Consider the following 72,089-nt stretch of genomic DNA (forward strand, 5'->3'; position numbering starts at 1 on the left):
AGTTTTAATCATCAATGAGCGTTGAGCATCAGATCGGATTCAAATCCAGTAAATATTACAGGCTAGCGATGACATCGAAAGTTGATTATGGTCTGGATAAGTTAATTAATGTCTAAATAATTTAGATCGCATTTCAGGCCTAAAGAAAGACCTGCGATGGGCATGACATGTTTAACGATGACGATAGCCTGACAGTTCGCAAAAGTTCTACTGCAATAGTGCAGGGGAACCTTGTGACAAATGAACTAAAATGGGGTTTAGCGCTTGCATAATGTATATTTACATAGGCATTTATTAACTTGCCAAGACCATAATCAACCCTTGATGCCACCGGCTCTCTCTCTCTCTCCCTCTATCTTTCTCTCTCTCTCTCTCTCGCTCTCTCGATCTCAACCAATACAATCAATCAATCAAGGTTAAAATCAATCATGCATGTTAAATAAAATGAGGAGTTTCACAAACAAACACCTGAGAAATCTCACAACACGGCTGATATTGATTATATCCATTATAGATTGTATTAATCAATCACAGGATACATCCGGCTAAATTTATTTGTTAAAGTCAGCTCAACTTTTATCACGGTCGTTGAGATGTAAATAAGGTTAGGGCATGCGATTGTTATCATTTAGCACTAACCGGATACGTCGTTGTGAGTTAAACAAAGCAAGCTTCGCAAATACTAATAAAATGTTAAAGGAGCTTACCAGACGAGAGCCGGAAGTTGATACAATATATTCTTTTGTTTCTACAGTTGAAGATGGCCGGACGTTGATTCCCTCTATTGTTTTGTATCTTTGTTATTTATATACATGCTCACTACCGTAGAACTATTCAAGGCATGTTAAATTAGCCAAGGTCCTCATTCAATATTAGCCAAAGTCGTAACATTTAATACACGAATTGCAATTCCATATTAGTTAATTACAACTAATACGGTTGTTTTATCTTACCGTGAAAATATGGATTCCTGATATCAACTATTTAAGATAGAGAGAGAAGGAAACATCGTTTAACGTTCACTCGACAAAAACCGGGTCATTTCGGGACTAACATATGGTTTAATGAGAGGAAACCGGAGGATCCGGAGAAAACTCACGAGGTTGGACAGGTGACCATACTCATCGTCACGAACAACCAGAGAATCGAAAACACGCCAGATGATTCAATGACATACCTTATGATTTAACGCGCACGCGCTAACCATTAAGCCATCGAACCTCCCCTCCGCCCTTATGCGTTAGCGGTCTGATGTTGAAAGCACAAACACTAAAAAATCTTCTCACATCCAACATGTGACGCATACACTTTCCTCTGCTAAACATTTTATTAGCCTTGTGATCGTCTAATATCGTCTCTGGTTATATTTCTAATTCTCTTCTTATGGCTAGGACCTCTTTTCACGTTGTGTATTTTCTTCTTACTATCTCAGTAGTTAAGGCGTTTATCTACCAGGAATAACACTGCAAAAGTTCGTTTCTACATTTAATATGAAGGACTGGATACATAGGTTATAAGCTTAGGTTACATTGCAATACTTATAATTAAAGGACAATATTGGAGCCAGTCATTATCACATATGTGATAGAGCTGGTTAAACACATTCCAAATATAATTTTAACACAGAGATCATTGCTACGATAGCTGAGTAATACAGGTTTCCTGAATCGGAAGTGACAAACGCCAAAGGAAAACACGAGTCATCTCTCTATATAACTGACTGATGTGACGAGTGATAACAGATACACGGGCGAATTTCTGCTCACTAATACTTCCTTCGAAGACCAAAAGTTCTTATATGGGACTGTAAGAGGATACCTGACAATTCAATAAAGTAATTGAATGTCATTAGATAAGAGAACACTAGAAAAATAGAAATAGTCCGTACATTCCCTTGTTTATATTCATTCTATACCTTATAAAAACATGGTAATGCACGGACTTTTTCTGTTTTTCTTTCGTGTTCACTTATCTAGTGGCAGTCAATTCTTTTTATGAATTGTCAGATATCCTCTCACAATCTCACACAACAACTTTTGGTCTTCGAAGGAATTATTAGTGAGCAGAAATTCGCCCGTGTATCTGTTATCACTCGTCACATCAGTCAGTTATATAGAGAGATGACTTTGGCGTTCGTCACTTCCGATTCAGAAAACCTGTATTACTCAGCTATCGTAGCAATGATCTCTGTGTTAAAATTATATTTGGAATGTGTTTAACCAGCTCTATCACATATGTGATAATGACTGGCACCAATATTGTCCTTTAACATGTCTTGCTCTCCACTCCATAATTCGTAGATCGAGTTTACTGGTGGGGCACATCACATCATATGTCTCTCCTACAAATCGGGGGTGGGGGGATCGCTGAATGGTTAGCACGTGCGCGCTGTTACCTACAATGTCAACCGATTTTATTTTGGTAGTCAGCTAATGTAAGAAGGGGGATTTTCAAAGTTTATTTGAGAAAATGTGGGAGGTTTTAGGATAAAGGAGACCGTCAATGACCATGATATTTTTCAGCACACAAAGCTTGGACAAGATTTGAGTTGTATGGACTGATAAAAACACAGCTACTTTACCGACAGAACAAACATGAGGTTCACTCTTGTGCAAACAAGTCGCACGAAAAACATTGTCGGCACAAGTATAGTAATCTAAGACCCCAGTCCCAAGACATAAATTGGTGTTTGTATGCATACTTTTATTCAAATACGATCAAACTATAATATAGAGCTTCATATAAAGACTGAATAATAATCAACCAAAGTAAATAAAAAAATATGAGGTATTAACAGTGAAGATATGAATTATAAGGTATTCTTTGAAACCATCAAAATCTGCAAATAGTTTAATAGTCATTTCCAAGTAGAATCGTCTTTTGACGGGGTTGGTAGAGCAGCTAGATTTGTTTTCAGATCTAGATTGTTAGAATGATCAACACAAAATTATCAGTAAGAAAGATTCCAAATACAAAGCTAGCATCGAGGACAGAAAAGTTACCAGTCCCCCAGTTTCTATTAAGGTAATACTCTTAGTTTCTTTTCAAATGGTGAATGTTGCCACTGCCTCACTTCCGTTGTATTTGTAGCATTATACTCGACGTTAAGTAGCTGACAATGTGTAAAATTCTTGCTAGACAATTAAGAACCAGTTCCACACAAATGTTAAGAATATGTTCGTGGGGTGTCGAAATACCCCTTGTCTACGCACAAGGGCTAATGTTCCAGTTGCAATAATTAAAATTCGTTTCTTTTATTAATTTTTGCCGAATCTTCCTGTGTATCATTCATTTCTGTATCTAGGCGGATGAGCCTACAGTGAAACTAACATAAAATGGGAAAGGAAATTACAGCCACTGTAAAGGAAGCCGGTTTGTCGATCTTTAAAGTTTTGTTTGCGTGTAATGCAACCCTTCTGCACTTACTGTTAGACAGGTTTCACAACATATTCATAAACTAGTCAATAATTCATAAAATGTTTATTTTCTATAATAGCTGTTAATTTGTTTAATTGATTATATATGAAAATACAACAGTCGGGCTGTAATGTTTAATTCCACTTACACACGCACGCTTCCTTAAAGGGTATTATTCAAGATTTGATAAAAAGCTGACAATTCTCACTATAATAGTTAAAAACTAGACAATGAACCGAGACACCTAGCTTTTGAATTTTAGGCCTAGCCTCGGTCATCATTACTAAAGTCGGTGCGATACAAAACATAGCCTCGATTATTCATTTTTGGATTAAATCATCAATGAACGTTAAGCAGCAAATCGCAGGCTAGCGATGACGTCGAGAGTTGATTATGGTCTGGATAAGTTAATTAATGTCTAATTAATAGTTTTTATAAACTTTCAGGCCTAAAGAAAGATCTGCAATAGGCAGATTTAGCTCTTGTATAATGTGTGTTTAAAAACAAAGATTAAAAACAAACGTTACCCCCATTTCATTTCCGTCCTTGCCAGGCCCTCCGCCCTCCACGCACTGACGGAAAATGTCTCTCTCACTACTCACTGAAAATATTTGAGATAGGTCACTGACCTTGTATGGCTTTCAAATGAAATGAAATGGGGTTTAACGTCCTACTGTTCTGCTCCGAACTGCGCTAATGAAGACGGGCATACACCATACAGTGTGCTATGAGGGAAATTTTGCCTGGACAGCGGCACTACGGCCTACTCTTACATCGAATTCCAACTGTCAAGGGATCTTTTACGTGCACACCAATGTGTACACGGGACCTCGGTTTTCCGTCTCATCCGAACGACTAGAAATCTGTCCTTGCCAAGCCCTCCGTCCTGGCAGTCTAAGGCCCATTTTCCATGGACGCGTTTTCACCGGTAAAAAGGTCGGTCTAATGCAAATATAATGGGACCGTTTCCATGTATCCGGCGAAAACGCGTACATGGAATACGGGCTCCGGCGTAGGATCTCGTTTCATTTCAAAAGTTACACACGGGTCTACATATTCCTGTCAGTCCAAACCTTGATCCTCGTCGATCCGTCTTTATTAGCCCAGTTGGGACAGAACCGTAGGACGTTAAACCCCATTTCATTTCATTTTCATTTCGTTGATCCTCGTTTCATTTCTAAAGTATATACAAAAAAAGAACTGTACATTTAACCTTTTCCTTGTCGCGTGAAACTATCGATTTTATGTGACAAGTTTTATGAAATACATGTAGAAATATCCGAAGTTTTCATGTACACTGATTGTACTCGTAAAATCTGATAACTAACTCACGATCAATATAACAGACTGAACGACCGAGGAGGGTTCATCATCTTCAGGACTGAAGAACACAACTCCAAGTCAAGCAGATAGGGAGACGTGTTCACGATTTGATGTGCTGCTGTGACAGAGAACTCACTTTCTTCAGAACACAATCCCACTTATAACAGACGGGGTTGAAATTACATAAGACGTGTTCACGATTTGATGTGCTGCTGTGACAGAGAACTCACTTTCTGCAGAACACAATCCCACTTATAACAGACGGGGTTGAAATTACATAAGACGTGTTCACGTTTTGCCGTGCTGCTATGACCCAGAGCTCACTTTCTTGAGAACACAAAATCAGACAAGGTTGATATCACCGAGGATGTGTTCGCGATTTGCAGTTATGTTGTTACTACTGATACACAACCGGTGCCTCCTCGGTCAAATGTGTTCAAGTATTGATAAATTTGTTAATGTTCATGGTATTTTGGAAAACACGAGAATTAATGCGGAACCGTTTTTGATCAGCAGAAGTGTAGGATTGATAAAATGCTTAAGATCCTGTGCTACTTATTCGCTGTGCAAGGCGTTTAATTTTGAGGATTCCTCTGGCACTTGTGAGTTACATAGGGAGATGGTGATGGAAGAAAATATTGAAAGCTTTAATGGATATCTTACTAGTAATTTATCCAGTTGGCTGAACAAGGACATAAACTATTGTCAGAATCATATGTGTGGTTATAATGCTATTTGTGAACCAAGACTCACTAATTATATATGTACAGTCATTGGATGTTTTGACTCCTTCGAGCCCTTTGCGAACAAGACGACGTTTACCAAGATGATTTATGGTTTTGGTGATATTGTGGCTACGCCTTGCCAAGGTGATTATTATACGAATGTTACGGTGCAGTGTAGTTCGGCTGGAACTTGGACATCATTTAAATGTTACCCATATCAGCAGATAAGAAACTGTAATTTTCTTCATAAAAATTGCAACCCGGCACTCCTTGACGGCGAGTACTGGTTGTATCCACCTAGTCAAAATGGAGTCCGCACCAAGGTCTACTGCCACAACATGCAGACAACTGACCCTGAGGCATTCATCACCCTGCACGAACATAACTTTGCCAGTAAAAGCATCTATGTTTATGACCCAGAATGCTTCAAAATCATGGCCGACGATGTTACCATTAATGCCAACGCCTTGGGTCTAACTACATTCCAGAAAATTAGCTTTGCTCCGGCTACAGGAGATGTCCGTAACGATTATACATTTGCAATAACTAACGACTCCGTACAAACTTTTGGAACAGCAGGAGATTGCGTGGATGAGTCTTATAGTTGTTCTGCTCTAGGAAACTTCCTTATTAATCTATCGGGTACTGGACTGCTAGTTGACCCGGATGTTTCCTGGGTGGAAGATAGTACCAGCAGTGAAATGAACATCACAAATGATGACAATCGGGTAATATCCGGTGTCTGCGGAAAGGGGTGTTCCGGCTGTTCCCCGAGCCCCTCCATCAAGCTAGTTCCCGATCCCGATTATAAACCACCCATGGAGAGTGCCACAAGACCCATCTGTACACTATAACTTTTCCAAACGGGGTGGTAATATCTAGTGACGTAAAGCTAGTGTGTGCACTTTATAATAAGTATCGTAACTTAAAAGTCATGCAAGAGTTAAATCGGACAATTGCAGGTCTTTCTTACCTAAAATGTTATCTAAATTATTAATCAGACATTAATTAACTTATCCAGACCATAATCAAATTTCGATGTCATCGCTAGCCTGCGATATTTACTAGATTATAATCCGAACTGCTGCTCAACGTTCATTGATAATCAAATCAAAAAGTGGATAATCGATACTATGTTTTTTATCGTACCGACTTTAGTAATGATGTTCGAGGCTAAATCCCTAAATTCTCGGTTCAAAAGGGATCGATTTGACTGAAATTTTCAGCAAATTCCTATTAAATTATCTAGTTTTCAACTATTATAGTTTGAACTGCCAGCGCTTTGTCTAATCTCCCATAATGTATCCTTAATAGCATGCTCTTGTTATCCGAGTTGCAGATAACCAAATAAAAAAAAAACACTTATAGCCCTTGGCAGTTGGAATTCGATATAAGAGTAGGCGATAGTGCCGCTGCCCGGGCAAAATTTCCCTCATAGCACACTATGTGGCGTATTCCCGTCTTCATTGGCCCAGTCCGGAGCTGAACAGTAGAACGTTAAACCCAATTTCATTTCATTTCCCTGTTTAGACATTTACAGGAGTGGGGTTGAGAGAAAGAGATGTTAATTTTAAATATTGTAATGCAGACTATTGTGTATCTGTTGTGACATAAAGACGTATAGAAAAACCTATCATTGTTCCTGTTAAATATTTAATTTCAGTATCGTGAGAAAACGTTAACGTCCACTCGACACAAACCAGGTCATTTCGGGACTAATACATGATTCAATTTTATTTCAATAATTCACTTGAACGTAGGGGTCTTTAGCAGTGGGAGGTAACCGGATGGCCCAGAGAAAACCCACACGGTTGGACAGGCGATCCTACTCCTTGTCATGTACAACCGGTGAATCGAAACCACGCCAGTTGACTCGATCACAGACCATATTATTATGATGAAGCGCGCACACGCTAACCATTCGGCCATCCAACCCCCTAACAGTGGCTCGGACGTCGGATATGGTAAGCTTTTTTGAAGGTTTTGGGCTTTCCATATCTGACCGACAAAGCTTCATGGGGTTTTTTTTTTGTCATATTACTTTGAATATTTCTTACACAGTAATAAAGACAAGATCACAAGGTTTTAAATGTTTAACGTCCTAAGAACAACAAAGGTTTATTGTCGCAGACAGCCAGATTGGTTCTGTACACGTTGGCGTGAGAGTAAAAGGGTCCTTGACATTTGAAGTCCGATGAAGATTAGAAGAAAATGCAAAATTCACCCATCGCCTTCATATATATAATGTATATAACATATATAATATATCAAAGGCTTAAACTTGCATTATGCAAGAGCTAAATCTGCCTATTGCAGGCCTTTCTATAGGCCCAAAATGTTTTCTAAATTATTAATTAGACATTAATTAATTATCCAGACTATAATCAACTCTCGATGGCATCGGATTTCTCCGATATTAAATAGATTAGAACAGTTCAGCCATATTTTGATTTAAGCTATTGAGGAGCGAGACTTAGCTTCGAACAACCAGTACGGTGGTTGAAATTATTGCACACGTCTTGTCAAACCTTCAAAGGCTAATATCTTCGCTCGCAATAGAATAATTTGAATTAAATTTTCAAATTATTCTATTCATTTTACATTAACCATTTTCGAACTATTATAGCACGAATGGCTAGCTCTTTATCTAAATCGAGCATAATGTATCTTAAATTCCCTTTACATTATCTATTTTTTAACTATTAAAGTGAGAACTGCCAGCTCTTTATTTCATCTCCCATATCGTATAGATTAACTGCACAGGAACTAGAAAACAAAAGGCCGATTATCTTCTGTTGCTTTTAAAGCAGGACAGAACGGATGTCGATCACAGTAATTGCATTTCGATTAGACAAAACAAATATCCATCATTGGCAACCTGTAAATGCTGTCCATAAAAGAAACCAATCGTTAAAGGGGCTTAGAAAGTTCTCGCTATAATAGTTCAAAACGTACATTTTTAGATAACGTAAATAAAATATGCAGAAAATTTCAGTCAAATTGCTCCACTCTGAACCGAGATATTAGCTTTTGAATTTTAGTCTAATCTCGGCCATCATTTCTAAAGTCGGAACGATAAAAAAAAACAAAGTCTTTGTCATTGAGTTAACTGGCGTGGTTTCCATTCCCCGGTTGTACCTGACAAGGAGTGTGATCGCCTGTCCAACCTCATGGGTTTTCTCCGAATTATTGTAATAATATTGAATCGTATGTTACGCCCCGAAATGACCTAGTTTGTATCGAGTGGCCGTTACCACCCCCACCCCCGCCCTCTCTCTCCGCCTCGTTTTCATTAGCCCAATCGAAGCAGAACGTTGAACCTGATTTCATTTCCTTTCAACGTAGGTAAATTAAATGTAAAATAATTTCATAAGAATTGGAGTGCTTTGTTATCGTATTCTTGGATGGGCAGGCTTGAATATCTAACTTACGCCTTGGTCGTTTCATTACAAATAGATGAACTACAATAAAAACAATGGGATAATACCGTCTGGGGGATTCGTCTAATTGAAATGAGTTAAACGAACTGTTTCTTGACTTAGATCATCATCATAGAATAATGATAATGTAATTAGAGAGATTCATTAATGAAATGTAATAAATAAAATGATATGGGGTTTAACGTCCTTCTGTTCTGCTCCGAACTGGACTAATGAAGACGGGTATACGCCATACAGTGTGCTATGAGGGACATTTTGCCCGGACAGCGGCACTACGGCCTTATCTTATATCGAATTCCAACTGTCAAGGGATCTTTTACGTACACGGGACCTCGGTTTTTTCGTACCATCCGAACGACTAGACAACTGTCCTTGTCAGGCCCTCCGTCCTGCATCACTGACAAGGGGGAACCACGCCGGAAAATCTGGATGAACTTTCTCGGCCAATGCAGGGATCGAACACCCGACCTCCAGGCTGGAATGTAATATCTATAAAGGTAGTTAATACCAATTAGAAACATTCTTAGGAAGAATTAGGAACCTGGGTTAAACTAACCTTGATAACATTTTTATTTGCCATTGAGGTGCATGGCCGAATGGTAAGCACATGCACACTGTATCATAAGGTCTGTTATTGAGTCAACTAGCGTGGTTTCGATTCCCCGGTTGAACGTGACAAGGAGTAGGGTCGCCTGTCCAACCTTGTGGGTTTTTTTTCCGGGTGCCCTGGTTTCCGCCCACTGCTAAAGACCCCATATGCGCAAGCGAATTAATTAAATAAAATTGAACCATGTGTTAGTCCCGAAATGGTGCTCGAGAACAATAGAAAGGGTTTTTTTTTAAAAAAAAAATAAAATTATAAATTATTTTACAAAATAAAAATTATAAATTATTTTACAAAATAAAAATTAAAATACAAAATATAAAATATATAAATTCAAAACAAAAATTGTTCGTATTAAATATTTATTAAAAAAATAAATATGAAAAATAATGATCATTATATTGGGGTTTATAGTTTCGAATACGTTATTATTATTTTTTTTTCTTTTGTTTTAACAATACTGAAATTTGAATCTGGGGTTTATAAATTATTATTTTTTTAATTTTAGAAATAGATAATATCGATCGATAAGCATGTATTTTTATACGCCCACATTTTCATGTGGACGTATATTGTCGTCGCCCCTGTCCGTCCGGACGTCCGGGACTCTCTACAGGCCACAATTCTTGTCCGATTTTGACGAAACTTGAAATATAGGTTTATCCCCAAAAGATCTCGGCTGCTTTCGATATTGGCATGTATCGGATCGAAACTTCATGGATTATGGCCCCTGTTTGTACGAAAAATCACGTTTTTAGCTTGTGGACCCTATAGAGGTCACAATTTTTATCCGATTTTGTTGAAACTTGAAATGTAGGTTTATAACCCAAAGATCTCAGTTCCTGTCGATATTCGCGCATATCGGACCGTAACTTCCTGAATTATGGCCCCTGATTGTACGAAAAATCATGTTTTTAGCTTGTGGACCCTATAGAGGTCATAATTTTTATCCGATTTACAAAACCGTATTATTATATCACCGTTACGCCCTAAGGACGACTGAGTTTGAATTTCGTGAATATCGGCCCAAAATTGACAGACAAAATGTCAGCCGTTCGTTCTCAAATAGCGTAAAAATATGGTATATCAAGGTTGTGGACCCTATAGAGGTCACAATTTTTATACGCCCACATTTTCATGTGGACGTATTATGCCGTCGCCCCTGTCCGTCCGGACGTCCGTCCGTCCGTCCGTCCACAATTGTTTGTGGACTCTCTACAGGTCACAATTCTTATCCGATTTTGACGAAACTTGAAATATAGGTTTATCCCCAAAAGATCTCGGCTGCTTTCGATATTGGCATGTATCGGATCGAAACTTCATGGATTATGGCTCCTGATTGTACGAAAAAATCACGTTTTTAGCTTGTGGACCCTATAGAGGTCACAATTTTTATCCGATTTTGTTGAAAATTGAAATGTAAGTTTATAACCCAAAGATCTCGGTTCCTTGCGATATTCGCGCATATCGGACCGTAACTTCCTGAATTATGGGCCCTGATTGTACGAAAAATCGCGTTTTTAACTTGTGGACCCTATAGAGGTCATAATTTTTATCCGATTTAAAAAACCGTATTATTATATCACCGTTACACCCTAAGGATGACTGAGTTCGAATTTCGAGAAAATCGGCCCAAAATTGGAAGACAAAATGGCCGCCGTTCGTTTTCAAATAGCGTAAAAATATGGTATATCAAGGTTGTGGACCCTATAGAGGTCACAATTTTTATCCGATTTTGTTGAAACTTGAAATGTAAGTTTATAACCCAACGATCTCGGTTCCTTTCGATATTTGCGCATATCAGACCGTAACTTCCAGAATTATGGCCCCTGATTGTACGAAAAATCGCGTTCTTAGCTTGTGGACCCTATAGAGGTCATAATTTTTATCCGATTTCAAAAACCGTATTATTATATCACCGTTACACCCTAAGGACGGCTGAGTTCGAATTTCGTGAAAATCGGCCCAAAATTGACAGACAAAATGGCCGCCGTTCGTTCTCAAATAGCGTAAACATATGGTATATCAAGGTTGTGGACCCTATAGAGGTCACAATTTTTATCCGATTTTGTTGAAACTTGAAATATAAGTTTATAACACAAAGATCTCGGTTCCTGTCGATATTTGCGCATATCGAATTGTAATTTCCTGAATAATGGCCCTTGATTGTAGGAAAAATAACTTTCTTCTTAGCTTGTTCTCTATCCATCTCTCGAAAATGTGGGCGTATCCTGCCTGGCAGCCGCTGGTTTGTATACATTTTATGTATTTTTCATGATTTTTGTTTGTACCTTGGGCATTTTAAATATATCTTTTACTAGAAGTAAGTAGACTAATGCTTCTGTTAGATTTTATACGTACATTACAATTCTAATCGATCGATAATTTGTAATAAAAGACTTGATAAACAATACATAAAAACGACAGATGAACTTGTAGATCTGGACTAACTAGGCGCAAACGACTTCCATCCAGTTTGGACTGTTTAATTGAAGTAGAATTGCATGTACATTACAAAATGTAATAACTGAATCGATCTATATGCATGCATATGTGTTCTTCGGGCTATTTTAAGGTTTCAAAGAATAAAGTTATCCGCCCTTGCATTCTTTGTTAATGGAAGTGATTTTATATGTATTTGACTTTCGAAAATTGATTTAAACAAAATGCTATTACTTAAAGCGAGAATTTTATATTTTCTAAGAAAGTCAAAACATAATTATTTCTATGTCTTTCGCTCAATAGGTTGTCAACTCACTATTATACGATCATGGGTATCATTCTCACACTTAAAAATCATTCACCCCGGAAATAATAATACAATTACCCCCCCCCCCCCGCTGTTTTTTCTATTTCCCCCATGGAATAGCTATCTTAAAACGTTTGAATTTGAAGTTAAAAATGATATTTTTGCCAATTTCTCAACTGGTTATAGTGAATTATAGGATTAATAGGATCATTCTGTAACAAGGTATACTGTTTATAGATACCATCTATTTTAAGGCTTTATTTTAATACATTTTAAAAATATAACTTAAAAATATGAAATTGTGGCTTTAACGAATCCATCATATTATAATATCCATATTTATTTTATGATCAGTAGTGGAATACCGCGTTTTATCAGTGAAATAAAAGTGTTAATCCACTTGCTAGCAGTAGTCCATGTTGTTTTTACCTAAAATAATTGTAAAATCATAAAATAAATAGAACATTTGTCGTTTTGTCGTGAATAACATATTTTATTTCATCTCTAAGCAAGAAAACTTTATATTTTCACTCATGCTACGCATTCGTGAAAATAAAAGTTTTCTTGCTTCTCGATGAAATAAAATATGTTATTCACTCTAAAACGACAAATATCCTCTATATATTGACTTGTGCTACTTTGGTGTTATTAGAATCCACTCGAGGGTAAAACTTCATTTCTTCGTGTTTATATTCTATATTATTAACAAAGATAAAATTAGATGTAAAATCAATTAAAACCCATTAAACTGGTTATTACTGAAGTTAGAATACATCTACGTGAATAATTGTGGAACTCAAAATGGGTTATTTTTAAAGGGACAATAACACTCTTGCTGGCTTGACAGCTCCAGAAAATAAAAAAATAGCCTTATTCTAAGTACTAGATGTGTTAGTGTCCTACCTGTTGTGTAAATTATCCATTAAATCCTATTTTACTTGTCCAGAGGGTTTGAAAATATTTTTAAATCCAAGTCACATTTGAAAAGCTTTACGTCAGGCTTTTCAAATCATTTAGTTGAATTTTTCCAATTTTTTAAATTAGTTGTGTTAAGATGAAATTTGTATCATCAATTAATTGGAATATTGTAAAAAATAGTACAATTTGTTGACCAGAATAAAGATTGGGACATATTATTCAGTTACAACAAGAGTGGTATTGAGCCTTTAAAGTAACGAAACGTGTTTTGCATTTTTGGGAAATTATCAAATTTCTCACGGCTTAATCCACGCTAATATCAATCTGATTACAACACAGATACTATTTCGTTTCGTTTTTAATTTTTTCTAGTTCAAAATTTCGTTTTACTTGTCTTTACTAAGCTAGGATCTGGAAGAGTTGTTATCATTGACGTGTTCTAGGTGATGTAAGAGATTAGCCAATGAAACAGTCTGTTACGGCGAGCTTTCGGCGTGAGGTTCACGGAATTGTGGGTAATCCACTAGAAACATCAATGCTGATTGGTTAATCAAATGTCTGACGTCATAGGGTCAAAAGCCGCTCGTACTCTGACGCGACCTCCCAAAACAACTGGTCAGATCTTTATGTAGTGTAGGTCTTCGAAAGTATAAAAAACGAAACGAAATGTAGATCTGTATTTTCATCAGTTTGCGCTACTAGATACTAAGATGGATTATTTAACAAGAAAAATAAAGATGGCGGCGGAATTGTGATATATGTAGTGATCGATGGAATTTTCAATTCGTCATATATTTGTAAATACGGATTTCGAATTCCTACTTTCAAGGGTTCTTTTACGTGTGTTACGTATTATACTATACGCGCGTGATAGTCTTAATATTTGTCTAGGAAGGGACGTCACGCCACTACCTCTCTTGTAGCTAAATCTATTTGTTAAGGCCAGCTCAATTTTTGTCTAGCGCCGCTGCCCAGGCAAAATTTCCCTCATAGCACACTGTATGGCGTATGCCCGTCTTCATTAGCCCAGTTTAGGAGCAGAACAGTAGGACGTTAAACCCTATATCATTTCAGCTGAGATGTAAATAAGGTTAGGACACGTGATTGTTGGCGAGATTGTAGGTTAGGTTTAAGAATTTGGGGGAGAGGTTAAGTCTCCACATAAGCACTGACCTAGGATGATAAAAATTTGGTTCATGATATTTCCTAGTTTTATATAAAAAAAAACAAAATTACATACAATACATTAGATTTATATACAAAGTTGATTTCGCTGTTTTTTTTGTATTGGTGGCGCTGATCGTCTTTCTTTGATGTCGCTTGTGGTAATCTGGTGGTTTTCTTTCTGAAGAAAAAAGAACAAATTTGAGGCTCTCGGGTGAGAGCCACATTAGCGTGTTTCCTACTAAGGACTGGATTTTCTAAAAATGAGTTTTTTCCACTATAAAGTGGTGAGGGCAAGGGATTCTTATAACTAGTTGAATTTATTTACTAAGGGTTAGAGCTAGGGTTTGATATATTCTTTGCTTTGGGTTAGGGTGAGGACTGGTGTTATTTAGTCTAATTCACTGTGCACTGAGATGTCTTTCAGATTTTTATTTTTAGAATATGCAATTATAAGTTTCTGTGTGAAGATTTTCGGATGATTTTCCTGGAGATCAATATAGTGTTTCTGATGATTTTGGATGCTTTTGCTGCTGTTGCGATAAATGGGACTACAAAAGAGGCCATTGCGCTAGCCATATGGATAACAAGACCTAGAGGGGTGGGGGGCTTTTGTTTTCAATTTGTCAATCCAGAATTTTTCTTTTGTTAGCCTAAACATTTTAATTTCTTCTGTAGTCTCAAAGTCACTCTTAGTCTTTTCTATTGGCGTTACAATGAGATCGAAAATTTCATGATTTGGTTGGTTGAAGTGAATTGAGGCCGGTTTGTCTTTTTTTGGTGACTATGTCTCACCGATGAGCGTTAATTCTCTCCCGAAGGGCATTTTGGGTCTCCCCTACGTATTGTTTGTCACATTGTCTACATGAAATTGGATAAATTATGTTTGAACTACTGCATGAAAGTTGGTCTAATATTGGGAATTGGATGCCAGATGTTTTGTTATGGAAATATGTTTTTGCATGGTTGACATCTTTGGTGGCAACAAGTTTTCGTTTTAACTTCTGATTGCATATTATTTGTTTCTTTATAGAGTGTTGTTTTTTATTCGTCGGAGATAGCGTTTGAAGTATCCACTTTCTCTTAGTTTGCTAAATACCAGCGTACATGCCTCAAAGTCGGTCTTCTGGGTACATGTCCTATGAAAACGTAGAATCTGAATTTTTTTGATGCCAGAGAAGGTATGTTTTGGTTGAAAGGAGCTTTTGAACAATAACTGATGTGTGTCTGAAATGGTCTATATATTGTGATACATTATATGATTCGCTGCCACAGTCTGATATTACTGGGCGTCCCTTAGGTAATTTATTAGCTATAAACCATTCCGTTTCTGGATTTTTATGTATTTTTGGTAGCGTATAGAGATGTCAATACACAAAAAACACATACTTATGGAAAAACAGCTACTTATTTATTTGGGCGACGTTTCGAAGAGTATTCTCTCAACGTTATCAAGCTAATACAGTAATACAAGAATAATGAGATCAATATATACAGAAAACTGTAACAACAACCTACCGACAGAAAAAACCCGCAAAATTATTGAGGCCATACACATTAAAAGAAACAGTCCAGACCTCAACCGCGACACAGGGATATTCCTGCCTAGTGCTTATGATGAACTTATTAAATATACCTAAATTATGTGTTTTCCATCACCCCCACTCATTCTACAGTACAGTGGATAAGAAACCTTTGTGAATTTTTATGAGTTTTATTATTTTTCATTTTTCTAATATTATTATCAATTTATCAGTTATATCCACTCTATTTCTTAGAATTATTACACATATGGGTTACTCTAGTCTAATTGTACATTTAATCACACAGACATATAAAGTTAATTACCATTATCTAAACAAACCATGGTATATCATAATTGTATTGTAGGTACTATCCCATTCTGTCGGTAGTATTGTATCTATCATCATAGCTACCTAATTGCTTAACTATACTCAATGGCTACTCTTCACACTTAATTAGTTTTTGTAGAATAAACCCCTTTGATCTTGTTGTTGTCCTGTATGGTTTCATGAATTGTTGTTACAGTTTTCTGTATATATTGATCTCATTATTCTTGTATTACTGTATTAGCTTGATAACGTTGAGAGAATACTCTTCGAAACGTCGCCCAAATAAATAAGTAGCTGTTTTTCCATAAGTATGTGTTTTTTGTGTATTGCTCTACCCAGTTACTAAATGCCTCTTAAAGATTATAGAGATGTCGTTGTCGGCAGTCAGATTTTGCTGTTATGTATTCTTTGTCTTGCAATTCATGTAAGATGGTGTTTATTAAGGTTGCAGTGTCCTTAAAGATGGGTTGGTCTAATTTAGTGTAATGTTTAGGATTATTTAATTGTTTTTCTGTCTCAGAGATATAGTCTATGCGATTCATGATGATACAACACGAGCCTTTGTTTAATGCTGTGTTTGTTGCTCGGTTGAGATCTGTTTCTTGTGATTGTTGTTGAAGGGATGATATTGCTGTGTTCATTTCGTCGAAAGTTTCCATGTGGATTTTTCTGTGAATATTTTTTTTACCTCTGCCGGGTTTGTTCCTAAAAAAAATAAGTCAATGAAAGGGTTCTTTGGAAGCGATCGGTTGCTTGACTGATGGGGTCTATGGATGTTACTGTGGGGGTTGAAGTGCCACTGCCAATGACCCCTACGCGCAAGCGAATTATTGAAATAAAATTGAATCATATGTTAGTCCCGAAATGACCCAGTATGTGTCGAATAGACGTTAAACTCTCTCTCTCTCTCTCTCTCTCTCTTTCTTTCATTTAATATGAACTTAACATCACCCAATTATAATCCAGTTTGCACTCTGCTTTGACGTTAATCATGTTTCTTAAAATTAAACTTTTGACACTGATTGAACTGTTGAATTCAGTGGATCGATAGATCGATGACATTTAAAATAAAACCAACAGCATATCTGAGTGTCCCGATAGATAGCGTATTATAAATAGGATTTATTGATAATATTCTAGTCTTCGTCCTAATAGGTTGTATTATAAGGTCTATCTTCGAGTCAACTGGTGTGGTTTCGATTCCCCAGTTGTACATGACAAGTGGAACGGTCGTCTGTCCAACCTGGTGGGTTTTACTCCGGGTACTCCGGTTTCCTCCCACAGGATGATATCACCATCGGTGGAAGCGGCCGTTAAACACTAACAGAAGACGGAGATTTATTGTATTTAATCAACAAATGCCACTCTAAGTTTATATTGTTTTTTCAGGTTCTAGAATAGGTTGAGGTGGGTTGAGTGGCCGAATGTCAAGTGGCGTGTTTCCATTCCCCGCTTCTAGGTGACAAGGAGTAGTGTCGCCTATCCAACCTCGGAGGTTTTCCTCGGATCATCCCGTTTCCTCCCGTTGCTGAAGACCCATACGCACATATATTTTCCCCCTTCCCTGTAGATTAGTTTGAAATATGGCGACTATGTTGTTGTTTGTTTGTTGACGTACGCGCGCTGTATCATAAGGTCTATCATTTAAAGAATTTATAAGTTGTCATCAACTAGCGTGGTTTCGATTCCCCGGTTGTACGTGACATGGAGTAGGGTCGCCTGTCCAACCTCGTGGGTTTTCTCCGGATCCTCCGGTTTCCCCCCACTGCTTAAGACATGAAATGACCTAGTTTGTGTCGAGTGAACGTTAAACCCATCTCTCTCTCCCCCTCTCCTACAGGGTTATACTAACAGGGTTTGGGACGTTTTTAATTTTATAATTGGTCAAAGAAAACATATTTCCAGCATTGATTTTATTATTTTAGTCTAGGCTGTCACGATTTTTTAAAATCTTATAATTACAATATGACGCATTGTTTAATTAAAAATTAGATTTTTTATTATTTGATCGAATTCGATTAAACATTTATCGGTAGTACATTGAAAAACGGATTTGAATTGATGCTGAAACCATTCCCATAAATCGTCTTGTAATTCTCTATTTCGTTTTTGTACGATTTCTAAATCCTCTACAATATGTTTTTTGAAGCAACACGAAAATCTCATCCATTCAAATCTGTTGCCTTTGTTATTTATTCAATGTCTTGCCGGATAAGGGGTCTTATATCTTTGACATTATTAATATTTCATGCCTGAAGAATGATAATGTAGGATTGTCATTGTTATAAAGCAATAATAGATATGTGGAAAGTTGGTGGATTTATTTGAACCTCTTTATGATATTAAATACGTATGTTGGTTTGTCTAAGCTACTGTTTACTTGTAAACTATGAGTGATATCAGGCTAATCACATCCTCGCAAACCAAAACCAGTACGAATACTGGGTATAATTATTTTAATGTAGCCCCGTGTATACATTGGCGTGCACGTAAATGAAATGAAATGAAATGAAATGGGGTTTAACGTCCTACTGTTCTGCTAATAACCTGGGCTAATGAAGACGGGCATACGCCATACAGTGTGCTATGAGGGAAATTTTGCCCGGGCAGCGGCACTATCGCCTACTCTTATATCGAATTCCAATTGGCAAGGGATCTTTTACGTGCACGCCAATATGTACACGGGACCACGGTTTTCCATCCTATCCGAACGACTAGACAGCTGTCCTTGTCAGGCCCTCTGTCCTGTATCACTGACAAGGGGAAACCACGCCGGAAAATCTGGATGAACTTTCTCGGCCAATGCAGGGATCGAACACCCGACCTCCAGGCTAGCGAGCCAGCGTCTTACCCACTTAGCCACGTGATCCCCCGGCGTGCACGTAAAAGATGGGGAAAGTCTATTTAGTCTTTGTGTGTATTACAGATTATTTTATTGTATGTATCCATACTAAACTTAGACTGTCTGTCGACAGTAAGCTCCGCTTGATAACAGACACTAAGCTAGTTGACCGACATTTTAAGTCCTAAATCTACGATTGTATTCAAAAACAGTAAGTATACTTCACAAACTTTGTTACGTATTTATTCTGCTTCCATTTACAAAATGGAGAAAGTTTATTTCGTCTTTGTGTGTATAACAGATGTAAAACGGAGTAGAAACGCATAACAAAACAGTGTACTAATTTATTGAATATGGTGGCCATTTAGGACAGAGATCTATGCTCGAAGCATAAAGCAGGTGAATTTCTGTGTGCGAATGGTATGTGTGACCATTGTCAAATAATATCGTTGACCATTATGGTTTCTGTTGAATGAATGAGAGAGAGAGAGAGAGAGAGAGAGAGAGAGAGAGGGGTTAACGTCCACTCGACATAGGGGTCTTTAGTAGTGGCGGAAACCGGAGGACCCGGAGAAAACCCATGAGGTTGGACAGGCGGCCCTACTCCTTGTTTGTCACGTACAACCGGGGAATCGAAACCACAGATCACATTACGTTTTGGTTTTTTTATAGTTCAAAATTTCGTTTTACTTGTCTTTACTACACTAGGATCTTGAAGAGGTGAGGGATTAGCCAACAATGAAATGATCTGTTATGGCGAGTTTTTGGCGTGAGATGCACGGAATTGTGGGTGATCCACTAGAAACATCAACGCTGATTGGCTAATCAAATGTCTGGCGTTATAGGGTCAAAAGCCGCACGTATGACCTCTTACGCGACAATCCACTACAACTTGTCAGATCTTCATGTAGTAGAGCTCTGACGCAACCTCTCATTACAACCGGTCAGATCTTCACGTAGTAGAGCTCTGACGCAACCTCCCATTACAACCGGTCAGATCTTCATGCAGTAGAGGCCATCGAAAGTATAAAAAAAGAAACGAAATATAGATCTGTATTTTAATCTGATTGTGTTTTGCGAGGATGGTCTAAAATACACGTAACTAACAGTATTTTGTTGTATTTTTCGATGTTAGACGTTCAGATTAAAATGTAACATAAAGGAGAAATACGATAATATAATTCTGTTAATAAAAATTGTTTATTCTGTGTGGTGGAAGGTTCTGAAGCTCATTAACCTATTCCTAGCCAACTATCTGAAGCTTCAGAGAAATAACATTGTCCAGTTGTCTGGTCGAGTCTGCTATATCACTTTAGTGCAGTGGTTCTTAACCTTTTCTTGCCCACGGCACACCTTTGAACACATGAAAAAATAGCGGCACACCTGGCTAAATATATATGAAAAATATTTGAATTTTGTATAAATAAAAAACATGACAAGTCATAGAGAAAAACACAGCTACGAACCTACCAGTAGACACCAATGAATCCTCACTTGGGATCACGTAGTTTTTCGCATTTACGTAGTGTGCTGTTGAACATTTCGCGGCACACTGGTTGAGAATCACTGCTTTAGTGGAAGCAGATGTTAAAGAACCAAGCCAGTCAATCAATCCTGTCGAGTTCAAGACAACTCCCTTTATCCTGGATAAACCTGGACAGTCCGGTTTCTGAAATCCCTTAATAGGAAATGTATGTGAGCGCTGTAAACTATTTTGATCTGAAAACTTCAATGAATGCAAAATTGTTGACAGGCTGATATTTGATTTGCATATATTTAAGCGAACTTCTATAATTATTGCAAATCGAGTGGCCACCGGAATAGGATACAATTCTATGGAATACACATATGCCCTTTCGAGGCGATAGTGATGCACTTAGATAATTTGCTGCCGCCCCAAGAAGTGTCGGCTCCGGGCATAATGCCCCCTTCAGCCACCGGAATAGGATACAATTCTATGGAATACACATATGCCCTTTCAAGGCGATAGTGATGCACTTAGATAATTTGCTGCCGCCCCAAGAAGTGTCGGCTCCGGGCATAATGCCCCCTTCAGCCCCCCCCCCCCCTATATGAGGGCCCTGAGAATACATTATTACAAATCGGGGTAATGACGAAGGGTGTCATTAATGCTAGGTTCCGACTATCCCCGTTTTAACCGTGGAGTAATCGTGGTGATCCTATAAGGTCTTATCATATATTGAGGTCAGTTGTGGCAATCGTGTTGATCGTATCGAAACATATCCGAAGGTATCTGCACGTAGCAGATTGTAGACTCAATAGAGATAATCCTATCGTAACGCCTTATGCTAGGTTCACGCTGCCTTGCAATGTGTAACGATAGGATTGTCTCAACAGGGACAATAGAGATAATCCTATCGTAACACCGTAACGCCTTATGCTAGGTTCACACTGCCTTGCAATGCGTTACGATAGGATTATCTCAACGATCTGTAAGTGCAGATACGTTCGGATACGTTTCGATACGATCAACACGATTGCTATAACTGCCCTCAATATATGATAAAACCTAATAGGATCATCCCCATTACTCCACGAATAAAACCACGATTTCAATCGTAGCGCAAATCGTGATAGTTGAAACCTAGTATAAAGATCTTAAATGATCGATTTTGCCGTGTTTATAGACATCGTTAGCTAAACATCGGTTTGTTATGTTATTGTGAGGTTCATTAACACAACTTAAAAAGGTTTCTGGCTTAACGACCTTAATCCTAGAAATGTTTGATTTGATTCCCGTGACACGTGATAAAAGTGAAACACGGTTAATTATACTGTTTCTCCTCTGGGGACTTAAGCTCTGTACACACTGCCAACATTTTCGGCAACATGTTGATCAGGTGCGATGTTGGTGAAAAAAGTTGATAGTGTGTACAGTTCGGTAACATTCGGCAACATGTTGTCCAAATGTTGCCGAAATAAATACACGATCAATTTTGTTGCCCAGATGCTAATGATGTTGCAGAGTTTTATCCAATCAGAAATGGGTCATAAATCACATGATCTACCTGGAGTCAAGTGATGTAGACAAAATGGCAGCTACCAGCAAGGAATGGTTGTTAAGTTGCCGTGTGTATACAGGGCCAAAATTTTGTTGCCCAGGCGTATTGCCGAGATGTTTCCGAAAATGTTACCGAAAATGTTGGCAGTGTGTACAGAGCTTTAAGTTAAATCAAAGATTAATTGTAACGTTGTTAAAACTGGTGGTTCATCACCATAGAAACCAGTGAGAACAAAGGACTATGAAGTTATCCTATATGAGATTTAAGCAAATAAAGCCTGCGGTGTCTACGATATCATTCTTGGTGGAAGTGAACGTAAAACTCTAGGAATGAACGAACGAAAGTCTGAGATGCGGCGACTGCACTTCAAGTCCTAAGCTTGGACTTAAAAGGGAGAGAGAGAGAGAAAAATAGGGTTTAACGGCCACTCGACACAAACTAGGTCATTTCGGGACTAACACATGGTTCAATTTTATTTCAATAATTCGCTTGCGCGTAGGGGTCTTTAACAGTGGGAGGAAACCGGAGGACCCGGAGAAAACCCACGAGGTTGGACAGGCGACCCTACTCCTTGTCACGTACAACCGGGGATTCGAAACCCCGCCAGTGGACTCAATGACAGACCGTATGATACAGCGCAGCGCGCACGTGCTAACCATTCGGCCATCCAACCCCCCTGGACTTAAAAGGAAATGAAATGAAATGGGGTTTAACGCCCTACTGTTCTGCGCCTACTAGGTTAATGAAGACGGGCATGCGCCCTACAGTGTACTATGAGGGAAATTTTGCTCAGGCAGCGGCACTATGACCTACTCTTATATCGAATTCCGACTGCCAGGGGATCTTTTACGTGGAACGCCAAAGTATACACGGGACCTCGGTTTTTCGCCCCTTCCGATGCTTAAAATGACTTAACCAGTTACTCATTTGTTTTCTATAATATTCAAAATTTCAAAACACGAATTAGAGTTCGATGTTGATCCATGCCAATCAATATTGATGTTGTTATCTTGCCGTGAAATTATGGGATCCTAATATCCATTATTTAAGACACAATTAACATTTTATAATCAGTACACGACTCGTGTACTCTGTGACTTCGAGGGTAATTTACAAAGAAAAACATAGCCCACAAGATAATGGGTGTAATCAAAAATGGCTTATTCACGACACGAGGATCGCGTGGCTAAGTGGGTAAGACGCTGGCTCGCTAGCCTGGAGGTCGTGTGTTCGATCACTGCATTGGCCGAGAAAGTTCATTTAGATTTTCCGGCGTGGTTCTCCCTTGTCAGTGATGCAGGACGGAGGGGCTGACAAGGAAAGCTGTCTAGTCGTTCGGATGGGACGAAAAACCGAGGTCCCCGTGTACACATTGGCGTGCACGTAAAAGATCCCTTGGAAGTTGGAATTCGATATAAGAGTAGGCCGTAGTGCCCTCATAGCACACTGTATAGCGTATGCCTGTCTTCATTAGCCCAGGTTAGGAGCAGAACAGTAGGAAGTTAAACCCCATTTCATTTCATTTCATTTATTCACGACACAATAATTTTTAGAAAACGCGTAGAATGGACTAAGCAGGCTCAAACTATTACTGTTCAATTTGGACAATTCACGTATTTTTAAAAAGATATTTGAAAGAAAATTATAATTTTTTTTAAAAATGATTAAGAATTACAATACAAAGTTTAAAAATGAATGGAAATCACTTCCTGTGCACGTAAAAGACCCCTTAGCAGTTAGGATCCGATATAAGAGTAGATCGTAAAGCCGTGGTCCGTTAAAATTTCCCTCATAGCACACTGTATGGAGTATGCCCGTATTAGTCCAATCGGAGGAGGCAGGGGCGGGGGGGGGGGGGGCGAATGGGTAGCACGTGCACGCTGTATCGTAGGGTCTGTCATTGGGTCAACTGGCGTGGTTTCTATTCCCCGGTTGTACGTGACAAGGAGTAGGGTCGCCTGTCCAACCTCGTAAGATTTGTCGGGGTCCTCCGGTCTCCTCCCACAGCTAAAGACCCCCACGCGCAAGCGAATTATTGAAATAAAAATTAAACCATACGTTAGTCCCGAAATGACCTAGTTTGTGTCGAGTGGACGTTAAACTCCATTTCTCTCTCTCTCCAGTCGAAGCAGAACAGTAGGACGTTAAACTCAATTTCATTTTTTTTTTAAAGATTCTAAGGAATAAAGCTTTGTGCCCTTTAAAGGAATACATAATGTCCAAGCATAATCTTTAAATCTGCTGTTCATGTCTGAAAAAGTAATGCCTCAGTGAAATGAAATGAAATGGGGTTTAACGTCCTACTGTTCTGCTCCTATGCTGGGCTAATGAAGACGGACATACGCCATACAGTGTGCGATGAGGGGAATTTTGCCCGGGCAGCGGCACTATTGCCTACTCTTATATCGAATTCCAATTGCCAAGGGATCTTTTACGTGCATTCCACGGGACCTCGGTTTTTTCGTCTCATCCGAAGGACTAGACAGCTGTCCTTGTCAGGCCGTCTGTCCTGCATCACTGACAAGGGGGAACCACGCCGGGAAATCTGGATGAACTTTCTCAGCCAATGCAGGGATCGAACACCCGACCTCCAGGCTAGCGAGCCAGCGTCTCACCCACTTTAATGCCTCAGTAGATAAGGCCCTGGCTCGCTAAATAACCCTTGACAGTTGAAATTCGAAATAAGAGTAAGGCGCACAATTCATGGCGTGTACGTAAAAGATCCCTTGGCAGTTGGAATTCGACATAAGAGTAGGTCATAGTGCCGCTGCCCGGGCAAAATTTCCCTCATAATACACTACAAAGTACAAGTTATAAGGCCGTCTTTATTAGCCCTGTTGGTGTACAAAAGTAGGGGGTTAAACCCCATTTCACTTCCATAATAAAATGGATATTTCTCCGCCCATATCCGAACGTCTGAACGTCAGGACGCCCGTTCAAATTTGTTCTCGGGCAGTCAAAAGGTCACCATTTTTATTTGATTTTGATGAAATTTAAAATATATGTTTATGACCCACATATATCGGATAAGTTTGAATTTGGGACGCGTCTGACGGCAACTTCTTGGTTCACTGACCCCCGCATTTCTTGTATAGTTGTGGAGTATGTACGATGGTTATGGAACACCAGAGTCCACCACTTTTCCTTCCGATTCATATAAAACGTACCATATAATGTTAACGATGTTAACGATCGAAAGTTATTGTACGAGTTCAATTTTGATCTGCATGAGACCACAACTGATATGATTATTGCCCTTGTTGTTTATGTGATTTATGTACAGAGATCTTAGGGGTGTCTGGTTTTTGGTGTGCATCTGACCTAGTGTTCTGGAGTTAAAATATATGATAATGATCAATCCGGTCATACAGCGATCTTTCGTTAACTGAAAGTCAGTCATCTTTACAAATGGCAGCCATCTTGAATGGCTAATGGAGGTTTTCAAAAGCGTAGTCCTCAAGGAGTATTTGTGTTAGTTTTGAGAATTTGAACGATTTCGACGTTTTTCTGCAGTTTCTAAACCAATCTAATTAAAATACAGATCGTTTCCCTTTTTATACATTCGATGGCCTACACTACATGAAAATCTGACTAGTTGTTTTGGGAGGTCGTGTCAGAGGTCATCCGAGCGGCTTTTGATTAACCAATCAGCATTGATGTTTCTAGTGGATACCCACAGTTCCGTGCACCTCACACCAAAAGCTTGCCTTAAAAGACCTTTTTATTGGCTAATCCATCACATCATCCAGAACGCAGGTTATATAACAACTCTTCCAGATCCTAGTGTAGTACAAACAAGTAAAACGAAATACTGAACTATAAAAAAAACCGAAAGGAAATAGGATCTGTGTTTTAACCAGATTGTTAGTAAACTATTTAAAACCTAATCAGTTTTCTTGGTTGATCGCGTCGTGGACTTTAAATTTCTAGAGAATCTTTGGTTCATAATATAAAAAAAAGATAAATTTAATGACCATATTTTCTTTAAAAATTGAATCAATAAATTAACATCATTATTTACAAAGTGAATGTCATTTTTCTACAGTGGTTTCTTGAACGGTCCGCTGACTACTGGGCCTAGCACTCTGAAATATAAGGTAAAAGACAATTAGATTTGAACATCAATACAACTGGTCTAACTTCCAAACACTCAAACAAGGCAAACCGGGTCTCGATCATTTTGTCTCTGTAAAAGTGATGACATGAAATGAAATAGGGTTTAACGTCCTACTGTTCTGCTCCTACAGTGGGCTAATGAAGACGGGCATACGCCATACAGTGTGCTATGAGGGGAATTTTGCCCGGGCAGCGGCACTATGGCCTACTCTTATATCCAATTCCAACTGCCAAGGGATCTTTTACGCGCATTCCAATGTATAAACGGGACCTGTAAAAGTGGTGGCGACATCTTTGTTAAAATACTGGAATTACGGTAGACTAGAAACAAATTATAGAAGCAAAATTTTCTTACAAGAGAGAGAGCTGGGGAGAGAGAGCTGGGGAGAGAGAGTGGGGGTGGTAACGTCCAATCGACACAAACTGACTCATTTCGGGACTAACATTTGGTTCAATTTTATTCCAATAACTCGCTTGCGCGTATCGGTCTTTAGCTGTGGTAGGAAACCGGAGAGCCTGGAGAAAACCCACCAGGTTGGATGGACACTTGCGAACCTACCCCTTGTCATGTACGAGTGGGGAATCGAAACCACGCCAGTTGACTCAATGACCGACCTTATGATACCTTGGAAACCTAGCCCTCCTATTTTGGGGGTTTTTTGGGGTTTTTTTTTTTACAGCAGTAAGAGTCAAAATGATCGAGATTCATTTTGTAGTTCACCGCTTGTGGTTCGGAAGTTAAACTAAACGACTTCAATACCATATAAGAATAAAGGGGGCGTAGTTTGGCATGACTGGATAACCACCTGCTCTAAATGACGTCAGACATGTTCTTACGTCACGACGTCTACATAATATTCTCCCATACAAGTCTCGCTATCCAGGGGAAGATAACGCTGTTTGGGAGAATGGGAAATTTATTTTAATAAACAAGTCTGAAAAACAGTGAGTAGGAGAGATTCTGACGTATTTGAGCCGGTTATCCAGTCTAAGTTTGTCACAACAAGTATAAAAGAAACAAACCATACGATAAGGCCAAAAATAAAAAATACATGTGTTTACGTTTACCCGACCGACCCAATTTTTCTCAGCCGAAATCGTTGACTCTAAACGTATTGTTTCTCATTTATCAGTCTCATAAACGCCGGGAAATAGACAATACAAACCTCATGTAACAAAATATAAACAAAAAATTTTTCCGACCAACCGACAGACCTATTTTTGGGACCAAATAACCGTAAACACAGGTATTATGTTTTTCTTGCCCTAATTTAAAAGATGTAGATAAAGAGTTGGTCGTTCTCGCTATACATAGCAGTTTAAAAATAGATAATGCAAAATGATATTGAAAATGTCATTCAAATTCCTTTATTTTGAGCGAAGTTATCATTATTTGTAGTATTGACAAGATGTGTGCATTGATCGTAACTGGAATAGTGGTAATTCGAGTTTTAGCCCCGCTTCTCCATTTTTAAATTAAATTATTAAATGGCCGAACAATCTACTTAAAATCGGAGCCATTCGATTGCATCTAGAGTTGATTATGGTCGGGATAAGTTAGAGCGAGAGAGAGATGGGGTTTAACGTCCACTCGACACAAACTAGGTAATTTCGGGACTAACACATGGTTCAATTTTATTACAATAATCCGCTTGCGCATAGGGGTCTTTAGCAGTGGGAGAAAACCGCAGGTCCCGGAGAAAACCCACAAGGTTGGACAGGCGACCCTACTCCTTGTCACGTACAACCGGGGAATCGAAATCCCGCCAGTTAACTCAATGACAGACCGTATAATACAGCCCGCGTGCTAACCATTCAGCCCCCCCCCCCCGGATAAGTTAATTGATGTCTAATTCAAGGCCGAAAGAAAGACCTGCAATAGGCAGACTTAGTTCTTGTATAATGCCTGTTTAACAATATTGGTTTATCAATTTAATATACAGCTTATTTGAACAAACAGACACTTTTTTTCAAAAACAAATAACAACTGTTTGTGTAAACTCCATCTAGGAGAATAATAAATAACATCTCAAATAAAAATATAGATTTTTACAGAATTAATGATGTTTTGGTTTAATATATAAGCTAATTACAATAACCTACATTAAGACTATTTTTCAATATATAAAAAAAATTCTTTTTAATATAAATCAAGAAATAAATATGACACTATAAAATTAAATATTAGAAGTATACAATGAAATATTAAAACTATAAAATCAAATATTAGAAAAAAAAAAAAATATGAAATATTGTTTTAAATATTAAAAAGTTGTTAAAAGTACACCCTGTGTTAAAGATTCCATTAGAAATAAACCAGCGTACAATATGAAATCGCACTGGCCTTTTTTTATTATTTGGGGGGGGGGGGGGTCTTAATACGATTATTCAATTATTTTTTTTTCATATTTTATTTTTGTTTTGCATCACTTCATTTTTTGATGGCGACAGTCATTAAACATGGAGGTACACGGTGTTACGTTGACTTACGAAAACATGGACACTACCGCAGTTGATAACGTTCTTTGAGTTAACGGGGGTGCTCGATTGGCAGGCCGGTATGGACAGAATTGCAACCGAGTTACTCTGACTTCAGTCCTGTCACAGTTCTGTCAGTCCCCACAACGGAGGTGGTGAGCGTAGAATCATGACGTAATTAAACACAGCGAATATGCTAGCTGTTGGTTTGGTTAATAATTATATTCTCGTCCTGTAGTCGGCGCATGCGTTGTAGTCAGAACTCCACCTTTTCATTCGAATGTCACTACTTTGGGGATTGAGAGAATTAAATTTCCGAACACAGTGATCCGCAGTGAAGATTCGCCAGGCCGTTACAATCACTGATAGCATCGGTGCGGGTTAATTACCTCACAATATTTACTTTTTTCCTTCAGCAAATTAAATTCTAGAACTTTTTTTATTTTGAACTATTATAAAAAAATAAATAAAGGTGTTTGAAGTATATTCCTATTTAGTGTAAATGGGTATATTAGATGAGTAAAGGGCACCATTCTGCCCGGACCAGTTTACGTTACTACGTCTAAATGTAAACAATGCACGACACCGCTTAATGTGACGTCACACGTAGAAGACATAAATGAACTTATAAAGGTCAGGCATCGTCTTCGGAGCTTTTTTTATTAGACGGCTTTCGCAATAACTCTGTGAAACAGACTGGTAGTTTAAGGTATATTACGATAAAGGGAGAAAACTCCTGTATTGCTCGTTACATTTTGCAAATCTAAAACCTTTCGATTGAATATCGCCTTCGTCATTGTGAGATGTGGTCAATATTTATTTCTCTGATTACGTACGCAATGCCCCCTTACCACTCGACTACGGAACTATTTAAAACAAACTGGTTAAAATACAGATCTATATTTCGTTTCGTTTTATTATACTTTCGACGGTCTGTGCCACATGAACAGTTGTAGTGGGGGTCACGTCAGGGGCCCTACGAGCTTCTTTGATCCTATGACGTCAGATATTTGATTAACCAATGCGTTGGTGTTTCTAGTTGAATACCCACAGTTCCGTGCATCGCACACCAATAACTCGCTGCAATAGACCGTTTCATTGGCTAACCCCTCACATCAACCAAAAGCGGGTTATATAACAACTCTTCCAGATCTTTGTGTAGTAACGACAAGTAAAACGAAATTTTGAATTATAAAAAACTGAAACGAAATAGGATCTGCCTTTTAATCAGATTGTATTTAAAGATAAATCTTAGGTGACTGGCTAACCCTAACCCCTGCGTGACTAATTTTACAAGTCGTATGCTCAGACGAGGAATACCCGTAGACAATGCAAACGTAAACGATCCCTTCAGAAAAGCGGCAAACCGAGGAAAGTACTCCTCCCTAGCATAAAACTTTAATTTTAAGATGGTGTTAATACCATGGTGTGTATTATGGGAATTCTGAAACTTAACTGGGTTATAAAAAAAACTTGCCATCATAGGTCTATTAGTGCGACAACAATGAGTTAACATTACAATATAAAACCCACAATAGAATCTAGTAGGATTCAAAATTGGGAAATTAGTAATCTATATTAAGAGGGTTTGTTTTTTAAAATGTAAAATTAGTCCATCGGTGCATGTGTTAATTAATTCGTTGGCTGAAATTGTTGTTTCGTGAGGCCATTATATCGACGTAACCTTGTTCCGATAAGCTATTGACAGCAGTATTTAATATCAATTTATGTTTAGCCTACCGTCTCACGAAATTCTAGGCCTATGCATAGGATAAGTATGATCAGTGGGGTCAGATCTAAATATTAAGGCTACCTGCAGATTTCCTCGTGGTCACGAGATGTAAACGGGTTAGGGCACGTGATTGTGGGTTAAGGGTAGGTAGGGTTCACGCTAACCCTGTTTACATCTCCTAACCTTGACGAAATCTGCAAGTGGCCTTAATATTTAGATCTAACCATGATCAGTGTTAAGACTAGTTGACGGAACATGTTCCTGGATAAAGACTGTCTTATCGATTAGGACCTTGGTAAAGGTTTAGCTGTCATCCCACTTCCTTGGATACAGTTATTCAATTAATACTTTAATAATTCGGGATCTTTAAAATTGTGTGTTAGACAGTCATATTCCCTTATAAGATCAGTCAGTGAAATTAGATTGAAAACCATTTGAGAAAAACAAATTAAACAGCAAACACGTGCCCTCGCTCACATTAAGACGTACGATCTATCGCCATAAATTGAGATGCACCAGCAGCCCATGCCGGGAAGCAACAACACCACCACTTGTTAACTCAGGCGTCAGTCTCCTAGGCTTAAATGGTGGCGATGGTCTATAACTTCGGCTGTGTTCACCATAAAAATGAAAATAATATATAGAAATCTAGCAGTGTAGGGATTAAGGCGGCTGTCTCCTAGTTTAAATCGTGGCTGTGTTCAGCTTAAAAATGAAAATAATATCTAGAAATCTAACAGTTTAGGGATTCGGGTGTCAGGCTCCTAGTGGTGATGTTTGTCTGTAACTAGCATTTGAAGGATTCTAATCGGTGATCACCTTAGGGAATGACAGATGAATGGCGCAGCACCTTCACACAGCAACTTAGAGGATTATAAATCGAAGAACTGTCGTGATGAGACGAACAGCTGTTCCGTCTACGGTTGGGACCAGTAGTTTTAAGGACTTTGACAACATTCTGTTTCAGGCCAGACGGGCGGGGTTAGCTCGGGTTTTCCAAAATGGCGAACATGGTGAGGGGAGAGGAAACGCTGACACAAAAGGTACTTGGGTAGTTCTCGTTCCCGTTCCCAGAGGAATCTGGTTAAAACACAGATCCTATTTCGTTTCGTTTTTATAGTTCAAAATTTCGTTTTACTTGTCTTTACTACACTTGGATCTGGAAGACTTGTTATTTAACTCGTGTTCTGAATGGTGTCAGGGATAAGCCAATGAAACGGTCTGTTACGGCGAGCTTTAGGCGTGTTTTTCACGGAACTGTGGGTAATCCACTAGTAACATCAATGCTGATTGGTTAATCAAATGTCTGACGTCAAAAGTGTCATAAGTCGGTCTTTTGACCCCTGACGTGACCTATCGCTATAACTTGTCAGATATTCATGTAGTGTAGGCCATGGAAAGTATAAAAAACGAAACGAAATATAGATCTGTATTTGAATCAGATTGGTTCCCAGAGAAGACACTTTCGGAAATATTGGAAACCGATGTCCTGGATCAATTCCCTTTGACTTATATCCACTGAATTCTGGTATATTAATTTTCTTTTGTCATCTTTCCAGTTGGACAGAGCAACGACTTTGGTCCCCCACGATCCTGGCTTAACTCATAATTTTAGTTTTCTAGTAAATGTTTAATATAAAATAAAAAAAGGATAAAGTTTTCACTAGTGAGGCTAAATCTACACTACAAATAGTAACGGTGAAGTGCTCTATTCTAATTGACTGAACGGCTTACAAGTTGTGCAGATTTTCTCCTAGGTTCAGCTGTTTTGGGTGCCACAGATCCGAATAAACATAATTTGACTCGAGGTGTCCTACAACATAGTCTGTATATTATTTCAAGAAAGCACAGGAAATAAAAATTGTTTAACGTCTTACATAGCCAGGACGCAGACCAATAAATATGTGCATATAAAGGACTTTATTATAGTACAAGAGAAATGAAATGAAATGGGGTTAAACGTCCTACTGTTCTGCTCCGACTGGGCTAATGAAGACGGGAAAACGCCATACAGTGTGCTATGAGGGAAATTTTGCGCGGACAGCAACGCTACTGCCTACTCTTATATCGAATTTCAACTGCCACGGGATCTTTTACGTACACGCCAACGTGTACACCGGACCTCGGTTTTTCGCCCCATCCGGACGACTAGATAGCTGCCCTATTCAAGCCCACCGTCCTGCACTACTGACAAGAGGAAACTATGCTGGAATATCCCGATGAACTTCCTCGACCAACACCGGGAGCGAACTAGAGGCCTCCAGGCTAGCGAGCCAGCGCCTTGCTCGCTTCGACATCGTGGCTCCAAAGGGGAAATGAAATGGGGTTTAATATCCTACGTTTTCTACACCTACCGGGATAATAAATGAGGGCACACACCACGCAGTGTGGACTCGGTGACCTACACGTTCGATACCGGTGGTGGTCGAGAAAGTTCCTTGAAACTTGCCAGCGTGAATCTACCTTGTGGTGCCAGACGTAGGGCATAGTGAGGAAATATGTCTTATCGTTCTGATGTGACGATAAATTCCGTATAGGCATTGGCAGTTTGAAAATATAATAAAAGAAGCTGGAAACTCCGTTGGTGCTGAAGAATAGGACGTAAAAACACATTTCATTTCATAAATGTTGGAGCAATTTGAAGACAGACGGAGTAGCAATACAATGTGGTGTACGCCTACAACCAGTTTGAAACAGGAAGTAGCTGCTACAACCAACATCACACTTGGCAAACATCTGCAGACTCCAGTACCCTACATCTAGGCTCGGCTGTATGAACAAATCCGCCGATGGAACTACTTTCAACTTCTTGGATTACAAATGGCGTCGCCCATGAAGACGCCTGTGAAGAGTGTTTTATCATACAAAATTTTCAACGTCTGAAGCTGTTTTCTTTCAAGTTTATCCGATTTTCTTTAAAGAAAGGACAATTTTTGCAATGAAAACTCTACACACTCTTCGAACAACGCAATTTTGAGAACTTATTTCTAAAATTATTCCTGTTAATTAAACCGGGAGCCGCATCGCAATTGTATAGGTGTAGGGACATATCGCTTACCGTCATACAGCCTGGGCTATATGTAGGGTACCGAAGTTTGCCGAGGTTTACCCGGCTATCCAAGCATATACACCTGTATTTAAGCAATATCACACCTGAAAAAAACCCTGATGTCCTGTTACAACGCTAATAATATACATGCACAAACATTTATAAGAACCGCGTGCCGTTCTACTTGCTGTTCTATACCCAGAGTTTATTTACGATATAAAAGTACTGACTTATAAAACTTACCTATCTGCGGATCCTGATCTACGATTTAATGGTCTATCTACATAAAATCGAGGTGTACATATTCTATACGTCTCCGATCCATCCTGAAATACAGTTGACATATAATATACATAAAATGATGATGATGATGAGGATGTAAGATGATGGTCGTGGTGATGATGTTGATGATGATGGTGGTGGTGATGATGATGATGATGATGATGATGATGATGATGGTGATGATGATGATGATGATGGTGGGGGTGGGGGTGGTGGTGGTGGTGATGATGACTTCAGTTGTCGAAGTCGTGGCCGTTAGTAATGGGGAATGGGGTAAGACATGCTAACTCTGTTTTTATTACAGCATATTTATAATGCGCCATTTCAAGGGACCCCGTTTCTCATTTATTTGGGAAGTTAACAAATGTTATGATGATGATGCAAATACAGTGACATCCAGCACAACGACCACCTCTCAGTTATTTGCGAAGTCTAAAAATATAACAAATTGTGTTGCAGGCCAACCCTTAGGTTCTTGTAAGAACAATTGTTAAACTTGTTAAGTAGTTATCGTCCGGTGGTTAGGTACTATCTAGTGTACAGATTTTAAATGAATTTTTAGAACAGTATTATCTGGAACCTTCTAAGACTGTGTCGAGGGATCAAGAATCTTTACACGGCGTCTATTCAAAGCCTTCTTACAAAGATTTGAAATTGATCTAAGAACAGTACAATGTGGTGAATTCCTAAACTATTTCTAAGCAAGATCTTCAACCATTATACTATAGCTTCGTAGATCTAAAAGTTTACAAGTAGTCGAACTAAGACACTTTGGTTAATTTGTACAGCTTGTCGTTTTAACTTACCGCTAAATGCGTTAATTGTCCAAGAACTCTTTTGTTGCTTTGTTCCCGAGCTCTCTGTAATGGCGATCTTAAGTAATGAGGGCGAAACGCTGGAGGTCCTATATGCTGAAAATAACGTAAAACACTGTATGTTCAATTTCATATAGGATGCTTGAATATTAAATTGTCCACGTCTTAACATACTCAAATTGATTGTTTAACTAACATTTAATTAAAGGGACATTATGGAATATTAGATTAAGGGCTGACAGTTCTCGCTATAATAGTTTAAAAAATAGACAATGAAAAGAGAATAGTTGGAAAATTTCAGTCAAATTATTTCACTCTGGGCCAAGGAATCGGCGATATAATTTTAGGCTAACCTCGATTATCATTACTGCCGTTGTTAAGATAATAAACAAAGTCTCGATTATTCATTTTTACGGTAACCGCACCCAGCACAAAAGGTATTTAAATCTACTACATATCGCAGGTATCCGGTGGAATCGAGAGTTGATTATGGTCTGGATCAGTTAATTAATGTCTAATTAATACTTTAGATAAGATTTCAGGTCTAAAGAAAGATCTGCAATAGGCAGATTTAGCTCTTGCCTAAAATATGTTTTAAAACAGAAACAATGACATGAACTGAGGTTTAACATACAACTTTTCTTCACCGCTTGAGCTAATGAACACGGACGTACGCCAGACAGTTTGCTATGAAGGACTTCAAGGGATCGTTTCATTACACAACACAAGGTATTTACGGATATACAGAGAATCTCCTACGAGTCTTTAATTGCCAACAGTTTATCAAGAAATTAAGATATAAAATGAAATGTGGTTTTAACGTTCTACCTTTTGCTCTAAGTGGACTAATGACGCCCTGGGTGTGCTATGAGAAAGGAATCTGCCGTGACAGTGGGGTCACTTAGCCAACGTGGCTCCATAATGGATAGAAATTAAAATCTGAAATATTACTTCTAAACGGAAATCATGATTTTTATCAAATAATGGGAAAAAAGTATTTCCAGAAAATACCTACCTTATCTAATGCTTGGGATAGAGCTTCTATACCACTCATATCTGCATATTCTTCAGGATTACCACACCCTATCCTACCATAATAATCTTCCACGCTGTGTTTTGCATATCGTTCTTGCTGTTTCGTGTGAATATTCAGATCCACTGCCGGTAATAAATCCGTCATAGGAAAAAACGGTACAGATTGTCGCTCGTGATCGACTACCGAACCACGTCTGCTATCTACGTTTCTATGACTACCAGTCCTGTTCCCCGGTCTAGAGACAGTTTGTCTACTACTAGTCCTATTGGGCAAACTCTCGGTAACTAGATTCGAGACGTTAAGTTCTGGATTCGTTTTTGCAATGACTGAGGACGATCGATTCGAAATACCACCTGACGCATTTCCGTCCGCGACGGACAGATCTGTTGAGTTCGAGTCCTGTATACCCACACGGCTTAAAACCAGACTCTTGGGTCTTTGGTCCGTAGAAATGTTTGATTTGGTGGAAGACTGGGGTTGGCAACGTTTGATGTAATCAGTGACGAATGCCCGCGAGCTATTTATAATATCATTACGGTTAACGGCTGTATTAACGGGATGGTCACTCTGACCAAACGTTAATTTAGTAATCTTATTATTAACACCATTGTCTTTCTCTCGAACCCATTTAAAAGAAGATGGCGTCCTTTCTATGTGTGATTCTTCTTCCGCTACTCCCACGAGATCAAGCAGAGGAACCGGGGTGATGTCAGTTCCGGTGTCAGCATCATCGGTACCCGAGATCTTAGAACCGTATCCATCATCATTAACATCTTCGTCCTCGTCATCCACCTTATCTTTTTTATTCACAGTCACATTTTTGTGTTCTGTGGATTGTAAATGCTCAGTTGACTTCAGTTCTTGTTTGTTTAATGCGGGTTTTTGTACGGTGGCACAATTTACAGTCGCAGATTGATCGATAGTTACGGAGGGGTGAGCACTTTTACACTGTCTATACTTCTGTTTTGGCGGTTCACACCTTTTGTCCTTTGATGTCTCGACAGATTTTCCTGCCACCTTTTCCGGTGAATCTTTGTATAGTTTGTCTTCATCTACCTGTTGACTTTTCTTTGGGCGAAATCTCTCCGCTAAACTTTCATTTTCAAACATGGATACATTATCTATCTGACTGCATCTACCACTTGGTATATGTCTATACAGATCATCGTCGGTTGGTTTTCCTGAAAATATTGAAATATTTATTTTATTAAAATGCGGACATTGAAGTGGTGGGAGGCCGTTTCGAACATAGAGATTAGGGCCAAAGATATTAAATCCAAAGAGGTTAAAGCCACAGAGGTAAAGGCCACGCAGACATAAACCACATAGGTTAAGGCAATAGGGTTCAAAACCAGAGGTTAAGGACACAGAGGTTAATGTAAAAGGTCAAGACCACAGAGGCTAATGCCAACGGGGTCAAAACAACAGAGGTTAAAGTCTAAGAGGTTAACACCTGGCGCCTGTTTCACGAAATTTTAACTAAGATAAAATCCAGATTTTAGTAATTTGATTGGATAATATTAGATTGATTTTAGTGCTTAGTCAATCAAAATTGAAATATCTAATAAAATTTGGATTTTATCTTTAGTTAAGATTTCGAGAAACAGGGCCCAGGTTAAATGGGTGTTAGCTGGTAGTACGTGAAAATCCCACATTCCATGGAAGTAACCAGATGGATTACAGAGAGAGAGAGGGAGAGGGAGAGCGAGGGAGAGAGAGAGAGGAAGAGAGAGGGAGAGAGAGAGAGGGGAGAGAGAGAGAGGGAGAGAGAGAGATGGACTAACATATGGTTTAATTTTATTTCAATAATTCGCTTGCACATAGGGGTCTTTAGCAGTAGGAGGAAACCGGAGGACCCGGAGAAAACCCACGAGGCTGGACAGGCGACCCTACTCCTTGTCATGTACAACCGGAGAATCTAAACCACGCCAGTTGACTCAATGTCAGACTTTATGATACAGCGCGCACGGTGTTAACCATTTGGCCATACAACCCCCCCCCCCCCAGATGGATTAGAGATCCAAATTCTTGATAATTAATTATCACTGACAATGTCTGTTTGGAATATAATAGGTATTGTACTGTGACAAACATAAAGATGAAGCTCGATGTTTCGATAATACATGAATAAATGTCATTTACAATCTCATTAAAATACAGATCTATATTTCGTTTCGGTTCTTTTTTTATACTTTCGATGGCCTACATTACATGAAGATCTGACCGATTGTACTGGTAGGTCACCTCAGTGGTTATACGAGCGGTGTTTGACCCTATGGCGTCAGACATTGATTAAATCAATCAGCGTTGGCGTGTCTAGGGGTTTACCCACAGTTCCGTGCAGAGAATGCCCAGAACTCGCCGTAACAGACGGTTTCATTGGCTAATTCCTCACATCAAGTAGAACGCCTGTTATATAACAACACTTTCAGATCCTAATGTTGTGAAGACAAGTAAAACGAAATTTTTAACTATAAAAAACGAAATTAGATCTGTGTTTTAATCAGCTTGTGTCATTTAAAGTTGGGTAATGAACACAGAGGCCGCCGATATGTTATCAAATTATCAAGGTATATGATATTCAATAAATCTTCTTATACTTACTCTTTTTAAAACATCCTTCATTTTGCAATTTCATCCATGATGATATATCTGAAATGATATAATTGTAGAGTGCTATAATATAATCATATTTCCCATGTCGACACCCTATTAGCGCCATTTTGTGTTAAAGGTTAAACATACATTATGCAAGAGCTAAATGTGCCTATTGCAGGTCTTTCATTAGGCCTAAAATGTTATCTAAATTATTAATTAGACATTTATTAACATGACAAGAGAATAATCAAATCTCGAGGCCATCGGATGATAGAGATTTCAACTATAAATAATTTTACTGTTAAAAGTAGTGTAACATTAAGAAATTTTACATTCTCCTCATCTAAAGTTAAATATAAATTATTCAAAACTTATTGTATGCCCCTGTATGGGAGCCAACTATGGGATTTCTCACAAAAGTCATTAGAGAGTTTTTAATGTAGCCTGGAGAAAACAGGTAAGGAAAGTATTCAACATTTCCCCAAGAACCCACAATAGTTTATTGAATATATTATGTCAATTGAAACTCAGCTTCATAAACGTTTTATTAAGTTCTGTCATAGTATTATACATAGTAGTAATTTATGTCTTCATATATGTGGACTTACTGCGTTGTTGGGGGAGTCAGTCTACTATGTGCAATAATATCAATTACTTATCATATCATTATAATATAACAAAATACAATTTAGAACGTAAGTCATTGTTAAATATTGTAGATAAAATAGAATGTCACGATAAAAGTTCCTGGAAGGAAAATAAGATAATAGGAAATGCTATACGGGAATACATAGATTTAAGAGATTGTTCACCATCTGAATATATAAACTTAAATGAAATAATTAATCAACTCTGTATTCATTGAGAACTTGTATATATTTATATGTTTTTTGGGGGGTTTTTTTCATATTTATTGTACTTAGTGTACGAATAAAATTTATTATTATTAGAACGGTTCGGCAATTTAATGATTTAATTTAAAAATAGGGAAGCGAGGCTAAGCCTCGAATATACCAGTACCATGGTTGCGATAATAAACAAAAGATGCACACATGTGGCCAAAACTACAAACAGTGATAACTTGTCTCAGAATGAAGTAATTTGAATGAAATTGAAAATATATTAATTTTGCATCATCTAATTTTGAAATAATATAGTAAGAACGGCCTGATTTTTAACTAAATCTTACATAATGTATCTTAAGTTCGTATCACAAGTGAAACAATAATTTTGCCTGGTGTGGAAATAGAAGACGTTGAGCAAGTATTTAAGTATTTTGTCACTCAAGAGGTAATCATATCCCACCAGCACACCTGGAACCAAATCCAGGATATTATGTACCAGAGTCAAATGTCATAAAATCTCAACAAAGCGGAACGATATTTTGCTTCTGTGTGGATCACAATTAATTCTATAATCTCCGTATCCTTACAGTTTGATCCCCTGGACTTACCGAAGTCATCTTGGTAGGGTATTGGATCCCAGCCAATTATTGGATTACAGTATCTTTCTGCTTTTTTCCTGTTACAAAGAGAAAAGGTATAATATATTTACACGGTTTATTTCACAGCACAATGTGTATGATAATAAAGCGCCCATCTTATCTTTCCTAGGCCTTAACCACTGTGGCCTTAATCTCCGGGTCTTAACCCCTGTGGCCTTATCGTCTGTGATCTTAACCTTCGGTGCCGAAACCTTTGTAGCTTTAACCTTCATGATATTAACCTCTGTTTTGTGGCTTCGATTTGGCAAGTTTTTTTGGCAAAGCCTGTCTACAATATCCCCCTTGGTGGACATGGAAGTAAAACTCGAGGAACGAACCTATGTTGCCGAAACCTCTATCAACTTAACCTCTGTAGCCATAAACATACACCCGTCTTCATTAGCCCAGGTTAGGAGCAGAACAGTAGGACGTTAAACCCCATTTCATTTCATTTCATTTCATTTCTTAAACATACATTATGCAAGAGCTAAATCTGCCTATTGCTTGTCTTCCTTGTTATCTAAATTATTAATTAGACATTAATTAACTTATCCAGACCATAATCAACTCTAGATGGCATCGCTAGCCTGCGATATTTACTGTATTAGGATCCGATTTGCTGCTCAACTTCAATTCATGATTTAATCATGAAATGGATAATCGAGACTATGTATTTTATTTTTCCGACTTTACTAATGATGATCGAGGCTAGGCCGAAAATTCAATCGCTAAATTCTCGGTTCAGAGTGGATCAATTTGACTGAGATTTATCTAATCTCCCATAATGTAACTTTAACCTTCATGACATTAACCTCTGTTGCAATAATTTTTGTGTTTCTGGATCAAAGATCATAAACAGTGATTGAAAGTTGAGTAAATTTTTAACTTAGACTGAGTAAAAACTGGGGCCAGATCTTGACTGTTAAAAGTAAAAATAAATAAACAGACCGTGAGTTTGAATAAATTACAAAACTAACTTGTTTTATTGTGAGAAAAAATTGTGGGTCCGTAAGATTACCGCCGATGACAACAGACTAGTTTATATCTCGACATTAAAACCGCTACTTGAAACTGGATATACATTAAATCAATTTGCCTTCAATTACTTCTACATTAAACATTATTTACCTTGCTGTTCTCTAGGTATATTGTAAGTACGGTGTATGATTAAACACGTGTTGGGTCAGTAGGGGGCATTCTAGTGTGTTTATTAATATTATTCCCTGTCTTTCTTTAGTGATAAGAGAAATGAAATGAAATGAAATGGGGTTTAACGTCCTACTGTTCTGCTCCTAACCTGGGCTAATGAAGACGGGCATACGCCATACAGTGTGCTATGAGGGAAATTGTGCCCGGACAGCGGCACTACGGCCTACTCTTATATCGAATTCCAACTGCCAAGGGATCTTTTACGTGCACGCCAATGTGTACACGGGACCTCGGTTTTTCGTCCCATCCGAACGACTAGACAGCTTTCCTTGTCAGCCCCTCCGTCCTGCATCACTGACAAGGGAGAACCACGCCGGAAAATCTGGATGAACTTTCTCGGCCAATGCAGGGATCGAACACCCGACCTCCAGGCTAGCGAGCTAGCGTCTTACCCACTTAGCCACGTGATCCCCCTAGAGATAAGAGAGAGAGAAGAGAGAGAGAGAGGGGGGGAGAGGAGAGAGAGGGAGAGGGAGTGAGAGAGAAGGAGAGAGAGGGAGGGGGAGAGAGAGAGGGGAGAGAGAGAGAGAGAGGGAGAGGGAGAGGGGTAGAGAGAGAGAGAGATGGGGTTTAACGTTCACTTGACACAAACTTGGTCATTTTGGGACTAACATCTTTTAAAGCCCAAAACTGTTCAACTAGTCTCTTATGGTCAGCGCTCTTTTAGTTATCAAGCACCTGTTTTATGGAATAATCTACCATTTAGTTTAAGATGTTGTACATCTCTATATTCTTTTAAAAAAACAACTTAAAACACATTTATTTAATCAGGCTTTTAACTGACTCTGTATACAATCGTTAACATGTCCATAATCTTGTTGTTTATGTGTGATTTACATTGTCACTTTGTAAAGTGCCCTTGAACATGTTATATGAAAGGGTGCACTATAAATATGCTGTAATAATAATAATAATGGTTCAATTTTATTTCAATAATTCGCTTGCGCGTAGGGGTTTTTAGTAGTGGGAGGATATCGGAGGACCCGGAGAAATCCCATGAGGTTGGACAGGCGACACTGCTCCTTGGAATGTACAAGTAGGGAATCGCAACCATGCCACGTCAGGTACAAGTGGGGAATCGAAACAACGCCACGCCCCTTGACTCAATGACCCACCTTCTGATTCAACGCGCAGTCGTTAACTACCCCCCCCCCCCCTCCCCGGCACACACACACACACTTCCCTCTTTAGTGATAAGAACTAAAGGTGTAAACTAATTCGGAATTATAGATTTGTCTGCGATAAAACCCTAGGTAGAAGCGACCGTTAAGCCCCACGAATGAACCTGATTATAGAAATCAGGGTATTACACAGAGGGCAGTTTTGGACTTATTTAATTATTAATTTATTTTGTGTTTACTTTCCTGTTCTCTGGGTACATTGTGAGTAGTTGGTATGAGTTAACACATGTTGGGTCAGTAAAGGGATTCTAACGGGTTATTAAACATACATTATGCAAGAGCTAAATCTGCCTATTACAGGTCTTTCTTTGGGCTTGAGATGGTATCTAAATTATTAATTAGACATTAATTAACTTATCCAGACCATAATCAACTCTCGATGGCATCGGATTTCTCCTATATTAAAGTAGATTAGAACAGTTCAGCCATATTTTGATTTAAGCTAAAAATGGAGGAGCGAGACATAGTTTCGAACAACCAGTACGGTGGTTGGAATTATTGCACACGTCTTGTCAAACCTTCAAAGGCCAATATCTTCGCTCACAATTTGAATGAAATTTTCAAAATATTAATTTTACATTATCTATTTTTGAAATATTATAGCAAGAATGGCTAGCTCTTTATCTGAATCTTACATAATGTATCTTTAATATAAAACGTATTTTTCGATAGGCCACACAAATTTAAATTTTGACTATCGAGGTCTTGATAAATAATAATCACCTGAATCGCGTGAAAGATGTATAGTTTAAAAATTCACAACTTAAAACTTTGGACCTAAAAGCTTCTGAATAGAAAATGAAATGAAATGGGGTTTAACGTCCTACTGTTCTGCTCCTAAACTGGGCTAATGAAGACGGGAATACGCCATACAGTGTGCTATGAGGGAAATTTTGCCCGGGCAGAGGCGCTAAGGCCTACTCTTATATCGAATTCCAACTGCCAAGGGATCTTTTACGTGCACGCTAATATGCACACGGGACCTCGGGTTTCCGTACCATCCGAACGACTAGACAGCTGTGTCCTTGTCAGGCCCTCCGTCCTGCATCACTGACAAGGAGAAACCACTCTTCTGAATAGCTTAACTAAGTACTACTGTTTTAAATACGACTTTTTCCCGAAGAAATAAGAAAGACAATTTTTACAGGTGTTCCTGGAGAACAGAAAATGAAATTAGTGTTGATTTTGTGATAAGAACTAAAAGTCTAAATTGATTTTGGGATTATAGGTTGTCTGCGATATCGCCCTAGTTGGAAGTGGACGTTAAACCCGCGAACAAATGGGATTATAGAAATCAGGGTATTACACCGGGGGCAGTTTTTGGTCTTATTTGTTTATTAATATAAAAGGTATCTTTCTTTAGCGATAAGAAATAAAAGTCTAAATTGATTTGCCGATTACAAAAATCAGGGTATTACACAGAGAGAAGCATTAGCTGTATTTACTTTGTTACAGTGTGTAAATAATCTACTTGATTTCGATTCAAAAGTCAATATAACGAACAAATGTTAGATTCTATACATTGACGGTCTACACCTGGTAGATAGGTAATAGAAAACCAAGAAATTGAAAGCATTTATATATCGATCGAGAGAGAGAGAGAGAGAGAGAGAGAGAGAGAGATTTAACGTCCACTCGACACACACAAACAAGGTTATTTCGGGACTAACATTTGGTTTAATTCTATTTCAATGACAAACCTTGTGATTTCACGTGCACGCGTTAACCAATCGGCTACCCAACCCCAAAACGTCCTATACAACCAATGCGTCGATCCCTGCATTAGCCGAGGAAGTTCATCGGGATTTTCCGACTTAATTGGTTTCCCCTTGTCAGTGGTGCAGAAAGGAGGACCTGACCAGGACAGCTGTCTAGTCGTTCGGATGGGACGAAAAACCGAGGTCCCGTGTATACATTGGCGTGCACGTAAAAGTTCCCTTAGCAGTTGCAATTCGATATAAGAGTAGGCCATAGTGCCGCTGTCCGGGCAAACTTTCCCTCGTAGCACACTGTATGGCGTATGTCCGTTTTCATTAGCCCAGGTTAGGAGCAGAACGGTATGACGTTAAACCCCATTTCATTTCATCTCATAAACAACGAGAATATTTTGTAAAGCACTAGAAACAGTTTGTAGTGCTCATGCGCTTCTTGTCAATGGTGTGCATATTATTTGTTTAGGTGCAGCTAAGACGTGAGATTGGCAAAGTTCATAAGGGCTAATATGATCTAATTTATTGCTTTATCCAGTTACTAAACGATTCATAACAAACGTTATATCGACTACATATATATCGACGTCATTGGTATTATTAAACACAGTCATTTATAATAATAAAGATACATTATGTAAGATTTAGATAAAGAGCTAGCCATTCTTGTTATAATAGTTCGAAAAAAGATAATGTAAAATGAATAATTTGAAAATTTCATTCCAATTACTCTATTGCCAGCAAAGATATTAGCTTGAAGGTTTGACAAGACCTGCGCAATAATTTCAACCACCGTACTGGTTGTTCGAAGCTAAGTCTCATTCCTCCATTTTTAGCTTAAATCAAAATATGGCTGAACGGTTCTAATCTATTTAATATCGGAAAGAACCGATGCCATCGAGAGTTGATTATGGCCTGGATAAGTTAATTAATGTCTATTTAATACTTTAGATAACATGTCAGGCCTAAAGAAAGACCTGCAATAGGTAGATTTAGCTCTTGCATAATGTATGTTTAATATGATTATTACAATGACACCATTATTAGTGTGACGCCATAATGTATGTTTAAATAATATATAACGAGATTAAATCGTTTAAACGTTGTCCATGTATGTTTTATCTGCTTGAGTAATATCTATCTCTTAACAACCGATGCTTGTCATTTAATTATCAGGTGACGTGATTGTTCGCGTCAAATTTACCTGAGATATAAAAAGATTTATATATACAAAGAGATTAGCTTTATCTAATCTATTTAATATAATTACTGAAGGTTTACATTTTATATGGGTTGTCAGAGAGAGAGAGAGAGAGAGAGATAGAGAGAGAGAGAGAGAGAGAGAGAGAGAGAGAGATTTAACGTCCACTCGTCAAAAACTAGGTCATTTCGTGACTATCTCTATCTGTTAGTGGTTCGGGGACGGGGGCCTGACAAGGACAGCTGTCTGGTCGTTCGGATGGGACAAAAAACCGAGGTCCCGTGTAAACATTAGCGTGCACGTAAAAGAGCTCTTGGCAGTTGGAATTCGATATAAGAGTGGGCTATAGTGCCACTGCCCGGGCAAAATTTCCTGTGTATACATTAGCGTGCACGTAAAAGGTCACTTTTGGCAGTTGGAAGTCGATATAAGAGTGGACCATATGCCACTGCCCGGGCAAAAAGTTTTGTTAACAGAATGCATTGTTTATTCTGAGATTACTGTCTGATTCATCGTAAATTTTAAACGGATTTCTTCGATTATGAACAAACTACTTAACGTTGGTTATTATAAACTTACCTGTGTGTTTGTTATGAACTCCCGTTCGATAAAATCCATTGCACAACTAATTATAACAACGATGAAAACAAGTTCTCTCTTGAAAAATTGAAATATCACAAACTTTTCCCAGAGAAAAATACCAATATGGAAGATGGTTACGTCACTCTGCGGAAGATATCATTTCGTATTAGGGGTGACAGCATAGGAAATTCAAGTACAATTACGACAAGAATCCATGACCACTCGGACCAAAGATCACTCGGTTCAAGACCAGTCGGACCAAGTGATAGACCACTCAGCCCAAACAAATAGACTACTCGGACCATACAAAAAGACTATTCGGACCCAACAGAAAGACGACTCGGACCAATAATAAAATGTTGTTTTAATAAATTGATAATTGCGTTTGTTTTAATATAATTACTCGAACCAATAATAAAGTGTTATTTTAATAAATTGATAATTGTGTTTATTTTAATATGACTACTCGAACCAATAATAAAGTGTTATTTGAATAAATTGATAATTGTGTGTGTTTTAATATGACTACTCGAACTATTAATAACGTGTTGTTTGAATAAATTGATAATTGTACTCCAAATCGCAAAATATCGAGAACCACACTTGTAGTCACGTTTAAAAAGGGGCATATAAACGTCCGGTCTTCGTATTATTATGTGCTGTTTATATTAACGCATCAAGGGCGGATAACTTGAAAACGTGTCTCTCCCCCCCCCCCCCATATATAGTAACCCAGGGGTTAGTGGGGTAGAACGGAATGAAACCACTGGGGATACCGCGAATGTGGAAAAAGTAAAATTAGGCTATCAGACAAGAACAGTATACCCGTATATGTAGAGACTGTCAAAAGTCTGGACATACCGAGTCTCATTGCAAGAGTAAAGAAAAATTAGATTGATATTTTTTTTTGGCACCATTATTAATTAATTTTAAAACTAATCGTTGATTTATTTACGTACACATAAATTGAACCAAACAACTCTAAATATAAGAATTCCGTATAAGAATTATTTGCTTCTTTGTATTGTGATTTAATAATAAATAAATAGCATATTGTCTAGCCTTATAATATAATTTAATTGGTCCGACTGGTCTTGTTTTGGTCCGACTGGTCTTAGTCCGAGTAGTCTTTGGTCCGAGTGGTCTGGATACCTACGACAATTGGCATTGAGTTTGAGCGTTCGCACACATAACTACCCGCATTCCTGTATTTAGTTACCGTCTTTTACATTCTAGTAAAATCTCTGCAAATTTTATAGCTTTACTTTTTGAAATATTTTGTTCTAATTATTTGATTAGCGACTCGGATGGGATTATTTACTTTTGAACACGCATTCCGCACAAACACAACTATACATTCGTTTTACGGGCTTTATCACACTTCGGTCAAAACTGTCGAATCGAGAATTAATGTTCCGCTTCTTACGGGGTCATACGGGCTTAGTAGCATTATATACCCACCCGGGCACCCAATACGGCAATAGACACGCTGAGGGCTGCCGCAACACGCTTAAAGATGTTACTGAAGCGGTTATTATTCGATCGAAAGAATGCGTATAAAATTAAAAATACACTCAGAGAATTCGGAGGTAAGCTTCATGATCCTTGTTAAATTATTTATAACATAAAGAAGATAGGATATTTATAGTTTATTCATGACTTTATTTTTACGAGTATCCGTGCAATCAGTGATATTTTAATTGTGAAGAAAATTTGATAGACTGGCGATCAATGGTTTCCATATAAATCTCCTATGTAATTGCCTTCAATTGATATTTTTCGTCGCCCAAACCCATATACGATCAAAATGATCGCGCTGTCAAACTATCTTTCAATGTTAACCAACCCCCGCAACAGGTATATTGGATTCGACCAATACGTCACGAAGACATTGTTGACATCGACTCTGTCGAAATTACAAGTAAATTTTCAAATTTTTCAAGAGAGAAATTGTTCTCATCGTTGTGATAATTAGTTGTGCAATGGATTTTATCGAACGGGAGTTCATTACAAACACACAGGTGAGTTTATAATAACCAAAGTTAAGTAGTTTGTTCATAATCGAAGAAATCCGTTTAAAATTTACGATGAATCAGACAGTAGCTTGTGGGTTATGTATTTGTCTATGGCTGTATGTGTAATGTTGTGTGGGAGACTTTTGCTCGAGCAACCACGTTTTCGCCAATTGCTCTGCCAATGTGTACACTGGTAGATCACGATTATCGTAACATCAGAAAAACTCGATTATTCTTTCCATGCCAGGGATTCGAACCCGGGGGATTATATTCGAGACTTAGAGGCCTTAATTATATTTTGGTCATATAATGGAATTGCTGTCCAACGCCAATACACCCTCCCATGCAGTGATTAGGTGGCTAGTGCTGAATGATAAGGCCAGCTCAATTTTTCGTCATATATCACGAAATGTAAACCCTAACCCTAACCCTGGGCCTAATCCTAACCTACAATCTCGCCAACAATCAAGTGGCCTAACCTTATTTACATCTCAGCGACCTTGATAAAAAAAAATTGAGCTGGCCTTAACAAATAGATTTAGCCGTGATTGGGTTGTTTATATATATATATTTATTATAGAAGTGCTGTCCAACAATAATAATATCCTCCCAAGCAGAGATTAGGTGTCCAACAATAATATTCTCCCATGCAGAGATTAAGTTGGTTTAAGGTACAAACTTGATCAAGCGTAACACGACGAGTAGTGGGTACTAAAATGCTAATCAATTCATAATCGATAAGCAATCTATTATTACAGATTTTATGGGTATAGACTGTATTGCTATATCGATCTCTACTGTTAATGGGTACCGTTATCTTGTCGGTAAATATACTCTGTATTCAATGATTGTTGTTTTGATTGCTATATACACACCACTGAATTATATACATTTCTAACATGGGTCTGTATTCAATGATTGTTGTTTTGATTGTTTATATACACACCACTGAATTATATACATTTCTAACATGGGTCTGTATTCAATGATTGTTGTTTTGATTGTTTATAAACACACCACTGAATTATATACATTTCTAACATAGATCTGTATAAATGGGGGGTTGGGGTGGGTATCATTAGGTCTGTCATTGAGTCAGCTGGCGTGGTTTCGATTCTCCGGTTGTACGTGACAAGGAGTAGGGTCGCCTGTCCATCCGCGTGGGTTTTCTCAGGGTCCTTCAGTTTCCTCCCACTGCTAAAGACGCTCATGCGCAAGCGAATTATTGAAAAAAAAAATTAACCATGTGTTAGTCCCGAAATGACCTAGATTAAATCATGAAATGGATAATCGAGACTATGTTTTTATATTGTACCGACTTTAGTAATGACGATTGAGGCTAGGCCGAAAAATCCAATCACTATAAATTCTTGGTTCAGAGTGGATCATTTTGACTGAAATTTTCAGCATATTCTTTTTACATTAGCTAGTTTTTAACTTTTATAGTGAAAACAGCCAGCTCTTTATCTAATCTCCCATAATGTATCTTTAAAGGGACAATAACACTCTTGCTGGCTTGACAGCTCCATAAAATAAAAAAAATAGCCTTATTCTAAGTACTAGATGTGTTAGTGTCCTACCTGTTGTGTAAATTATCCATTAAATCCTATTTTACTTGTCCAGAGGGTTCGAAAATATTTTTAAATCCAAGTCACATTTGAAAAGGTTTACGTTATGCTTTTCAAATCATTTAGTTGAATTTTTCCAATTTTATAAATTAGGTGTGTTAAGATGAAATTTGTATCATCAATAAATTGGAATATTGTAAAATAGTACAATTTGTTGACCAGAATAAAGATTGGGACATACTATTCAGTTACAACAAGAGTGGTATTGGGTCTTTAATATTATAGTATAATCTTAGACTTTGAAAGAATGTTAGTTGAAACATATTTCGGTGATGATATACAACAGTATTTTAGTCTGTGTATTTCTAGTGCTATAAATTAAATACCATTAAAACATTTATTACTTCCGCATTGATAAGAGACCCGCGGTGGTACAGTGAGTAAGAAAATGAAATTAAATGGGGTTTAACGTCCTACTGTTCTGCTCCTATAAACTGGGCTAATGAAGACGGGCATACGCCATAGAGTGTGCTATGAGGGAAATTTTGCCCGGGTAGCGGCGCTACGGCCTACTCTTATATCGAATTCCAACTGCCAAGGAATCTTTTACGTGCACGCCAATTGGTACACGGGACCTCGGTTTTTCGTCCCATCCGAACGACTAGACAGCTGTCCTTGTCACAGTGAGTAAGAGAGAGGGCGATAGAGAAATGGTGTTTAATGTCCACTGGACACAAACTAGGCCATTTCGGTACTAACACGTGGTTCAATTTCATCTCAACAATTCGCTTGCGTGTAGGGGGTCTTTAGCAGTGGGGCGAAACCGGGGGGGCCCGGAGTAAACCCACCTACTTTTTGTCACATACACCGGGGAATCGAAAACACACCAGTTGACTCAATGAAAGACCTTATACCTCTCATAGTGTAAATATTTTCACATTTATCAAACAGCACAACTAATATATTTATTATCATTATGTAAAACATTTGTTCCGGATTTTATGCATGTTTGGTGTTGTTAAAAGGGCAAAATGTAAGAAAGGCCCCAGGCCTAATTTTCTACCCTTTTGAAATAAAGTGATTATTATTATTATTATTATTATTATTATGATACAGCGCGCACGTGCTAACCATCCAACCCCCTCCCCCAGGGAGTGGGACGTTGGCTCGCTAATCTGAAGGTCCCGTGTTCGATCCCTGTGTGGACCGAGTAATTTCCGATGTGGTTCCCCCTTGTCAGTGGTGCAGTGTGGGTGGTTGGCAAGGGACAACGTACAGTCGTTCGGAAGGGACGAAAACCACTGACAGAATCCTTGTTAGTTGGAATTCGCTGTCTTGGCAAAATTTCCCTCATAGTACACTGTATGGCGTATGCTCGTCTTCATTAGCCCAGATCGGAGCAAAACAGTAGGACATTAAACCCCATTTCATTTCAATTCCGTATTAATATTTACCTTGGTATTTCCTTCTTCTTTGATCCAGCAAACGGTTTATCGCCAAACCTGGCCATCTTGTAACTCACGTGCACCAATATATATACAACTGTTCTCTATACACGGCGGCCATTGTGTATAATCCTTTATGAAATAAACTTATTTGATTTTATATATGAATAGAATATAGATATACACTCACGCCTTGTCCACATACCGTGTAATGTCCTTCATATAAGCTCCACATAAAAATCCTTAATAATATTGATATACCGTATTCTTCACCGAATCATAATACACGTTCGCCAATGAATGGAAATGTTATTAAACATAGAAAATAATTCCAAACATCTACGAACCGTATTCACTATTTAAAACAAGATTAATGTACGCCCGGAACATCTTAAATGAATCGTATCATAATACACGATGGTGATTGAATGGAAATGTTATTAAACATAAAAAAAGAATCCCGAACATCTACGAACCGTATTCACTATCAATTATCGCCCTCGAACATCTCAAATGAATCGTACGATAATACACGTTGGTGCTTGAATGGAAATGTTATTAAACATAAAAAAGAATCTTGAACATCTACGATCCATATTCACTATTAAAAACCACATCAAGTCACGCTGTGGAACATATCAAGTGAATCGTACGAGATCAGAAATCATTCTTCAATTTCATCTGACGAGCGATTTAAACAAAATGGCTTATAAACTTCAAATCACAATAATAATCCGGCATCGGGTTTCGTCTGCTTCGTAATAGACGAGTGAGATTTATCAATAAATTTGAAATCCTGGTATTATCGATTAAGAAATCCATGAACTCTGTTCCCGCTGTTTGTGACTAGACAAGAAGCGATTTAACAACACGACTTATTAATTTGAAATCACAGTGTTAAGAGAGATTAAAAGATCTATATGAAAACATTTTAGTGCTTAAAGTTCACTAAACGTTCTTCCGTTTCGTCTCTTTGTTACTTGACAAGAGCGATCTAAGCACACGGTTTATGAATTTGAAATCACCGTGTTATCGAGATCAAAAAATCTAAGTAAAGTCCTTTATGAAAACAATTCAACGCGTACAGATTATTAGCCAACTAAAAGGTTCAATGGACGGCGTATGTTTATACGGCTGTGCACATGTTGTATTTCGTTAACTTCACAACACGCTTTATAAAATAAAATCACCGTGTTATCGAGATTAAGAAATCTAAGTGAAGTCTTTTATGAAAACGTAAAGTTTATCAATCAACTAAATAGTGCAATGGACGGCGTATATACGTCTATACACACGGTGTATTCCTTTAACTTCACGTCATTGTTTGTGTCTTTGACATTACCACACGGATCAAAAATTTCGTGAATTGTTGCAAAGACTAACCAGTCATGTTAGAACACATATTAAAAATCCACTAGATTTCATATTGTATAGTTGTTATATTTCCACCCGGTTTAAAAAAGTATCAGTAACTGTTCCAAAGAATAAAAAGTCATGTACAAGAATTAAACATGATAAGATTTTGTACAAGTCATGTTAAAACACATATTATAAATCCACTAGACCACTGTGGTCGTCGCTATTTCCATTGTAAGTGTGACATATAAATGTATCAAAGATCTAAATCTATTGTTGGAAATAATCGTTCTGCCCTAGTGCTTGTAGATCACAGGGGTTATGTGCTGTAAACCCAACGAGATTAAACGCTATACTACAGTTAATATTACGTTAATCCTGTCTAATCGCCGGATTAACTAAAGATTATGTAGTGGTGATCATTTAGTCGTAGATGTAATTGTGTAACTTGATATATTTTATTAATGTTTGACTTTAAAAGGCTGATAACATTTAGGTGTGATTGAGAGAGAGAGAGAGTGTGTGTGTGTGTGAGAGAGAGAGAGAGAGAGAGAGAGAGAGATGGGCTTTAACGCCCACTCGACACAACGTAAACCAGGTCATTTCGAGACTAACATATGGTTCAATTTTATTTCAATAATTCGCTTGCGTGCAGGAGTCTTTAGAAGTGGGATTAAAGCGGAGGAACCGGAGAAAACCCATGAGGTTAGACAGGCGATCCTACTCCTTGTCACGTACAACCGAGCAATCGAAACCACGTCAGTTGACTCAATGACAGACCTTATGATCCAACGCACACGTGCTAACCATTCAGCCATCTAACCACCCTAAATTTGGGTAAAATAATATATCTATATTTCAATAATTCGCTTGTGCGTCGGAGGGCCTGGCAAGGACAGCTGTCTAGTCGTTCGGATGGGACGACAAACCGAGGTCCCGTGTACACATTGGCGTGCACGTAAAAGATCCCTTGACAGTTGGAATTCGATATAAGAGTAGGCCGTAGTGCCGCTGGCCGGGCAAAATTTCCCTCATAGCACACTGTATGGCGTATGCCCGTCTTCATTAGCCCAGTTTTGAGCAGAACTGTAGAACGTTAAACCACATTTCATTTCCCTTGTGCGTATGGGTCTTTAGCTCCGTGTGTATGGGTGTGTGTATGTGGGTGGGTCGAGGCTGGACATACTTTACGACCATCTTTTGATATTTATAGACTTTTTTTTATAAAACATTGTACATCCATAAACGATCACCCCAATCTGATTATAATACAGATCTATATTTCGTTACGGTTTTTATACTTTCGATGGCCTACACTACATGAAGATCTGACCAGTTGTAGTGGGAGGTCGTGTTGGGGGGGGGGGTCTTATCTTATGATCCAATAAGCGCACGCGTTAAATCGTTCAGTTCCACCACCTCCAGCCCCCAACCTTTATATAATTATTTGACTATAAGTGGTTTTAAGTCTTGCTGACACAATTCTTTGGTCATTTTGGGACTAACATATGTAAATTTCATTTCTCTGGTTACGTGTGCAATGACAGATAGATAGGCTACATTGTTCGTTCCATGCGAACTAGGCCCTACATTACTGACAAGGGGAAATGAAATGAAACGTCCTACTTTTCTGCACCAACCTGGATAATGAAGACTGGCATACGTCATATAGTTCAGGATGTTCGTGCAAAAAAATAAACGTTAATCAAACAAACAAATCTGTGATTCAAATATATCATGACGAAAGGGTTTCTAAGGCATACAAATGGTCTTGGTCAATTTAACGAACAAACTTCTTTTCTCTGCCCGAAATGTGACACCACGTCCCACCCAGCCGTCAGACTCTTTCTTCAATACGAAGACGTTTATAAATTGTTAGAACTTTTGGGCGCCATTGCGCTTTCGCACCTCTACCTGCTACTGGGGTCATCTCTCGTCGCCCTTAACATCTCTTGAAAATGTCAAGTCTCTACGACCACGGTATAAATGGTACAGTTGCAAAAGGGCAATAGCGCCAACATGTCTAATCCTTTTGCATTGTATAAAGTAATTTCGATGCAATAAAATAAGTTTGAGTTAATTTCTTCAACACCCAGGACTCTCGGCGACTTAAAAATAAAATCTGTGGTCTGTATCCTATTGTCGCTTAAATAGAGTTTTCCCCCTTTATTCGTCTTCCCATTCAACGTTGCTGGTAAACCAAGTCTAAAGTTCACAGATAACAAACAACATGGCTTCCCCATCCAAACCTTGGGAAAGAACTGGAATAAATCACCAGAATGAATATGGCGATGGTTCAAATTTCATGTCCAGGTAAATTCCATCAACCGTTTACTTACTTAGAATCTGAAACTAGCGAAAAAATATTGCTGTCAATGTCTGCACAATAGATATCCATCTATCTACATGTATGGTCTGTTATGTAAATTAATTGTACTTGTAGTACTCAGGTTTAGGTCATTGGGCTCTATTTAGATGTCATGCCCTGGATTTATCCTGACCATTGAACGCTATCTTCAATTTGTCATGGTTTGGTAGCAATGATTGAAAGCCTTTCATTTACACTTGCAAACTCGTTCTCATTCTAGGCCGCCGCTGCCTGGGCAAAATTTCCCTCATAGCACACTGTATGGCGTATGCCCGTCTTCAATTAGCCCAGGTTAGGTGCAGAAGAGTAGGACGTTAAACCCCATTTCATTTCATTTCGTTCTCATTCAAGTGTGTGACTTCTTGAAAATACATTTTACAAAACAAAAACAACTTCAACACATACTGACATAGCTCCCTCAAAAGAACTATATATAATACTTGGGGCCTAAAGTCCATAATTAACTAGGGTCAATTTTTGGATCACAGAATACTTATCGCACAATTACAGTCAGAGTGATTCATTTCAGCAGCAACTGAGCAAGGGCCTTATAATAGCAGCAGCAACTGAGCAAGGGCCTTATAATAGCCCCAGTGACACAGCAACAGACTGTTCTTATTCATGTGTGGTTGTATCGGCCAAGCATATCCTGTCCAAACGTTGACTGCCAATCGTGTTTTCTCCAACAAAAAAATTGCTGAAAAGTTGGGGAATCCATGTAAATGATGTCATAAGTTTGGTCAAAGGTCACGAGATGTAAACAGGGCTAGCGCTAATCCCAACTCTAACCCTAACCCTGGACCTAGCCCTAACACTTACCCTAACCCCTAACACTTACCCTAACCCCTAACACTTACCCTAACCTACAATCCCGCCAACAATCACATGCCCTAACCTTTATTTACATCTCGGCGACCTTGACGAAAATTGAGTTAGATTTAACAAATAGAAAAAATACTACAGGAAAAGTCGCTTATGAGCAGAAATGCTTACTATTACAAAGAAACGGTCCCATTACGTTTGTAATGCGTAGACGGAGGGCAGGCCTAAGTGTATGCACTAAGATTATTTCCGTGGCTTAGGTTAGCCACCCCATCTCCACTGATATTGAAAATGAACTTTTATTTTTCTCTTTCAGTGGTCCACCTCTAACAACAACCTCGTTACCCAATATTGGTGGTATCCAACCTTTATCAGCGCAGCCCCCACCTATTCCAGCAAGACCATCTGCTGCTCCTATGGCTTCATCATTTAATAGATTTGGTTATGGTTCAGGTTATGGAGGAGGTATGGGTTACGGAGGCGCTGGAGGTTACGGAATGTACAGCAGCCCGTACAGTTCTTACGGGGGTTATGGAACAGGCTACGGTGGTATGAACAGATATGGTATGACCGGAGAACCAATCGCTGGCTTTGCAAGACAAGCTGAAGAAAATTCTAGACCAGCGTTCGAGTCGATAGAGAGCATAGTTAACGCCTTCACGTCTGTTAGTATGATGTTAGACTCGTCATTTCAAGCCGTTTACAGTTCTTTCAGAGCTGTCATCGGTGTAGCAGACAATTTCTCACGCTTAAAAATTCAATTAATGCAAGTCTTTTCAGCGTTAGCATTTATTCGAACTTTAAAATATGTGTTTCGTAGAATATTGGAGTTTCTCAGATTGAGACCACAAGGCACTGCAGTGGCCGAATGGAACAGAGCGTTTGCTGCTGCCGCACAATCGGCATCTGCTGCAGAACCAGAAGCTCGGAAAACCTCCTGGCCTATTCTAATGTTTTTTGGGATTATCCTTGGAGGACCCTGGTTGATCTGGAAGCTTATTTCATCTTTTGCAGGTACTTCATCATCAGGTCTGTATAATGCCACATCAATATTTTATAGTTACATTTAATTAAAAGAAAAGAAATGAAATGGAACTGTTTCAATGTCATGTAGTAATTGAACACATTAAAATAATGTGGAAAACAATTATTGTATATTAATGGGCGTCCTCGCTGAAAGAATGGCCACCAGGCGTCACTAGTAAAAACTCAGTTCCATGTGACCATATCGATGATAAAAGAACCGTATTTTGAAGTATCGGGATTAAATTCCATATTAACGACAAACACTACCGTTTATCAACACACCAGAACGTAATGAAAGTACAGGAAAACACTGCTGTAAGGTAAACAATGAGGTCACGTGGGATCGCCTCCTCTATGGAGTCACCTATAAATTATGTCCCTTTGTCTCTAGCGAGGACGCCCATTAGATCTACGTTTCTGCTATAACACATCTAGAAGCTTTTCCTTTGTCCCCATCCTGCATCATTGACCTCCGAGTCTCGTTATGTAAACAATAATTAAGGTAAAATTTTAAAATGAAATGAAATGGGGTTTAACATCCTACTGTTCTGCTCCTAACCTGGGCCAATGAAGACGGGCATATGCCATACAGTGTGATATGAGGGAAATTTTACCCGGGCAGCAGCACTATGGCCTACTCTTATATCGAATTCCAACTGCCAAAGAATCTTTTACGTGTTTGCCAATGTATACACGGATCCTTGGCTTTTTGTCCCATCCAAATGACTAAACAGCTGTCCTTGTCAGGCCATCCTTCCTGCACATGATTGTTACACGCCCGGAACTGGAAACTTACGGCTGAATTGATATCGTTTGTTTATTTCTTGCAATGTCTGTATTTTGTCTTGTCCACAGGTATGTATTATCAGGGTTTTTTTGCGTGTAGTGCGGTCCTCTTACACTTACTAATAAATTATAAATGAGTAATATTTTATGACTTCAGGAACTCCACTATGGGCCGACGGTCAAGATGACCATTTTGTAGCCGATGTTCTATTTGATTTCACAGCACAGACAACAGAAGAAGTTTCTGTTCAGGCTGGTCAAAAAATTAATGTTGCTCCTAAAGGTAAGCTACTCATAAAAATTGGGACCTTGTTTTTTTCGTCCCAAGGGACAACGTATAGTCATTTGGAAGGCACGAACAACCGAGGTCTTGTGAACCCATTGGCATTGTTATATAAGTTGCGTTCTTGTAGATTTGAGGGATTAGCCAATGAAACGGTCTGTTACAGTGAGTTCTTGGCGTGTGGGTATCCTACTAAAAACACTAACGCTGATTGGTTAATCAATGTCTGACATTTTGGAATCAAAAGTCACTCATATGACCTCTGACGGGACCTTCCACTACAACTGGTCAGATCTTCATAGATGTGTATTTTGATCAGATTGTGACCACCCCTTGAGTAGACCCAGGGATTAGTGGAGTAGAACGGAACGATACCACTAGGGATACCAAGGATAAGAATAACCGGGCTCTGCTGTAAATCTGTGACTTTAGTATGTGTGCGGTGATGAGTAAGTAAGTTTAACCTTTTAATCTGTCTTGTCGTGGGGGGTTGGATGGCCGAATGGTTAGCATGCGCGCGCTGTATCATACGGTCTGTCATTGAATCAACTGGTGTGGTTTCGATTCCCCGGTTGTACGTGATAAGGAGTAGGGTTGTCTGTCCAACCTCGTGGGTTTTCTCCGGGTCCTCTGGTTTCCTCCCACTGCTAAAGACCCCTACGCGCAAGCGAATTATGGAAATAAAATTGAACCATATGTTAGTCCCGAAATGACCTAGTTTGTGTCGAGTTGACGTTAAACCCCATCTCTCTCTCTCTCTCTGTCTTGTTGTGGCATAAATAGTTTTAAATAATATAACAATGATAAGCAAGGAAAACAGAAACAAAAATTGACCACAGTTTCAAACTTTTACAAAACGCCTATGCTTAGAATGAGAGCGAGGCAGATCTTGTGTCAGCCAAAAAGGACAAGGGCCTTCAAACCGAGGTACAAGACAAAAAAATAAAATAATATCACACGGCTTTGTGATCTGCTTACAAATCTATATTTCTTTTATTTTCAGAATTACAACCACGTGTAAGAGGATGGCTGTTGGCCAGCAGTGATGGAAAGACAGGACTTATTCCCGCAAATTATGTGAAAGTGTTAGGAAAACGTCGGGGAAGTAAGTCCATGGCTCAGGTTAATAATCAACAACAACAAACTAATGTTACTAATGGCAACCCTGTTACTAATGGCAACCCTGTTACTAATGACAACCCTGTTGCTAATGGAATCCCTGTTACTAATGGCAACCCTGTTGTTCCAACTGAAAGTGCTTTAAATTTAGTTCAGAGACAAGAAACGATCACGGAGAGCGAGATGGAAAGTTCCTTCGCCGACGTCAATACATTAGAAAACTCGACACCAACAGAAATATTGAATCAAAGTGATAGCATCGTATCCGATTCAAATACAACACAAGACAATGGTGATTCGAATGTGGAACGGGTGTCCGAGAAAAGTTGACATTATATAATGGAAGAACAATCTGATTAAAATACACATCTATATTACGTTTCAATTTTTAAAACTTTCGATGGCCTGCACTACATGAAGATCTGACAAGATGTACTAGAAGGTCGTGTCAGGGATCTTACGAGCGGCTTTTGACCCTATGGCGTCAGACATTGATTATTCAATCTGCATTGGCGTTTCTAGTGGTGTACCCACAGTTCCGTGAATGGCACGCCAAGAACTCGCCGTAACAGACCGTTTCATTGGCTAATCACCATTAATATAACAACTCTTCCAGATCCTAGTGTAGTAAAGAAAAGTAAAACGAAATTTTGAACTATAAAAAATGAAAAGAAATAGAATCTGTGTTTTAATCAGATTGATGGAAGATGTGAATTAATTTTTAAATTTGTGAATAAATGTGTGTTTATCTGTGATTTCAAGGCAATAATTCCAGTAATTTACAGAGATCTCCTTCTCACTTTCCCTTCACTGGCACTTTTAACAATTAAAAACAAATAGGTTTGATGTCCTACTTTTTCACTCGGCAAACCACAGCAGATTCCAGTACCCTACATCTAGCCTCAGCTGTGTGACGAAGTCCGCCATTGGAACTACATGTACCACATGTTTCATAAAGACGAAACGAAATACATGTAGGATCTGGGTTTTAATCAGATTGTATCAGTTGGTGGTGGAAGAATAATTTGCAATGAGTGTATTTATATGGTATATCAATTTTCCACTTATAAATTTCATTCGTTTTTATACTTAATTTTTCCATATTTTATTTAAAATGAAAAGTTTAGTGTTCCAAAAAAAATTATGTATTGTTTAAATTGGTAACATTTTTTACATAAATTTAACTGCGTTATAATAAATGATATTTAGTTATTTTCATGGGTTATTTTAAAGATGCATTATATAAGATTTAATGGTCAAGAGCGAACGTTAGCCGAGTGTCATTTGAATATATTACGCAATGTCTTTAGCTCGAGACCATTAAACAACTTAAAATACAGACACTGTCCCACACGTGCTTTTCAATGAAATACATCATGCCGGTCTAATATTTCATCGAGTAACGATTGGCAAGTTGCCTGTACAAAGGATGACGTCACATCTGTATTTTGAGTAAGAATAAGATAGAGCCGACAAGTCTAAAAATTGATAATGAAAAATGAATATATTGAAAATTTCAGTCAAATTACTTCATTCCGAGAGACGTCAAGGCTGTTTAGAAAATAGCGGAGTGTTGATTGTCATCGCTACCGTTGTTACGATAGTAAACAAAGTCTCAATGATCTACATTAATTAAATGACGATCTTGTTTCAATCCATTGAAAATCACGAGCATCCGATGATCTAGAGAGTTGCTTATTGATTTCAGTGTGGGTGTATTATGCGGTCACCCATGTCCGTCAACAAGTGGCTTGTGAACTCGATAGAGACTAGTTTTGAACGATTCTTTTCACATTTGGTATGAAGCCTATCGATATTCAGCTTTCGGTACCAGTGTTCTGCTCCCGTAGCCGATACAGTGTGCTATGAAGGAAATTTTGCCCAGGCAGCAGCACTATGGCCTACTCTTATATCGAATTTGAACTGCCAAGGAATCTTTTATGTGCATGCCAATGTACAATGTATACACGGGACCTCCGTCCGGCAAAAGGGAAAACGTCAGAAAGTCCGGATACACTTTCTCGGCTCCCCCACTGCCTATACCCTGATCGTACACAGGACCCTGGGGCTAGCGAGCAATGTGGTGTGCTACACGGAAAATTTTGCCCCGACAGCAGCACTACGGCCTACTCTTACGGGTTCTTTCACATGCATGACACTGTATGCACAGGACCTTGGTTTGTCGTACCATGCAGACAACTAGGCAGCTGTTCTTGTCAGATCTTGAAGAACTTTCTCGGTCAGCGTAACGACCGAGAGAAAAAATATGGGGTTTAACATCCACACAAACCAGGTCATCCCGGGACTAACACATGGTTCAATTTTTTCTCAATAATCAGCAGTAAGAGGAAACCAGGGGACCCGGAGAAAACCCACGAGGTTGGACAGACGACCCTACTCCTTGTCATGTACAACCGGGGAATCGAAACCATGCCAGCTGAACCAATGACAGCGTGCACATGCTAACCATTCGGCCATCCACCCCCGCCCCCATATAATTGGGTATTTTCAACACACATCCTGTATTTTAAGCCATCCTGTATTTTAAAGACAACGAATAGGTTTTGATTCCCTTTATTTCTCTTTATTTTCACTTTTACAAACCATAATCTGGGAATTCAAATTTCACATCTTTACCAGTTAATGTTTTATACACAGCTGTGAATGTGTCAACCTGAAGATAAAATAAACAAACAAAATTAAAATATGTCTGATATTCCTAATCAAAGTCTTGTTACTCCCTTGTTAGCGACAATAGGTCTCGTCAATCCCTTGCTAGCGACAATACGTCCCTTCAATCCCTTGCTAGCGACAATATGTCCAATACGCCCCCGTTAATCCATTGCTAGCGACAATATGTCCAATACGTATTGTCAATCCCTTGTTAACGATATGTCTAATACTCCTACTTCAAGTCACTTGAAGTAATTACACGGATCATTAATACCTAGCCAACAACTAGGTCTAATTCTCCTGATAAAATAGTAAGTGCAGGGGTACCAAACCCCACACAAGACAAACATACGGACATGTCACAATATATCGAAACAACGAACATAGATCAAGTGAATGGATCCGGGGAGTAACCATAATTCTCTGATCGCCAACTGAGGGCCTGAGGAATCCCTTACACAAGATACTAACAATCCCTTGCACACAAATTGAACTGACAGACAGAACCTTAGGCTTTTTCGAAGAACGTCACCCCAAGTACAAGAGGAGTAGAGGTTAGACACCAGTTCATGGTCCCAATATCGTACTAATCATCGAATAGAAATATGAGAATATTTCAGCTGGGCTTAAACCATTTCAAATCTACACGAGTTGTTGTGCTGATCAGTAAAAAATTAGAGTGATTGTTTTAAAATCATAAAATCATTCAATTTTTATCATCATTTAGCACAAATTCCAAAATGAAAATACGGCCCACTCTTTGTTATCAAGACCAACTATGCTGATGAAGACCGGGATACGCAATGCATAATTCTGGGGGTTTGGAGTTGGCAGAGGTTACACTGAAAAAAACGGAACAAAGTACTTTCTTGGCTATCTTTTGAGAAAGAACATAGTTACTTTAAATTCAATATATCTCGACAATTTCCATACTTGACATACCCTGAAAGTTTTTCTCAGCCAGAGGCCCCTGAGATTTGAACCCAAACCATTGTGAAATGAAATCAGGTTTAACGTCCTACTGTTCTGCATTGACTGGGCTAATGAAGATGGGTAATGAGGGAAATTTTGCCTGGGCAGCAGCACCAAGGTCTACTTTCTATTGAATTCCAACTGCTAAGGGATCTTTCACATATACAGCAATATGTACACGGGACCTCGCTTTTCGTCCCAAGCGAGTCGGCGTCTTATTCACGCTTTAAATCTTTAGGTCTTGACATATAAATTGCAGCTAAAGTCACATGTATTTTAGAGAAGATGAAACAAGAAATTATAACGTACTTTGTGTTCAATATTAGTTTGTTGTGTTTTATCTAAATGAACCTTGATTAGTCGAGAACCGTCTAACTTCACTCGAATCCTTTTACCAACGATTTCAGCTGGATAACATATATCATCTAATAGATCCTCATGTACTTTAGTTAAAGTTCGACTGAAACAAACAAAATAATTTTTTTAATAAAACAGAAACCAGCCTGACGAATTCGGCAAATTCACAACGTCTTTAAAACAAACATTTCTGGACGAAAATGGCATACATATTTTTCTCTACAATTTCATGCACTTGTAGCAAAGATGGAAAGGGTGGAGAGAGGGAGAGAGAGAGAGAGGGAGAGGGAGAGGTTTAACGTTCACTCGACACAAACCAGGTCATTTCGAGACTAACACATGGTTCAATTTTATTTCAATAATTTGCTTGCATGTAGGGGTCTTTAGCAGTGGGAGGAAATCGGAGGACTCGATGAGAGACCTTGTGATCTTAACTCGCAACCCCCCAGCAGAGAATGGGTTACCAACCTCTATATCACTTACAGGAAGAGTTTTTTTTAAAGTCAATAATTCATTTAGACCAACATATTAAATTTAATTTCTCTAGTAAACTGACTTGATAAAATCTGATGGGCCTTCATTTTTAAATACACATACAATAAACACTTACAGTCGAGATCTCTGTAATTTCTGTTTTTTACCTCGGTTCTTTTGTTTACAGTTTCTCTGTGGCTGAGCCAAGATTTTTCTCTGTTTAAAACAAATGAATATTAACATTAATATAACATTCAATTTTGGTGATCAATCATATACATGGAATGGAATGGGGTTTAAGGTTTTTTCTCGGTCAAAAGAATACGGGCATACAGTGTACTATGTGGGAAACTTGGCCCGGACGGCTGCCTTATTTCGAATTCCAACTATAAAGAGGTTCTTTTACATGTTTGTCACGTTTTTTTGTGCCTTTCGAACGACTTCACTGTTTCTTGTCATACCCTCAAGTCCTGCGCTACTGAAACACCGGAAGCAAACCCGAGACCACCTGTTAGGGAGTCAGTGCCTTACTGAGTCAGTGCCTTACTGAACCACTGCAGCTCCCCATCATCATACAGGAGATAGGTTTACAAACAGTTATAGGTTTGTCATCATTCTTGAATTGACAGGAGATTCCTTTGTCCATTGGTTAAGGGGAATTATGGGAGATTAGATAAAGAGTTGACAGTTCTCGCTGTAATAGTTAAAAACTAGATAATGTAAAGAGAATATGCTGAAAATTTCAGTCAAATTGCTCCACTTTGAAACCAGATAACAGCAATTGAATTTTAGGTCTAGCCTCGATCATCATTGCTAAAGTCGGTACATTAAAAAACATAAGTCTCGATTATCTATTTTGATGTTAAATCATCCATCACAAAATGTATTCAAATCCAGTAAATATCGCAGGCTAGCGATGGCATCGAGAGTTGATTATGGTCTGGATAACTTAATTAATGTCTAATAATTTAGATAACATTTACTGCCTATTGCAGGTCTTCTTTAGGCCTGAAATGTTTTCTAAAGTATTAATTAGACATTAATTAACTGATCCAGGCCTTAAACAACTCTCGATGGCATCAGATTTCTCCGATATTAAATAGATTAGAATGGTTCAGCAATACTTTGATTTAATCAAATATGGAGGATCGAGACTTAGCTTCGATTAACCAGTACAGTGGTTGAAATTATTGCACACGTCTGCCAAACCTTCAAAAGCTAATATCTTCGCTTGTTATAGAGTAATTTGAATGAAATTTTCAAATTATTCATTTTACATATCTACTTTCGAACTATTATAGCAAGAATGGCTAGTTCTTTATCTAAATCTTACATAATGTGTCTTTAATATAATAGAAATCTACTGTACCTGGGCTACAAAGACGACATGCTTGCCGCTGTATTTCTTTTCCAATTCTCTTACAAGACGAGTTTGGATTTTTTGAAAGTTTTTCAAAAGAATATACGGCACAAAAATAACAATAGCCTTTTTACCAGCAACTTCAACCTCCTGAAATTAACACATAGGATTTATATTAAAATCTTCTAAAAACTGCTTAGCGTCCATTTGAATTTTGAAGCTTTCATCTGTTTTTGGTAACTTGTTAACCATAAATTTAAATTTAATCAAGGGCCATAACTCTAGAAGTAAATGACAGAAATTGCTGAAATTCAAAAACCATGTCAGTTGACTCAATGACAGACCTTATAAAGGACACACATGCTAACCATTCGGCCATCCACCCCCCCACCTCCTCAAACTAAAGAAATGCGTACTTACTCTTGCAGCAATAATATGGAGTTCTCTAAGCTGTAGTTTAAGGTCACTATTCGTCTCCAAATCAAATAAAGCCTAACAAAAACAAAATGTTGATGCATTATTTTCTGATAAATTGTAAAGCATTACGAAAAAAAAAATGTTAAAGAGGAATGAATTTGAATTATATTAGTTTCTGTGTCAAATAAAGGAGGCAATTTTTTAACACAATATCATCCACAGTCTTTAATATTGCAAACACGAATTATTTGTCACTTTAAATCAACATTGATGTTGTTATCTTGCTGGAAAAAGATGGGCTTCTGATATCCAATATTTAAGACAAAATGAAAATTTTAAATTGGCCGAAAATAATTGATTAGAAATTACAGTAAAAACAGAAATGATTGAATGTAAATCAGTTTATTATTTATGCGTTGTGACCCATTTGTGTCCATTTCTAGGTGCCAAATATTAGGATTTATCTCCTTAAATATTACTATCATGAAAAAAGGGGAACATGATATATTCAGTATTCTTGTAAAATCATTGTTTCAGTCAACATCTGCACTATTTCGTATAACAAAACCTAAACTTTCCATGAAAATACAAATTATTACAATTCAAGAAAATTTGAATCATCAAAAGACACTTCTACCGTTTATGAGACATGCTTTTGCTCACCTAACTTTGTTCGGAGCATGATATTAATTCTAACTTCTCTGCACAGAATATATTACGATACAGAAATTGACAGACATCACACATGTTTAATAATAATGAATATTTATATTCAGTATGCTCATGGCGCAGGTTTGTTCAGCTCTTTAAAATAGGATTTAAAATTAGTTTTGATTTAAAAGTTTCCAAACATTGTGAAGTCTTGAGATGCACAGGTAAAGCGTTCTAAAGTTTTGACACAATATGAGAAATCGTCGAAACCCACATACCTGCATTAGACTGTATTCGATATCATTTGGCCTCTCGCCATTAGGCTTGCGGATCTTTGATCTGAAGTTATACATCTAAAAAAAGAAAAGAAAACATTTTACGAAATATTGACAATGTCTAAACCTTTGGAACAAGATCAGAATCTGGCCTCCCAATTTTTTATGCTACTCCTGGTTAAAGTTTTAAACAGGAAATTACACTCTTACAATAAGTGGTTCGATATGAAATATGGTTTAATACTTTTGGCACCAATCTGGCTATTAGAGACAGATGGGGTTTAACGTCCACTCGACACAAAGTAGGTCATTTCGGGACTAACACATTCAATTTTAGTTCAACAATTCGCTTGCGTGTAGGGGGTCTTTAGCAGTTGGAGGAAACCGGAGAAAACCCATAATGTTGGACAGGCGACCTACTCCTTGTTACGTACAACCGGGGGATCAAAACCACGCCAGTTGACTCAATGGCAGACCTTATGATCTAGTGCGCAGGTGCTAACCATTTGGCCAGCCAACGACACACACACCCCACCTGGGCTATTTGAAGTAGGGGGCCTGTGCCCTGTACATGTAGTGGGTACACCACACACAAAAAGAGGGTGTGACCAGGTTGAAAAATCCTGAGGAAATCTTTCAGCCAACATCAGGATCAAACAGGGGAATTCCCTGTTGGTGAGGGGGACTCCTTGTTAGTGAGACCGTGCCATACTGACTGAGCCAATCCAAGATATCAGCTGGCTGGATATTTGTGACAGCCGGATGAAATGGAGTTCAAAAGTCCTACTTTTCTGCAATGGCTACATTCGGCCAACTTCGACCGATTTCAGTACCCTACACCCATACTGTGATGCGGCTACCGGTTTACTTATTAAGAAAACTTGCTGCTTTTGGAAAGGTTCTCAAAATGGCATTGTTCGAAGAGTGTGTAGAGTTTCCATTGCAAAGCTGTTTAAAGAAAATTGGATAAACTTGAAAGAAAAACAGCTTCAGACATTGAAAGCTTTGTATGATGTATACAGTTTCTTTAAGACAAAACACTCTTCACAAGCGTCTTCATGGGCTCCGCCATTTTTAATTCAGGAACTAGACAGTACTTCCAATGGTGGAATTCATCATACAGCTCAGGTTAGATGTAGGGTACCAGTGTCTGCCAAATGCAACAGCTAATGAAGACGGGCATATGCCATGCAAATTAGGAATCACACTCATGTGGTACTTTTAAATTGAAGTCCCACTGTCAAGAATTCATTAGCGTGCACAGGATCTCGTTTTTCTGCACCACCCGTACGACTAGTTAGAGGCTTTTTGTTTACGGTAACATCCGATTCCTTTATTTTGAATATTGGCCAAGCATAAGCCGCGAACCTGTGATCTTTGATCTGCGCAAGTACGGTTTCATCATGGCAGTCCAATTCAAATGAATTTGTGTTTTTGAAAAGCAAAATTCTACTTAAAATATTGTTGAATTATTATAAATTTGTGTCAGATGTGTCCAGAAATGATTCCTTTAGACAAATGGATGGTAAGGATTCCAAATAAGCCTCAAGAGTCAAAACTGTGATGGTGTAAAGCGTTATTTTCATATTACATGTGATGTCAATACACTCTAGTCCGATGATTACCCTAGACACTGTTAAGGCGTTAATAATGATCAAGTATGAGTACACACATTTTGTTTTTCATTTTTGGTCCACTTGGTACAGATAGATTTAGCCTGCAATAAAGCACTGTGGTCATAACAGGAAAGATATTGCAGTATGTGAGTATGGCCCCAGAAGTTTCAAAAGATCACTTGTGACTTTAGATCAGTATATTTCCCGATAGACATTTGGTATGCAATAAAGCGGTGTCGTCAAAATAGTCAACGATATTGCAGCATGGCACCATAGTATCCTTTTGGTCAGTATATTTACCCTGCAAGCTAAACTATCTAGTCAGAAAGATAAGACTTCTCAACTGATTAACTAGCAATCGACATGTGATATTTCAGTGTTTACGTTACGGCCAACGCAAAATCTGTTTAAAATCTGGGTTATTACAGGCCATCTTGCTCATACAAAACAATCCATAGATAAAATATATATTTATTAATTGATACATTTAATATCGGACACCAAGATGATAAAATAGGGAACTAATTTCACTTTGGAGTAGCAACTAATACTATCGCCTAACCTCGATGATGTCCGCAGCGGAAAAGGACGACGGGATCTCGTTTCGTACGTGAATTGGCGAGAGAAGGTCTGAATGCGTCTGGACAACTGAAATTTGAGACTGGTTAACGTCGAATTAACGGAAGTTTACATATTTTGGGCCAACACGTTTTCATTTTGTGGTGTACTTCAAAGGCAATTCTTCATTTTTCTACACGTTTTAGTAACCATTTAAAGGAAACAAACCAAACCCCGCCCACATTATCTGACTTAACTGCTATTTGGAAAAGAGTGACGTTCAGAATCTGAAATTCTGGTCTACTTTCGGTTTTTGACACTTCTAACTATGACTAGTACTAGTACTAATCTATTTAACTATTAGTATGAGAGAGAGAGAGAGAGAGAGAAATGGGGTTTAACGTCCACTCGACATAAACTAGGTCATTTCGGAACTAACATATGGTTCAATTTTATTTCACTTCAGCAATTCGCATGCGCGTACCGGGGTCTTTAACAGTTGGATGAAAGCAGAGAAAACCCACAAGGTTGAACAGGCCACCCTACTCCACTCCTTGTTCTGTACATTGGAGAATTAAAGACTGCAATGAAATGGGGTTTTAACTAGACAAGAAACCTCATCTCCAGAGGTGTCTCGGAATAAAAGATGTGGATCACATCCTACATAAATAACCCAAACTGTCAATTTCTTCTTCAAAACAACTATTGGCACTATTGCATTTCTGCCGTAGGTATGACGTTGGCTCGCTAGCCTGGAGGTTGCGTGTTTGATCCCTGCATTGGCTGAGAAAGTTCATTGGGATTTTCTGACGCGGTTTCCCTGTGTCAGTGGTGCAGGACGGAGAGCCTGACAAGAACAGCTGTCTAGTCTTTTGGATGGGACAAAAAAAAACGAGGTCCCGTGTACACATTGGGGTGCACGCAAAAGATCCCTTGGCAGTTGGAATTCGATATAAGAGTAGGCCATAGTGCGGCTGCCCAGGCAAAATTTCCCTCATAGCATACTGTATGGTGTGTGCCTGTCTTCATTAGCCCAGTTGGAGCAAAACAGTATGATGTTAAACCTCATTTCATTCATTGCAATGCATGTCTGCCACATCCAACTACAATTAAGCGTATAATCCTACCTGACACAGGTACAAATCAGCTCCTTTGAATCCAAGCGATAATAGCTTGCTTCTTCCAAAATTTTAAAACGAATGAAGGCGGATATATCCCAGTCTGCAGAGTATGTCCTGCGCGTGCACAATTAATTTTTTCAGAGATCGGTGCACATGAATTTTCTTTAGATTTGCAAGCCAGTTGTGGCACGATATTTGCACGCAGCAAATTTATTCTGTATTAATTATCATCCACAATAGATAATATAGGTATAATAATACCAGGCATGTAGTTAAGGTGTAGAAGGATTTAAATTTTAATTCAAAGTTTTCTAATTATAAACGAACACACTTTTCTAGTGACCAAATTGAGTTGCTGTGTATGGCTAATATACTTGTGCAGTGGTTGCTGCAATTTCGAATTTCAGTACGGTATGTAGTATATGTACATTTTTGAAATTGCATGATAGGCAAAAATAGGCTATTTTATCACACATGGAATTATTTCCTTCATGCTTCAAGTTTTAGATTGCACGCCAGAATTTAGTAAGGATTTTCATAACACGTGCGAGATCTCGGAGACATCGGACATATTCTGCAGAGTGGCATAAAAGTTTGCCTCATAGAACACTGTATGTCGTATGCCCGTCTCCATTAGCAAAGTCAGAGCAGAACAGTAGGACGTTAAAGTTAACATCATTTCATTTCTCTGGAGGCTAAGGTTATCAACTGCTACAACCTTGAAGAACAGCTCATTTGGCTGTATTTGTCAATCCAGGTAGGGTTGGATTGCCGAATGTTAGCATGTATGAGCTGTATCATACGGTCTGTCATTAAGTCAACTGGCATGGTTTTGATTCCCCGGTTGTACGTAACAAAGAGTAGGGTCGCCTGTCCAGCCTCGTGGGTTTTCTCCGGGTCCTCTGATTTCCTCCCACTGCTAAAGACCCCTACGCGCAAGCGAATTGTCGAGTGGACGTTAAACCCCAGTTCTCTGTCTCTCTTGTCAATCCAGGTTTATCCAATATTCATTATTTTGGCAGATCAAGGTATGTTTTAAACAGCTGAAGGACAGAATTCTTTAAAATTAGATATTACATAATTAAAGGCTGGCGTCTTTGGTGAATATTTTGAAAAGACTCTTAATCTGTGATATGTTTTATGCCGTTCGAGTGGGAAGAAACCCGGGAATATACTCGACATGGTAAGATATTTTATAATGGAAATAGGAGTCACGGTGGGTAAGACGCTGGCTTGCTAGCTTGGAGCTCGCGTGTACGAACCTTGCATTGTCCAAGAAACTTCACTGGGATTTTCCGATGTGGTTTTCCCTTTTCAGCTCTTCACAAGGACAGCTGTCTAGTCTTTCGGATGGGGTGAAAAACCGAGGTCCCGTGTACACATTGGTGTGCACATGAAGGATCCCTTGGTAGTTGGAATTCTATATAAGAGTAGGTCCTAGTGCCACCGCCCGTGCATAGCATTTTGGCATATGCCCGTCTTCGTTTGCCCAGAACAGAAGGGCATTAAACCCTATTTTATTTTCATATAATGGAAATAAAATATGTAATTTTTTTGCGAGATACTCTGAGAGACCTATATGCCATTGTTTCTGATGATCAGGGGAGACACCAAATCTCATTCTGCACACAAAGATCCATCTACTTCGAGAATAAATCTCTGTCCTGAATGGCTGCCATGTCCAAAAATTAGTAGGCCTATACTATTCTTTACTGCGGTTCTATTCAGTTTCACATCTGTCATACACCCAAAGACTAAATAAACTTTTTCAATTTTATTAAAAATTAAATGGAAGCAGAATATATACTTTGTATCTTTGATTTAATTTAAAAATTGGAAAACTAGGCTAAGCCTGAGCTATACTAATACAGTGGTTATGATAATAAACAATAAATGCACACATTTGGTCAAAGCTACAAAGTAATTTGAATGAAATTTGCAATATATTCATGTTGCATTATCTATATTTGAACTATCATAGCAAGATCGACCACCTCTTTATCTAAAGCCTGCATACTGTATCTTTAATTATTTATTGAATTGATGCCAGTGTACTTCATTTTGGCGTGTTTTTTTTTTTAAGGAAAGAGTGTGAAGCACAAGTCAAGGGTTTCCCTAAACCAGAATATCGTAAGTTTCCGACAGAGGCTGAAGCTGAGGAATTTATTGGCGGAGGTTTTTCCAGTAGTCAGAACAGTCAGACAGAATGTTCAGGTTCAAGTTCCAGTTCTACTCCACGTAGAAGAGGTGGTGGGTTTACTGTGAATACTCCTGGTATTCTAGAAACTATGATTAATATGAAAGCCAGCATTCAACAGTTACAACAACAAGTGGCAATGATATCACAAACACTTCTTCATCTGACAGATGGTTTAACAACACTAGAAACTTCATTGAATGGTTTGTATTAATTTTATCCCTTTTTTTTCATTTTTTTTACTACAGAAGGATTTCAGGTTGAATTGTTCTTTCTAAACATACATTATGCAAGAGTTAAATCTGCCTATTGTATGTCTTTCTGTAGGCCTGAAATGTTATATACTATTAATTAGACATTAATTAACTTATCCAGACCATAATCAGGTCTTGATGCCATCGCTAGCCCGCGATATTTAGTGGATTTGAATCCGATCTGATGTTCATTGATGATCAATCACAAACATGGATAATCGAGACTGTTAATTATCGTGAAAGCCATAACAATGCTGATCGAGGCTGCAGTGATTTTAAAATAAGGTTTTCTCGGCTTAGAGGGAAGCAATTTGACTGAAATTTTTAACACATTCCCTTTGCATTATCTATTTTTAACTATTATAGTAAGAACTGCCAGCTCTTTATCTAATCTCCCATAATGTATCTTTAATTAAATGTTAGTTAAACAATCAATTTGAGTACATTTTAGCATAGATTAAGACGTGAGTTCATTTCTTAATAAGGATATTGTCATGTGATTTTTTTTGTTATTTATTGCAGTGACACAGTCTCCTAATTTAGGTAGAAATACAAATAATGGTACGCCATTAAAAAGGTCTATGAGTAGTACAAGTGAAGAACCACCATCAAAAGTGAAGAAATCTTTAACTGATGCTTGGGTCAATAACAATTTTACAGGTAAAAATAAAAAAAATTCTTATCCATTATCACCTGTTAAAATTTATACAAACTGTATTCCTTTTATACAAAGACTCCCTTATTCATTAAGGGGGGGGGGTAGATGGCCGAATGGTAAACACGTACGCGCTGTATCATAAAGCCTGTCATGTAGTCAACTGGCGTGATTTCGAATCCCCGGTTGTAC

General features: G+C 38.3%; 5 protein-coding genes across 6 annotated transcripts in view; 3 read left to right on the top strand and 2 right to left on the bottom strand.

Moving 5' to 3' along the window:
* Positions 1 to 4,849: 4,849 nt before the first annotated feature.
* On the top strand, positions 4,850 to 6,817 carry LOC126819714 (uncharacterized). Its single transcript, XM_050547918.2, has one exon. The coding sequence runs from the start codon at positions 5,108 to 5,110 to the stop codon at positions 6,317 to 6,319; it is 1,212 nt and encodes a 403-aa protein (XP_050403875.1). The 5' UTR covers positions 4,850 to 5,107; the 3' UTR covers positions 6,320 to 6,817.
* Positions 6,818 to 26,020: 19,203 nt separating this feature from the next.
* LOC126819702 (uncharacterized) lies at positions 26,021 to 52,131 on the bottom strand. Of its 2 annotated transcripts, XM_050547899.2 has the most exons (8): positions 50,567 to 52,131; positions 39,618 to 39,685; positions 38,171 to 38,218; positions 35,546 to 36,747; positions 34,522 to 34,626; positions 33,677 to 33,759; positions 32,119 to 32,197; positions 26,021 to 26,143 (listed from the first exon to the last, which is right to left on the bottom strand). In XM_050547899.2, exons 1-8 carry the CDS (start codon positions 50,620 to 50,622, stop codon positions 26,090 to 26,092), a joined length of 1,695 nt encoding a protein of 564 aa, XP_050403856.1. In that variant the 5' UTR covers positions 50,623 to 52,131; the 3' UTR covers positions 26,021 to 26,089. The 2 variants fall into 2 exon arrangements, with proteins under 2 accessions (XP_050403856.1, XP_050403857.1); XM_050547900.2 differs by lacking the exon at positions 32,119 to 32,197 and having other exon boundaries at positions 50,567 to 52,126.
* Positions 52,132 to 54,096: 1,965 nt separating this feature from the next.
* Positions 54,097 to 59,072, top strand: LOC126819710 (peroxisomal membrane protein PEX13). The gene is made up of 4 exons (XM_050547913.1): positions 54,097 to 54,226; positions 55,420 to 56,132; positions 57,073 to 57,198; positions 58,202 to 59,072. The coding sequence occupies exons 1-4, from the start codon at positions 54,144 to 54,146 to the stop codon at positions 58,645 to 58,647; spliced, it is 1,368 nt and encodes a 455-aa protein (XP_050403870.1). The 5' UTR covers positions 54,097 to 54,143; the 3' UTR covers positions 58,648 to 59,072.
* A 1,803-nt stretch (positions 59,073 to 60,875) lies between these two features.
* On the bottom strand, positions 60,876 to 67,751 carry LOC126819732 (40S ribosomal protein S7). Its single transcript, XM_050547946.2, has 7 exons — positions 67,675 to 67,751; positions 65,500 to 65,574; positions 64,574 to 64,645; positions 64,163 to 64,303; positions 62,930 to 63,009; positions 62,272 to 62,422; positions 60,876 to 60,991 (listed from the first exon to the last, which is right to left on the bottom strand). Exons 2-7 carry the CDS (start codon positions 65,572 to 65,574, stop codon positions 60,914 to 60,916), a joined length of 597 nt encoding a protein of 198 aa, XP_050403903.1. The 5' UTR covers positions 67,675 to 67,751; the 3' UTR covers positions 60,876 to 60,913.
* Positions 67,752 to 69,751: 2,000 nt separating this feature from the next.
* LOC126819723 (ribonuclease H1) overlaps positions 69,752 to 72,089 on the top strand; it is a 7,372-nt gene continuing 5,034 nt past the window's right edge. Inside the window, exons 1-3 of the mRNA XM_050547931.2 lie at positions 69,752 to 69,974; positions 70,875 to 71,191; positions 71,765 to 71,902. Of these exons, the coding sequence (XP_050403888.1) occupies positions 69,925 to 69,974; positions 70,875 to 71,191; positions 71,765 to 71,902 (505 nt within the window). The 5' untranslated portion in view covers positions 69,752 to 69,924. The remainder of the gene's footprint in view (positions 69,975 to 70,874; positions 71,192 to 71,764; positions 71,903 to 72,089) is intronic.

This window comes from Patella vulgata, chromosome 4, assembly GCF_932274485.2.
Source record: "Patella vulgata chromosome 4, xgPatVulg1.2, whole genome shotgun sequence".
NCBI classification, from domain to species: Eukaryota; Metazoa; Mollusca; class Gastropoda; family Patellidae; genus Patella; species Patella vulgata.

Bases quoted from the DNA above. Each gene is read 5' to 3' on its own strand.
- LOC126819732 (XM_050547946.2), bottom strand. From the start codon at position 65,574: ATGTATAACTTCAGATCAAAGATCCGCAAGCCTAATGGCGAGAGGCCA. The intron at 64,304-64,573 runs GTAAGTACGCAT...TGTTAATTTCAG, and splicing joins TCCATATTATTGCTGCAAGA to GAGGTTGAAGTTGCTGGTAA. The intron at 62,423-62,929 runs GTAAGTGTTTAT...TGTTTGTTTCAG, and splicing joins AAATTACAGAGATCTCGACT to TCGAACTTTAACTAAAGTAC.
- LOC126819714 (XM_050547918.2), top strand. From the start codon at position 5,108: ATGTGTTCGCGATTTGCAGTTATGTTGTTACTACTGATACACAACCGG.
- LOC126819710 (XM_050547913.1), top strand. From the start codon at position 54,144: ATGGCTTCCCCATCCAAACCTTGGGAAAGAACTGGAATAAATCACCAG. The intron at 54,227-55,419 runs GTAAATTCCATC...TTTCTCTTTCAG, and splicing joins GGTTCAAATTTCATGTCCAG to TGGTCCACCTCTAACAACAA. The intron at 56,133-57,072 runs GTCTGTATAATG...TTATGACTTCAG, and splicing joins TGCAGGTACTTCATCATCAG to GAACTCCACTATGGGCCGAC.
- LOC126819702 (XM_050547899.2), bottom strand. From the start codon at position 50,622: ATGGCCAGGTTTGGCGATAAACCGTTTGCTGGATCAAAGAAGAAGGAA. The intron at 33,760-34,521 runs GTAAGTTAAAAC...ACTGTATTTCAG, and splicing joins GACAATTAACGCATTTAGCG to GATGGATCGGAGACGTATAG. The intron at 32,198-33,676 runs GTAAGTTTTATA...ACTATGTTGTAG, and splicing joins AGATCAGGATCCGCAGATAG to GACACCTCGAGTCAAATTAT.